This window comes from Microtus pennsylvanicus, chromosome 7, assembly GCF_037038515.1.
Source record: "Microtus pennsylvanicus isolate mMicPen1 chromosome 7, mMicPen1.hap1, whole genome shotgun sequence".
Classification (NCBI taxonomy): domain Eukaryota; kingdom Metazoa; phylum Chordata; class Mammalia; order Rodentia; family Cricetidae; genus Microtus; species Microtus pennsylvanicus.
The window spans coordinates 107,545,720-107,616,580 of record NC_134585.1 but is presented as its reverse complement, the minus strand read 5'-3'; the positions used below and the strand labels follow the sequence as shown (position 1 = coordinate 107,616,580).

The window sequence follows — 70,861 nt, the reverse complement described above, 5'->3', positions numbered from 1 at the left end:
ATGCTGGGAAAAAGGGAGAGAGATAGCTGCCTTGGAGCTGCCAGAGATAGACATGCTAAATCTTGCCAGTAAGCCAGGTGGCAATACACAGATTATTAGAAATGGGTTAAACCAAAATGTGAGAGTTGGCCAATAAGAGGCTAAAGATAATGGGCCAGGCAATGATTTAATTGATACAATTTCTCTGTAATTATTTCAGGTGTAAGCTAGCTGGGCAGGACGGTACCAAAAGCAGGCCCTCTCTCCCTCAACACAGGACCCCTGATTGGCAGACATCTGTCTAGGGGTGTCCTGGTGAATGTGTGCTAGCAGGTGATCCTATCTACAGCAGTTGGAATGTTAGTCATTTCCTTTGGATGGTCTGTTCTTGGTGGAGGTCAGGTAATCTCAGTTTGTGGTTCCTCCTGCAATCAAGTATTGCTTCAGGGTAAACTACTGAGACTCAGACCTCTTATTAAATTTATAGATGGCCAGAGTCCCAGGTGATAATGGTTGGAAGTAAAGAACTTCTTTAAGGGAACCTGCCCATACTTAGCTTATCATGGCTGGCCCCCACATGGTCAGGCCACAAGGACTCTGAGTAGATGTTGCCTTCTGAAGCTCTGTGGTTGGGTCAGAAGACCAACGTCCACTCTGATTAGCAATCTCTTTCGGCCTTGCAGCCCTGTTTCCCCATCACATAGGGCTTCTGCTGTCTTGGCGGCTGTAATACCCCCATGTAGCTTCTCCTTTCTCGGCATTCACTTGTGCACCTTCCTTGTAGGTGCTTAAACCCATCCCTGAGAATCTCACCTCCCTGATGAACCCAGTAGCCACACAGTGAATGTCTTAGGATTTCTAAGACATGAAACACCAGGACCAAAAGCAAGTTGGTGTGGAAGCCCAAAGAGGCCAAAGGTCAGAGAATTTGGGACTTGTTTTTAGTTCATTCAAGGTTATTATGCTTCTAACTCAAAGTTCCCACCTATATTAAATCAGAGTTCTGCTCTCTCAAGACTATCATCAACAGGTGTGGCTAGTTGCCAGCCCTCATGCCACTGAAACAGAGAAGTAGTTGGTTCCTACCTAAAACAAAAGTCTAAGGATCCAACTAAGTTCCAGTTCCCTTTATGGAAATAACTTGGGATTCCATCCAGAGAGTGGTTTGCCTACCAGTGTTTGGTCAAGGGCCTGATTCAAGGCATGAGTGCTGAAAGTAGCCCACAACTTTCAATTTGTATGTTAATGCAGTCCTTTTGTTCTACTCCTACCTTTTGAAATCAGGGGTATATTAAGCTGTTGCAAAATAAAACATGTGCGAATTTTCAGTACTCACTGAAATTCCCTCCTGTTACTATCCTACACGTTTCTACGTTTTATTATTTTTGTTCATGTCTTTTATTCTTTACTATATTTCTAAATTCCCATGCCTCCACTCCTGAAGAAAGGTATTTTTGCCGAGGCTGGCCCCCGACAAGTTGGGGAGGAACGGGTTTATTCAGTTCACTTGTCAACAGCACTGTTCATCATTGAAGAAGTCAGGACAGGAACTCAAACAGGGCAGAAACTGGAGGCAGGAACTGATGCAGAAGCCATGGAGGGTGCTGCCTTCTGGTGTGACTCCATGGCCTTGCTCAGCCTGCTTTCTTGTAGCACCCAGGACCACCAGCCCAGGGGTAGCACCACTCACCATGGGCTGGGCCCTACCATATCCTCCACTAATTAAGAAAATGCCTTATGGCTGAATCTTATGGAGGCATTTTCTCCATGGAGGTTCCCTTCTTTCAGATGACTCTAGCTTGTGTCAAGTTGTCATAAAACTAGCCAGGACAATGAAAGGGAAGCCTCAGGACTTTCAGTGAATGTGTAGACATAGAGACACCAGAATCTTGAATACAATGTATTGATGCATTCTCATTCAGCTATGATGTAACCCTTTCAAGCAGAGGTAACTGTACTCCAAGCCAGTTCCTTCTCGTCATTCCACACTCTTTATATGTCAAAGTAGCTTATTTGCATACCAGGGAGGGATCTAATGAGATAGGTGACAGGTAGCACTCTCAGGGAACTAGACCAGGGAGAAGGCGCTAGGATAAGGGGGAAGGACAAAGGTAGGTAGGATCTGCCCATGACTTAGGGATGCTGTTTGGGCCATAGTGACTTTCAGAATATGATGGGTAGTATATCAGGAGGTCTGTTCTCTAGAAACTGCCAAGGCACCTGGAAAGTTTCATTCATTCATTCAAGTGATATTGATTTATTAAGACACCCTGATGTGTTCTATGTAGATGATGTAGAAATAAATGAGTCACAATTCCTGCATTCTAGGATTGTCCATCGAGGAGGGGCCCAGAAATTGCCCTTTAAAGTTCCATGGAGCACATCTTTCAGGAGGGAAGATGGGATCAGAAAGCCGGCAATGACTAACACGGATGAAGATGCAGAGCAAAAGTCCACCCATAGTGGAGGCAGAAATGCAAAATTAGTAGTCCTCTGCACACGACATGCCTGCTGCATTCATGGACTCACAGCCTCTGTGGTCCCCTGCAAAAGTTCAAGCCTGCTAAACATTCCAGCAGGAAGGGCGGAACGGCTCTGAAGGCCCCACCCCTAACTCAGGAGTTATTGACACCTGATGGCTGCTGGGAGAGGAAGAGGGACTTTTCACTGTGGCCCATGCCACTGTGGTTGATCCCATGGCCATGCACAAATGGCATCACTAATTGGATTCAATGAGTTATGTCCCGACTGAAAAACAAATTTTATGTGTTTTAGATCCTGTACTACAGGAAGTCTTTTTGGGGGAAACTGTGTCCTCAGCACACCCATGGCTTTTTCTATGGCTGAGGGATACAGGAACTAGAATAAGGCAGATTAAACATGATGGCTGGCTTTGGAGGGCTAAACCTGTTTGTTTGTTTCTTTTTTTTAATGAGGTAGTAGCTGAGAGTGTGGTCTAATCCAGGGAAGAAGGCAACAGACAAATTCTAAATGTCTTTACGAGTGTTTGTGAAGAAGCAGGGTGTGAGGAGAATGTACAGATTCAGGAAAGCCATGGGAGCAGCAGGATAAAGATTGCCTCCTACCAGCCAAACGTCTGTGTGTGTTCACATGTACGTAGAGTACAGAGTCAGAAACGTATCTACATGCCTCAGAGCCTCAGTTTGTTTGGAAGAAATCCCTGGCCAGTGAGAATGGTATAAATAGCAAGCAAACACCATGCTCTTCCACATCCAAGTGGAAAGAGCTGCCTGAGAGCCTGAAATGGAATTCGGCATGGCCCTCCTGGGCTCTAGCCCCTGCTCTCATCCCTAGCTACCAAAAGTCATTATTCTGTCTAGCAAAGCTGACCTTGACAACCACTACCAAATAAGCCTCGAAGAGCAGCCCTTTCTCCATGGGCTCTGCCCTCAGAGGTGCAGGTTCCTCACTAACTGGAAGCCATCAGATCTTTTGGAATGCTGCAGTTCATATCACTGCAGGTCCCCGGCAGGTGCTGTTTGCTCAGCTTATCCAGAAAAGAGAGAAATGGGTGCCCCTCGGGAACTACCCAGAAGATGATAAAGGAACGTCAAGTATAACAAACATTCCCCAAAATAATGAGAAGTAAAAGTCTGCATCCTCGGGAGTCCAGGAAACTCACAACTTTAGGTATCTTCTGTGTTCAGATCTCTTGGTGTACAAATACCAAAGACTCAAATTGGAAGAAGTGAGGCCGGTCACCAGAAATGAATGTTAGTGAAGGCAACCACAGTTGTGGTAGCCGTATACCCAGGAGTAGACACTGGAGCCAGACGATATAGGTTCAAATCCCAACCCTGCCTTTTAAGGATCCCATATACTTAGGCAAGTTGTTTAGCCTTTCCTTAATTACAAACATGACTTTTTGGGTAAAATTTTGTTTGGGAAAATATTGCCCCTTCTTCTTCAGACTGCTGGAGAAACTAAGCTATCAAATTGTAATGCGCTTGGGCAAGCCTAGCTGATGGTAAGAGACTTATTCAGTATGGGTTACCAACTACGAAGGATTGTATTTCTAGAGACTCCAAGGGGTTCCAAGGACCTGCTATCAATTATTGTGTCTTTTCTTAAGGATAGTGATTCCCTGGCATTAGCCTTGTGGGTAGGACAGGGTACATTCTTTACTGTAGCCAGTCCTCCTCATTCAGCTCCCTTTTTATTTATTTATTTATTTATTAAAGATTTCTGTCTCTTCCCCCCTGTTATGGTTTTGGTCCCTTTAAGAGACAAGCCACACCCATTCCCCTCTCCATCCGCTGAGGCAAGCTGATCTTCAGCTTCCGGCCTGAGCTCGCTCTCTTTTCCATCTTCCTCTCGGAGAGGCAGCTTCGCTTCTGCCTCTCTGCCCACTTCTCTGCTTACCCCCTTCTCTGTCTCTTTCTCCTCTTCTCTTCTCTCTCTCTCTCTCTCTCTCTCTGTCCCCCCTTCACCCTTCCTCTTCCATAACCTCCTGAATAAACATTCAACCTCACCCTGCATGTCCTGTCTATCCATGTTTCTGTCTTCTGCCCGCCTGCCATTTGTCTCCCTGCCTGGGACCAGCCATTGCTCGGGGACCAGCAGCCGTCTCTGCCTGGGGCCCACTGCCTGCTGCCACATGGCCGGCCACCACTGCTCTGGGACCAGCAGCCGTCTCTGCCTGGGACTGGCTGCTCCCAGGGCCCGCTGCCTGCCACCACATGGCCCGCGCCATCATTTGGGACCTACAGCATTTCTGCTGCCTACTGCCACCGGGGATCTTGCAGCATTTTTTAAAAAGGATTAACACCCGCCACCGTCTCCCATTTCCCTCCCCGTCCCCCAATCAAGTCTCCCTCCCTCGTCAGCCCAAAGGGCAATCAGGGTTCCCTGCCCTGTGGGAAGTCCAAGGACCATCCATCTCCATCCAGGTCTAGTAAGGTGAGCATCCAAACTGCCTAGGCTCCCACAAAGCCAGTCCGTGCAATAGGATCAAAAGCCCATTGCCATTAATCTTGAGTTCTCAGTAGTCCTCATTGTCCGCTATGTTTAGCGAGTCCGGTTTTATCCTAGGCTTCTTCAGACCCAGGCCAGCTGGCCTTGGTGAGTTCCCGATTGAACATCCCCATTGTCTCAGTGTGTGGGTGCACCCCTCACGGTCCTAAGTTCCTTGCTCGTGCTCTCTCTCCTTCTGCTCCTGAGAGATGCCCTATCATACAACAAAAGTATATGCTCAACTATGTTCATAGCAGCATTGTTTGTAATAGCCAGAACCTGGAAACAACCTAGATACCCTTCAATGGAAGAATGGATGAAGAAAGTATGGAATATATACATATTAGAGTACTACTCAGCAGTAAAAAACAAGGGCTTCTTGAATTTTGCATGCAAATGGATGGAAATAGAAAACACTATCCTGAGTGAGGTAAGCCAGACCTAAAAAGAGGAACATGGGATGTACTCACTCATATTTGGTTTCTAGCCATAAATAAAGGACATTGAGCCTATAATTAGTGATCCTAGAGAAGCTAAATAAGGAGAACCCAAAGAAAAACATATAGGCATCCTCCTGAATATTAACCTTCATCAGGCGATGAAAGGAGACAGAGACCCACATTGGAGCACCGAACAGAAATCTCAGCTCCCTTTTTTGAGGCAGAGTCTCTCTAAGTAGTTCAAGCTGACTTTGAATTTACAATCTTCCTCTCTCAGCCTTCCTCAGATTTTGGGATCACCACACCTGTCTCTAGTAAATTGCTTGTTTGTTTGTTTTTGTTTTTCAAGACAAGGTCTCACGCCTCAGCCTGGCTTTGAACTCTCCCAGTAGCTGAAGATAACATTGAGCTTCGAGCCTCTGCCAGTACCTCCCAAGGGTTAGTGTTACAGCCTGCATCACCACACCCAGTGTGAGCAGTGCTAGGGGATCAACCCAGGGATCTGTGAATGGTAGGCAGGCACTCTACCAGCTGGGCTCCAAGCCCAGCCCGCTGCAAGTTAAGCTTTGTAATGCAACTGGCTTTGTGGCTTATCTTCCACCTCCTCCCTTCAAGAAATACCAATTTGTGATGCTGCTTTGGTATGCTGATTACTTCTGAGAGCATTTGGGGAACAGCAAATCCAGGCAGAGGCGTTCTCTGAGCTCCCCTTATCTAGCTAAAGACAGACACCCTCCCCCCAAAAGGGACAGAGCTGTCAATCCCTTCCTAGAGAATCTCCTCAGCCAGAGAAGATTAATTGCATCACAGGAGAGAAGTTTGGCAGTGGACACAGTCCCACAGACGCTGTCACAGGCTGTCACCTGCTCTTCTGTGGCCAATTTGTCTTTCTCCAAACTCACTCTCTCCTAAGCTGTCTACACCCCTCCTGCGTCTACACCCCTGCTCCATCTTCCCAAGGAAGAAGAGCATAGGCTTCTAGATGACCTCAGGTTTGGGGTAATCATTTTCCTTTTCTGTGGAATCTCTGTGTATGTGACAAACCTGTCCATCTCTCCTTGTGGTCATCTCTCTCTTCTCCGTTTCCTCTCAGGCACAGAACGGAGTTCTCGAGGGGCAGAGGGGACATTTCCATATGCTGTGCACGTAAAAGTTCCTTTCTTGCTTGCCTCAGTGGTCTTAAGGGACACTCTAAAGAAACCTGTTTTCCTACCCATTAGACTAGGAGACTGGGACAGCTTTGCACCCAGTGGAAAAGCCAACCTGGCAAAGAGATGCCCCTGAGGGCTTTCTAATGCCCACTTCCTCCAAAACCAGAAAGAAAAAAAAAAAAGGATTTTTAAAGGGAGATTTTTGCCTGCCAAGCCTGAAGCTGAATGTGCTTCAAAGTGGTCTTCTTCCCACAGCAAGATTCTCTCTCTCCTTTATGTATGTATGTATGTATGTATGTATGTATGTATGTATGTATGTATGTATGTGTGTGTGGTGTATATGGGCACATGCACCACAGAACTCATGTGAAAGTCAGAAGGAGACTTTGCGGAGTTGGTTCATTCATTCTACTTTTATGTCTTCATGTGGTTGGGTTCCCAGGAGGAAACTCAGAACTCCATCTTCCCAAGGAAGAAGAGCATAGGCTTCTAGATGACCTCAAGTTTGGGGTAATCACTTTCCTTTTCTGTGGAATCTCTGTGTATATGACAAACCTGTCCATCTCTCCTTGTGGAGGTCAAGCACCTTTACCCACTGAGCCATCTTAAGGACCTAGGCTATTTCTTATTCTATGACGGAAACTGGAGCTTTGGAGTCGTCAGCTCTCCCCCGAACCATCTCCCTCTACAAGCTGTTCTCTATTACATAAGGAGCACTTTGAACCCCCAAAATAACTGTGGGTCAGATGATGGCACCACTTGCAGTCGTGTGCATATCTCTGGGCGTCTCTCTGTCTGTGTTGCCCAGACGCGATCCTTCTTACCCTTGGTAATCCTTACTGGTCCAAGGGTGCCAAGGCAAACCATCGGTTATTCTATCTCCAGCAGCAGTCTCAGAGGGCCAAGAAGATGTCAGCATCAGAAAATAAACAGCCCTAATATTAGCCTAGACGTGTAGACAGGTTTCTCCGCCAGGTGGAGGGGAAGAAAAGCACTTACATTCTCATATATTTTTAAGTTGTACCCCATGCACCCAAACCTCCCAGAATGTCAGTCTGTGTCTCTTTTGACCTAGAACAGCTGTTATTAATGAAACGCTTACCTTAGGGATGAGGCATCATCTGGCCTTCAGTTCCTGGGCTTATGGTAGCTGGAAGTCCCCAGAACAAACTGACCGTTCATTCCTAGGCCTCCTGACCCTACATGTCCCATCGGGCAGGTAGCAATTCCAGGGCTTCAGCACATGGCCACCCCCTCTACCATAGAAAAATGTGCAGGTGACAGTTGCGAACAGGTCACTGAGCAAGTCACCAGACATCACAGGGTCACCAGCGAGCGTTTTCGAATGAGATTCATCGCATCTGGGCAGCTCGGGTTGCTGCTCATGGGGCTCTGTTCTAGGTGGTGGGAACCCCAAGGAGACTCCGTGCTTGGTCAGGTAGAAGTAACAGGACATCCTTATCAAAACAAGGCCTTGTGCAAAAGCATTAAATCTTGGCTGAACATTTGATGCTGCAGGATTAGAGCATCTTCCCCATTTTTCTAAGTTGGTCAATATTTTGATTTTATAATTGTCATTGTCGAGGGCACTGATTTGCATAAATATGTGATACAAAATGGCAGAGCCATGTTGAGGGCCATTTCTGAAACTGCTGGAAATTCTGTCCTGATCCCAAGCCCAATCATTTAGTGATTTTTGGTAAAATTCAATTCAACTGCTCAAATGACATTTTCCTCCTCCTTTTCCTGTGTGTGCATGCTACGTGCATGCATGTACATGCCTGTTTGTTTGCATGGGTGTACATGTGTGTGCATGCTGTGTGTGTTACTGTTGCCAGAATTTTCAAGATCCCCCACATTCAGTTATGAAACCCCATCTAGGGCCAGCACCCACAGTTTAATTATCCCTAATCCTATGTAAATGCTATGCAAATCCCTGTTCAACTGTTCAGTTTATCTTTTCCCTTTATTCATTATTTGTTTTGTGTGTATGTCTTTGGTCAGGCATGTGCCACAACACATATGTGGAGGTCAGAGTACAACCTTCTGAAGTAGGTTCTCTCCTTCCGCTATGTAAGTCTCAGGTTGTCTTTTATTGAAAACAGACTTTTTCCCCCCATTTGTAATATTCTGACTACAATTTCCCCTCCACCTACGACTCCCAGTTTCTCCTCCCTGTTGGACTGGCCCAGATCTTTGGCCCAAGATGAAGTCACCTAGGACACCAAGGTGGATGGCCTATCTGGGACCCAGCCCCCGTCAGGGAACCGGAAATGAGTGCTCTGTACTTCTCAGAAGGCTTCTGATCCCTTGTCTCTGCTTGACCACAGCCTCCTGCTAGGGCTAGCAGCTAGACCCACCCCCACCCCCTACAAAACAAAACACAAAATGACCTTGCTTACTGTAGTCTCTTTTGCTTCCCACAGTTTCTTTTTCCTTAACACTCTCCTACCACACTCCAGCCCAGATAAAAGCACCCTTACAAACTCAGACTTTCGTTTTGACATTGCTGCATTCCCTTCCCTTGTGAACAGTCTGGAAGTCATACCCTGAATAAAGCTTTGACTTTTGGCCTCAGAGCAACCCTCAGGATCCGGTTATCTCAGTAGGCCTTACACTCCCATCCTCCCCTTCCACCCGTAGCCACACCCTTTCTGTCTCTACTTAGAAAACAAACGGGCATTTCAACATAAAACCAGGTACACTGACCCTGGATGAAGAGAAGGTGGGGGAACAGTACTGAACACATTGGCACAGGAGACAACTTCCTGTTCAGAACTCCATTAGTGCAGGCATTAAAATTAATAATTAATAATTGGGGACTTCATGAAACTGAAAAGCTTCTGTAAGGCAAAGGACACCTTTAAAAGGACAAAAGAGCAACCTACAGAATGGAAAGAGATTTTTACCAAATACGCACCCAACACAGGGCTAATATCCAAAATATATAAGAAACTCAAGAAATTAGATAGCAAGAAACACAAATAGCCCAATTAAAGCATGGAGTATAGATCTAAGCAGAGAATTCTTAATAGAAGACACTCGAATGTCTGAGAACCAGGGTTTTTGATCCTACTGCACGTACTGGCTTTGGGGGAGCCTAGGCAGTTTGGATGCTCACCTTAGGAGACCTGGATAGAGGTGGGCGGTCCTTGGGCTTCCCACAGGTCAGGGAACCCTGATTGCTCTTCGAGCTGACAAGGGACGGGGACTTGATGGGGGAGGGGGAGGGAAATGGGAGGCGGTGGCGGGGAGGAGGCAGAAATCCTTAATAAATAAATAAATTTAAAAAAAAAAAGAAAGAAAACAAAAATCAAAAAAGCAGGAAGAGGACTTTTTTCAGTTTGAGGCCAGTCTGAGCTAAAGAGAAAGACCCTGCCAAAAAAAAAAAAAAAAAGAAAAGCCTCTCCGCACAGGGACAATGGAAAGCTTGGCCAAGATGATGGCCTCTGGGACGGCAGTGGCTACCTCCTTAGAACACTTAACACTGAGACCAACATGACCGTTATAGTCCCCAATAGCAACAAAAGCCTTGAACCTGGTTTTCTGGCCAGCCCAAGTCTGCTTCTGCACGGGCATGATCTTCAGAACCTCATCCTTTAGGGATGCTCCCAGGAAAAAAAAATCAATAATCTAGGATTCCTTAATGGGCAGGGAGAACAGGTAGATCTCCTCCAGGGACTTGATCTTCATGTCCTTAACTAGGTGGCTCCTTGTCTTCAGCTTTACCTCTGCACGGGCAAGCCCTGGGGCCTCTCCCAGGACCATAGCCCCTTAGACTGCAGAAGCTGCCACAGCCTCCTAACCCTGAGCCCCTGGGCCCTCCCGGTACACCGGTGTCGTCTGCCATTTGCTGTTTCCCCAATGAAGAAGCAGCTTGATTTTTATCCTATTATGTTTTATTTTGTTCCAGTTAAAAGAATGAATGGATGTAAACTGAGCCACTAGGGTAAAGGTTAACAACTGAACTGTCATTTATACCTTCTGGGAGAAGGAAAATCAGCTTTCTCCAATGGAATAACACTGGCTATATCAATCACTCCAGGGCAGAGCTCATGTTCAAGAGTAGTTGAGCAACAAGAAATGGACTCCAAAGTGTGTGTGTGTGTGTGTGTGTGCGCGCGCGCGCTTTTATTTGGTTAGAGTTTGGCATTTTTCGGATGTTTTGTTTGTTTGGTTTCATCTCTTTTGGGGTAATAATGTATTTTGTTTTTTAGGTTTGGGATTCTTGTCATATTGGGTTTTTGGCTTGTTTTTTGAGGAAGAACTTAAAAGTTTGGTGGATAGAAAAGGAGAGAGGATACAGACAAATTTGGGGGAGGAGAAGAATATGACTAAAACACTTAAATTTCAAAATTGTTTTAAATAATAAAAATATATTAAAATATTTTTAAAGGGCCAGGTGGTGGTGGTGCATGCCTTTAATTCCAGCACTTGGGAGGCAGAGGGGATGTACATGAGTTTGAGACCAGCCTGGTCTACAAAGTGAGTTTCAGGACAAATAGGATTGTTATACAGAGAAACCCTGTCTCGAAAACTCAAAAAAAAAAAAAATTTAAAAAGGAAAACAAACAGGCATCTAAGGAATAATACTAAAATAAGATAAAACAAAAACTAACAAGCCAGAACAGTACAAAACAATCAAATAAGAAAAAGCATGAGAAAGAATAAAGATGCAGAGACACATTTGCCTGCAGAGGAACCTCATAAAACACAAAGCTGGAAGTCATATTACATACACAAAGGACCTATAAGGTAAAAGTCAAAAGAGGAAAAGCCCTGACAACATCATGAGATAAGGAATGATGCCATCTCTAAAGATGCCATTGGGTTCCTTTTATGTTGGCCATCAACGGCTGGGCACAGGGCTTACACTTAAAAGTGGTTTTTCTCCAGTGAGACCTCCTTGAAGAAAACTAAGTTTCATTTGCAAGCGCTAACAATTACAGCTCCTAGGCTAGGGATGGGGGCGTGTGTCCCCTTCTCCTTTCAGCTCTTGGACCCCATCTGGTGTACCCCATGCTGGCCCTGTTCATGCTGCCACCGTCCCTGTGACTGCATATGTGTTCTAACCCCGCTGCGTTGTGAAGGCTTGATTCCTTGGTGCCCTCCGTCTTCTCTGGCTCTTACACTATTTCTGCCTCCTCTTCTGTGGGGTTCTCTGAGCTCTGAGAGGAGGGATTTGATAGAGCCCTCTCATTTAAGGGTGAGTGTATCAAGGTCTTTCACTCTCTGCATATTATCTGTCTGTGGGCTCTGTTTTTGTTCCCATCTTCTGTGGGAGGAAGCTTCTCTGAAGATGGTTGAGCAAGGCATGGATCTGGGAGTATAGCAGAATGTTTTTAGGAATCGTCTCATTGCTAAGGCCCTTCAGCAGAACAGTAGCATTTGGTTTGCCCCTGGTTCCTTGTGCTATCTAGATTCAGGTTCTTGGCTACCCAAGTATAGTGCTGGGCATGGGTTTCATTCCATGGAGTGGACCTTAACTCAAACCACAAGCTTTGTGCCATTATTGCACCATATTAGGGGAACAATAATGACACGGATAGGTAGATAAACCATTATAGATCAAAGGGTTTGTAGTTGGGTTGGTGTTTACCTTTCTCTTTCAGCAGTGCAGAGTGCCTTCCAGGATCATTTACACTATTTCATAGGGGCAAAGGCTCTAGGTAAGCACCAGCCTGAGTTCTTCATGCTCAATGACTTGTGTGGGTTTTGTCTTCAGCAATAGGGCCTTACTTCAGTTTGTAGAGAGCAATCACTGGCTGCAGCAATAGCCCGGGTTGTCTGGGGGTTCCTGTGGGATCTCTTTGGCTTTGGCTGTAAGCCGTATCTAGTATTGAAAGTTTCATTTGGTGACAAGAAATGTCCAGTTGGGACTATGTCACCCCCATTATTCGACAGTATCATTTAGATTGCCTACATGTACATAGTTTAGGGAGCTTTACTGTGCTAGGTTTCTGCATGACCCCTCAAATGACCCTTAGTTTTATCTGTCCCTTCCTGTATTCCTTCCCTTACCCCAACTTGTTCCCTCAGTTTGACCCTCCCTTTCCAGTACTACCCTATCCACCTATAACTTTCTGTTCTAGTTCCCTTCCTAGGGAGATCCATTCCCCCTCTAGCTCCTTACTCTTCACCTAGCCTGGCTATATGGATTGCAGCTTGCTTACAGTGACTTAACATCTAACTGAGAGGACATGACTCATTTGTCTTTCTGGGTCTAAGTTATCTCACTCAGGATGATGTTTTTCTCATTCCATCTGTTTGTCTTCAAATTTCATTTTTTAACAGCTGAGTAATACTCTACCATGTAAATGTACCATATTTTCTTTATTCATCAATCCACTGATGGACATCTATGCTGTTTCCAATTTCTTTGTGAATAGGGCATCAGTGAACACAGTTGAGCAAATACCTCTGTAGTAGGATGAAGCATCCCTTGATGCTATACAGGCTCCAGGGTGGTAGAGCTGGTTCTTGAGGTAGACTGATTTCCATCTTCCTGAGGAACCGTCACACACAGCTCCATAGTGGCTGTCCAAGCTTGCATTCTCACCAGCAATATATGATACTCCACATCCTCCCCAATATGAGCTGACATTTGTTTTATTGATTTGGGCCATTCTGATTGGAGTAAGATAAAATCTCAAAGTAGTTTTGATTTGCATTTCTCCGATGACTAAGGATGTCGAACATGCCTTTTAAGTGCTTCTTGGACATTTGAGTTTCCTCTTTTGAGAATTCTCTGTTTAGAACTGTACCCTATATTTTAAATTGGGTTTTATTCTCAATGTCCAGTATTTTTTAATTCTCTCCATTCCCCCTTTCTGTCTCTGTCTCTCTCACTACACACACACAAAATTAGGTGTCTGTCAGATGTGTCGTTGGTAAAAGTCTATCTTTCTTTTTCTTATTCTGGCCAGGTAGTGGTGGTACACGCCTTTAATCCCAGGACTCAGGAGGCAGACAGGTGAATTTCTGTGAATTCGAGGCCAGCCTGGTCTACCCAAGTGAGTTCCAGGACAGGTTCCAAAGCTACAGAAAAAATCCGTTGTGGAAAAAAAAAAAACCTTTCCCATTCTGTGGGCTTCTGCTTTGTACAAATGATCCTGTCCTTTACTGTACAGAAGTTTTTTCAATTTCATGAGGTTCAATTTATTAATTGTTCTGAGTGCCTGTGCCAATGGTGTTCTGTTCAGAAAGTATTTCCCTGTGCCATTCAGTTTAAAGCTATTCCCCACTTTCTCTTCTTTTTTTTAAATATTTATTTATTATGTATACAATATTCTGTTTGTGTGTATCCCTGCAGGCCAGAACAGATGGTTGTGAGCCACCATGTGGTTGCTGGGAATTGAACTCAGGACCTTTGGAAGAGCAGGCAGTGCTCTTGACCTCTGAGCCATCTCTCCAGCCCCCCACTTTCTCTTCTATCAGACTCGGTGTATCTGGCCGTATGCTGAGGCTTTCGATTCATTTGGGGCTGAGTTTTGTGCGTGATGATAAATATGGATCTATTCGCCTTCTACATGTAGCTGCCCAGTTTGACCAGCACCATTTGTTGAAGATGCTGCCTTTTTTTCCCCAGTGTGTATTTCTGGTTTCTTTATTTAAAAAATGTTAGGTACCAAAGGTGTCTGGACTTGGGTCTGGGTCTTCAATCCTACTCCATGGCCAATGGGTCTGTTTTTGCGTCGCCACCTGTCTGTTGTCAGGTGACAAGCGCTTTTACCCCCTGAGCCATTTCACCAGCCCTAACCTAAACTGAACAGCGATGAAGAAAGTGTCCTTCGTCTGTGTCTGCTCAGTACAGACGCAATCATGTTAGCCCTAACTACATTTTCCATCCGAAGATACAGACCTGGTAGATGGGAAGGAAGCAATGCTGAGGGAATATTTATGTAATGAAGGAAACACAAAAAATTAGTTTTCAAATTTTCTTTGGTATAATTTTACTTTGGAAAAGGATTGAACAGCGCATCATCTTTATTTCAAAGGCACAAGTTAAAACTGCTTATTAAAAATTTACCTGACAGCCATTTGTCAACACGGATATGGATACGAAGAAACAACTGTCTTTTGGTATTGGCAGAACATGTAATTTATCTTCGATGTTGGTGAATCTTGAGGTACTGGCCAGGAGGAGCATCAGTGAGCCTCTATGTAAGTCGTAGATCTTCCTGGTCACTCTGTGTCCCATTACAACGTGTGTGGAGCGTTCGATCACAGCGTTAAGGACCTTGTTTGTGTAAAGCGAAGAGCATCAATGAATGGCGTGGGCCAACTTTGTGCAAGTCTGGTTTTAATGTCTTTGCAGCCCAGTGACTGAATGTCAAGTGTGGATCTGTGTTTGCAACCGCAGCAGACTTCTTTTTTTTACTCCAGTCAATAATTTTCCCATAAAACACTTTTATTAAGGAAGTCATGTATCCTCCTCCCATACAGCCTCCCTTTAATGAATCAAAAGCAGCTCTCTTGCGTACATTTCAATAAAATCTAGCAAATCCATTAACTGTTGGAAATACCCATACTTTTAATCAAATGCTTTCTATAAGGCATACTATCTTGATACTCGTTTCTGAAAATTTTCAATAATGTTTTCTATGCATCTCTCAATAATACCTGCTGACAAAAGATTGCATTTTTTATCACCATATTGCCTTTGTATATTATTTCAACCATTTTTTTTCATGATAGAAAAAGCAAACGTTTCCCTGAGGGCATGTGGCTTTTCATGTTCTGCGATGACTAAGAAGCACCAGAGAGGTGTGTATGTTTATCACTACATCCAACAAAGAGCAAGGCTTTAGATTAAGCTGTACAGTGACTTTAAGCATCACTGAGAAAATGGGGAAAGTATCCTCATGGTCTAGATGTTTCTTTTTTAATATCTTACTAATTAGATAGCTTTCTTTTTCTAACTTTAGCTACTAACTCAAAAGCAAAAACTTTTAGGACAAAAACTTTCATTACCAGTGACAACTTACCAACCATATTTCAGGTAATATTTTCTTTTTGGAAAACATCAAATGTCTTGTTATTGTTTTCAGATCTCTATTGTTATTTCTTTTTCCTTATAACAGGAGTAATAAACAAGATGGCTTAGCAGTTAAGAACACTTGCTGTTCTTGCAGAGGACCCAGGTTTGATTCGCAGCACTCACATGGCAACTCACAATCTTATTTTGCTCAAGTTCCATGGGATCCATTTCTGTCTCCTGGCCTCCACAGACACCAGGTATGCATATGATGTACAGACATGCAGGCAAGACACTCATACACATAAAATAAGAATTAAAAAAATGTGCAAAAATAAAGCAAGTTATGAAGACCATGTAAAGAATGAAGAGGTCATTCTAGACATTTTCTTTCCTTTCTCCTTGTTTTAGTCAGGATGCCATGTATCCCAAGACAGGATACTTGTTATAGAGCTGAGGATGACCCCAAGTTTCTAATTCTTCTGCTCTGCTTTCCCAGTGCTGGGGTTTCAGGTGTGCCACCCCGTCCAGTGTCATGATGAAGACTGAAGCCAGGGCCTTGTGCATGCTAGAAAAGCTGTCTACCAGCTGAGCCACATCTGTGGTCCCAAATACTTCCTCAACTTGTCTTATGCTTGCATTATTGCCTCCTATCTAGATTTCTTTGCAGATTTTATATATAGACATTAGTTCATTTTTGTTGAGTTATATAGGCACATGTAGTAATAGGAGCGGCGGCGGGGCTGCATCCCCAACACCCCAGCCGTCCACATGGCTAGCTTATGCCCGAAATAACAACACACAAACTGTATTCTTTTAAACTCTGCTTGGCCCACTTCTATCTAGCCTCTTCTAGGCTAATTCTCACATATTAATTTAGCCCATTTCTAATCATCTGTGTTGCACCCCAAGGTGCGCTTACCGGGAAGATTCTAGCCTACGACCATCCTGGGTCGGAGCTGAATCGCATCTGCCTCAGAGAACAGAGCTATCGCCGCGTCCGCCCAGGAGCCGGGAGCATGGCGTCTCTCTGAGGCGTCTGCTCCCGAGAGGAGAGCTGTCGAGTCTGAGCTCACTTCCTCTTCCTCCCAGCATTCTGTTCTGCTTACTCCACCCACCTATGTTCTAACCTATGAGGGCCAGCCAAGCAGTTTCTTTATTTTTTTAACCAATGACCTTCCTCCATCAGGCACACATCAGTCACTCAAAGAAATTGGAATGACTGAGGGTCTGACTCAGTGGTAGAGCACCTGCTTTACACACACAGAATCCTGGGTTCAATCCCCAGCCCTGCAAACAAACAAAAGCCACAGCAAAATCAGATAAATTGCCAAGAACCTAATGGATTCAGTCACCATTTTCTCTCTACAAAGCTAAGTTCTTAGAGGTTCCAAAGAGTCAAGATCTATATCCTGTGGGGCTGTGAACATGGAGGGCCCTCAAGCTATGCTTGGGGGAGGAGACTGAACTTGGGTTTGAGAGGATCAAGTTCTTCATTCTGAATTTGCAGCCATGAGACGTTTTCCTGAGAGCCATATTTTCTCCTGGAAGGAAGGAGTGAAAACCATCTATGGAACTTCCTTCTTCCCTTCCCAGAGTGATGCGGACGAGCAAGTGAGGGGCTCAGCCCTGCTGAAAGCGAAGGGAGAATTTAGCCCATGCTTGTATCCTGATAAACAGCTGGGCCAACCAAAGCCTGGTCAGGCTCCCAGTGTAGTTCAAATGAGCCTGGGGACAAGCCAGGCCAGCCACTGTATGTTGTCGCCTGGCTCTGGGTCTGCAGTCTGGCAATTTTCTGACAGAAGTTAGGATTGCATGTGGCTCTCTATAACAGAGACCCCATTTGCTTAGTCAAATGGAATTGGGAGAAGTCATAAGGTGTGTGTGTGGGGACGGGTGTTAAGAAAGTCATGAAGGACCTTAGCTCTTGAATCCTTTCAGTTTTCCATCCCACTGTGCCTCCTCCCCAAGCCAGGTGACTCCCCAGGGCTTTCTTCCCATGCCACTCTCTCCCAAGCCGTCAGGAGTGAGTGGGAGCCATGTGTGGTCTCTTCTTGGTCTTTGCCTATTCAGGAAGTATACACTTACCAGAGAGTCTACCAGTAAATATTTTGTGGTCCAGGACTGTGATTATCTGCAAACATAACTGAGGAGTCAAGGTTTTTACCTGAGCCCATGATCCTCTCAGCTCAAATCCATTGTCTGTTTTTGGGAAAAGGATTCCAAGATTGGTAGGGATGTCTGGGCTCATCTCAGGGACACATTTATGTTTCAATTGCATGTGCATAGGGTGACCCTAGCTTGGTAGCATCCCCTCTGAACCTTTTGTCATGCCCTGAGCAACAAAGCCTTGGATGATAGTGTTGGAAAGCACCATTCTGGGACGCTTTGGTTTTCCCATGTTCTTTTTTTAAAATTATTTTTTAAAAGAAAACAAACTATCTTTTTTCATTATACATACCAATCCAAGTTCCCACTCCCTCCTCTCCTTCCATTCCCTCCACATACCCTCTCACCCCACCTCCATCCAATCCTCAGAGAGTGTAAGGCACATTGCTTTGGGGAAGGTCCAAGGCACTTCCTACTGTACACAGGCTGAGCAAGGTATCATCCAAAGAGAATAGGATCCCAAGAAGTCAGTACATGCACTAGGGATAAATCCTGGTGCCATTACCAGTGGCCCCTCAGTCTGCCCCAGCCATGTAACTGTCAGCCTCTGGACTTCAGTTGCTATTGTTGTTTTCCTTTCTATTTCTGAGACAAGTTCCTATTAAGTTACTTAGGCTGGTCTTGAACTCACTCTATACCCAGGCTTGTCTTGTCCTTCTGCTTCTCATAAGCATGGAATCTGTTATGAGAGAGAATAAACTAGTGTTTAAGACATGGAATCAATTCTCCATTAACAACAGCTGAGTATAATCCTCAGCTGCTCCTTTGCTAAATCCAAAAACTGTCTAGGATAGCACATTTCTCTGGAAAGACATTTTGGGGATGAGAAGAAACACTGGCAAATGATCCTGCCCTTGCCTCACTACCAAGTCCTTGGGTCAATCATGTGCTCTCTCTGGGTCTCAGTTTATTCTCTATGCTGTGTGAGGAAAAGACTAAATATTCTTCTAAGAGAGCCTTTGGTAAGGAAGTATGGGTGTCCTCTGGCTTTGTGGCTTGCTAGCTTTGCCAGTGCGGGTGGACGATCCAGTTTCTCAGAGCCTCTGACTTTCACCTCAGTTGCTCAGCATGTCAAGTCCACAGGAACACCAAGGATAAAATGGGGTGGTCCTCTGCAGCACCGCCTGGAAGAGAGAGATTCTGCAACTCTAATGGCTCCAGGGCTGGGGTGCCCTGGCCTTTTCCAGCCTCACATAGCACTTCTGTTCCAGGTTTGTGCCAGGACTTGCCTGTCCCACCTCCCTTCCCCTCCTTCACGTCTTCCAAACCGCCACTCAGTAAAACCCAAGTGCTTTGGGGAAAGAAGAAAGGGGGATGTACATGGGAAAAACAGACAATCCCTTTTTAAGAACGCAGCTCCAAAGATAACACCCTCTATCTTCTGGCTGACCCCTGACCCCTTTCAAGGGTGCCAGGGAGTTCTGCCACCATTTATCTTCAAGGCAGGAAGATGTAGCCATCCAGGGAGCTCCTTGCTTTCCATTGGTCCAGAGATCTACCTGAGTTGTGCCTTTATGACAGGAAGTTCAGTTGTCCTGGTACTCAATCTCCATGGCAACCCTTGCTCCAGAGACACTGAATGGAAACCGCTGGCGTGGGGAGGCCAGCAGCAGAATACTGATTTGCCCGAGTGTCTGTAACGTTGACTGCATTTCAATACCTTTTCAGATACCCAAAGAGCTAAAAATATAACCAGCTCTGTCTAGGGCTCCCCAGCCAGCCAAAGCGTCTTAAAGTATCTTTGTGCTGAGTCTGACCTGCTAATATTAGTATCTTTGCCAGTTCGGACTTAGGGGACTCAGGATGGGGCTTGAATGCAAGGCTGTAGAGCTCCGGACTATAGAAGGGCACTGTGAGAAGAGGAAAGTCCCGCCCCGCCCTCCAGGAAGCAGAAGAGTTTGAAAGGGGGGTGATCAGCAAAGAGCATGCTGAATCCTAACTCCTTGTAGAGTTTCAGGGTACTGCTGCCTCGACTCAGATCGTCTAAGCATTTGCTAATTTCCTCACTCAATAAATGTATATTCAGCATCTACTCTGTTCCAGGCTTCGTGCCAGGCACCGAGGTTGCAGAGAGAGCAATGTATGTTCCCTGGTCTCAGCAGACCTAACCGGGGGTGGCAGTCAAGATTAGCTGTGAAAGTCTAGCTACACCGTGTATCTATCTGGCTGACATACCTGCAGGCAATGAGCAGCTTCAGCTAGATGATCCTTTTGCGTGCAACCCTGGCACCATTCCCACCACCCAGTAGGCAGTAATCTGATATGGGATTAGATGTAATGGGATAGAATAGAAAGCACCGTGGTTCCAGCTGTGGCCTGCTTCACCCTAGTGTTGTAGCTTCTCTATGGGCCTCCATGGAGTGTGGCTGGCCCTGCCAAGTGCATGCTTCGGCTATGAGGTACCACATTCAGGATAAATGAGGTGACCGTTCTGCTGACACCTGCTAAGGGAGCTCACTATAAAGTGACAGGTTGAATTAATTCCTAGTCTCTCTGGCAAGATCCGCAGACAATCCTTCCCCCTCCCATCTCCTTCTTCCCATAATCACTGCACATGTCATTCAGTTAATTCTGCATTTCCCAGAGCAGGAGGCTGTACAGAGTTTAAAGCAGGCAGCCCCTGCCAGGACTGCTCAAAAAGAAAAAAAAAAGACAAAAAAACCAAAACAGTTGTCACACACTTGGCTCCAGTTGCAACTCCAGCATCTTCCACAGGCAGATAAACCACAAATGGGAAAATGGAACGTGACCACAGCTCTTGGGGACTGTTCTTAGATACTCAGTATGGTCAGGTAACTTAGGCACAAATGATGCTCCCAGATCATCCAACAATGTTGTGAGGAGTCTTGGGGCCCAGACTCTGCAGGAACAGAGAAGGAGCTGGGTTCCTGGAAGCACTCCCAAGTCTAGCTGAAAATGAGAACAAATATGAACTACCTAATCCTCAGTCCTGGCAAGGCGGCTCCAGGGATGTCTGTGGGGGAGGGACGGGCACAGCAGAGCCACTTCAGGTTCCCCCTGCAACCCTGCAGCTAAGACAGCAGCTCCTTCCTCCTTCTTCGCCATTTCCTCTGTCAGGTGAAAGAGAAGCCGGTCTTGGGTGCTTTCTTTTCCCTTCCCGCTGGAGGAAGGGGCTTGGGGCTCCTTGGAACTTGGAGGCTTACTATGGTCAGGATGTGGGGCACAGACCCTGGAGACCTCTAAACTAATATTAGTTGGACCCTTTGAAGGCACTGGGAGGGTCTTCTCTGGACAGACTTCAGCATGGCTAGGGGCTGAACTCCTTCTGGTTTCTCCTGATGGGCTTTTTACCCCTGCTCCCCTACCCTGAATATGAATTGCCTTCAGCCAGTTTGACAACCCCCTTTACAAGACCCTGGCGGGATCTGTGTCACATGAGGAACATCAGAGAAAATCAGTGGAGAGAGGCAGCTTCTGCAGAGAAGGGGTGTTGGGCTTCTTGTCTTGCTGTTCCTACACACAGCTAGTCACCTTAACTACATACAGCTCTAGTCCCTTAGAACCTGTCTCATGTCAAAGGTTTTCAGAAGCATCCACTGGGACAATGTACATTCAAATGCTTTGAACATTAGCAAGTGTGTTCCAAACCTCTGTGTGGCCGGCACTGTGCCGTAGGTTGCAACAGGTAGGGAAGGGGTGGCCTCTGGCCTGAAGAAGTTGTGTGTTCTGGAGTGGACCTCTCAGGGCTGTGAGCAATGTGACGTTTGACATATTGGTTGCTGTTCATTAGGAGGACACAGGAGGAAGGCTCACACATGTAAAACAAGAGGACACAGACAGATGGTGACAAAGGGACTTGGGGGCCAGCAAATGCAATGAGAGATAAAAGGAGGGGAAGAGAGGAAGGCTAGAGTGTCAGGAGAGCCTTCATGAAAAAAGTTGGGATTGGAGTGTGACGATATACAGCCATGTTCCCCTTGTAATGTTTTGTTGTTGTTGTTTGTTTGTTTTGTTTGTTTGTTTTGTTTTTCGAGACAGAGTTTCTCTAAGTAACAACCCTGGCTGTCCTGGAACTTGTTTTGTAGACCAAAACTAGCCTCGTACTCACAGAGATCTGCCTGCCTCTGTCTCTTGAGGGCTGGGATTAAAGGCTTGTACCACCACGCCTGGCATGCTTTGTAACATTCTATGTCTGAAGAGCCAGATATCTGTTGGTGCTCCCACGAGATTATATCACTTATCACCTAGTAGCATCACAGACATCTCAATTTAAACACATTTAGGTACACACATCTATGCAATCACCCAAGGAGACATTCCTCAGAACACATCCCATATTAAGCAACCCATGACTGCCTTCCTGGGCTTCAGCTAAGTGCCCTAACTGGTGGGGAGTACCGAGGACTCAGTGTGCAGGAGGGCGGTGCCTTTAGCCTGGCATACATTTGGTTTCCTTCTGAGCTAGCAGGAGGTACAGTCCTAAACACGGGTTGGTCTTTGGCCCCCAGTGCCTTTCATCTATGTCTCATTTTGCAGTCCTTCACCTTGGATAAATGTGAGTAGTCTTCCAAAGTCTTGATTTCTTTCCTTTTTCCTTTTATGTTTTATTTTGTTTTGAGACAAGGTCTCATTATATAGTCCTAAGTAGCATTACCCTCATTATATGGGCTGATTTGGCCTTAAAATCATGGTCCTCTTCCTGACAGCCTCCAAATGTATGGCCATGACCAGTTCTAAGACTCAGTTTTCCTCATCAGTGAAAACCTTTTGACAACATCTATATAAATTGAGTCTTGGAGCTGGACATGGCCGTACGTTTGGAGGAGGATGCTGCATTCAGGTCATGGTTCTGTGGCTCACTAGCTGACCAACCCAGTACGTTCTCTTCCCTGAACACCGTGTCCCTCATCTTTACAGTGGTAATATCACCTTTCCTACATATGGAATGATGCCGCATGGGGTGATGCTATTCCTCCCAAGATACATTAACACCCCCTCCCCAGTGCTAGGCATGGAAAGCTTCCCCTTCGGTTGTTGGGAGTAGGAACGCAAGAGTCTTGCAGGATAATATGAGCATTGCCATTGCTCTTGGCTGCCTTTCAGAACTTGAGGGTAAGACCCTATTGCTGAAGATACCACACACTCTGGGCACAGGACTTGGAGAAACTGAGCTATCTGACCTGGCATCTTCTTCTCTGAGGAGTGGCTCTCTAAGTATGAGAAGGTGCTATGCAAGCTGCCAGAGGAGAAGAGCAATCAGGAGTCCTACACGACTGTGAAGCCTACAGACCACAACAATGACTGGACTGGCATAGCATCCGCAGTGGTGTAACAGTAGCGCTTTTATCTTGACCAACAGCTGTTTAATTAGATGCAAGGCTCATTGGATGGGAGGGAATTCATACATGGTAGAGTAAACCGAGCCAGTTCCTCATAGCTAGAGAAGCCACAGACCCAAGAGGAGAACCTACTGCTGCCATTGTTCTAAACCAATATAATTTCTAACTGCAATCTAAATACTTATTCTTATTACCACAGATATTATTCCCTCTTATTAAAGAAGCTTCTTTTCGCAATAGTCAGAGAATACAGCGGCCCACAACTGGTCAAAATAGGTGGCTGAGAGGTGCCTAAGCCTAACTGATACATCTGCAACATAGCTCCTATACCTAAGGCTCAGGAAATTTGCACAATAGGTGGGTAGAAAGATGGTAAGAGCAAGAGGCCCAGGATGCTTGCAGTTAAATAGCACTCCCTAGCTATGGCAGGGGAAATGTACCCATCTGAACAATATGGCTGTCTGAACAAGACCAGTGTAACGACAACACCAGCTGAATGTAGACAGGGCAGATTCTGCATGGTCTCACCCCTAGATGAAGAGCTACAGATGGGCGTTGGCTGTTGAGAGAATCAATTTCCTCCAGGGAGGAACTCCCACATAGGTTCCCCAATCCCAAGAGGTATAACCCTGGACACATGTACATGTAAACAAGGCCCAATGGATTCGGTAGGTTGCATATGCATATATGCACATAGATATATCTACACACATGTATATGCATGTAATGTTGATAACAATAAGAGAACCATGAATTTTGGAGGGAGAGGAGAGGACATGGGAGGGGGCAAGAGTGATTTGGCACTTGTGTATATAACATTCTTAAAAATTTAAATTAAAAAAGAAAGACAGCCTGCCACATGTAACTCCTCATTTGGATGTGTCTGGAGTTTTGGAAGCTTGACTCTCCTACACTCTCCTACAAATGGACCTCAAGAGCTTGTCTTAGAGGTTCTAGAAGGGGCTAGTAGCTACTCCTAGACCCTTAGGGATGGAAGAACTAGCCTCCTCCCTCAGGGAAGGTCATCTTCATACATTGAGTACACTGAGCTTTGAGAGGGATGTACATGGGACAGTGAGGTAGAAAGGGGACACCTGACTAGCCCACCAGATCCTCTGAGTTAACCCTGACAATCAATGAAGTGACAGATTCCACACGATGTTGCTCTCACATCCCCGTCTGGCCCATCCACACTCTCCTGTGACCAAAGGGAACATTCCAGAGTACTCAGACAGGTACGGCATAACTGTACCCGGCAGGGAGTACCCAGCGAATGGCAAAGCTCTCTGCTCCCAGCCCTCCCAGACTGGAGCTAACAAGTGAAGCAGGCCTCATCCCCACCTTGCCAGGCAGCCTTTCATCTCCAAAAACCCCAGTGACCAGTTCCATAGCTGTACTCAGGGTCGTTTAGGCATTTGGAAACGCCTCTCCTTTGGTGGCCAGGGATGCATTGTGAAACCCAGTTCTTTGATGAAAGGGAAAAGAAATCATTTTAGTGGACTTATTTTCCTGTAGGCATACTGAGTCACAGAACCTGGACATCCTCCCCCAGCCATGCAGACTCTGAGCTCTCCAAGTCACCCCTGCCAAGGCCTCATCAGATAAATGCATTCAAGAGCATGGCCAATGGGCTCCAGGTACCCTGATTAGAGTGGAGGTGGCTTGTAGTGGGCTGCCAAGGTGACTCAGAGTCTGTCCCCACCTCTGCTTGGTCGGTCCTCAAAAGAGCTAACTGGACAGCTCACCAGTGTGGGCTTGTTCTCAGAGCCCAGCAAATGTGGGGCTCACTGGACTCATGCCTACAGGGCAGGCAGCCTGCAGGAGCAAGGACCTGGGCTAAGGACAGAAACACTGGAGTTGAGTTCCATTTGCTTTAAGGATGGATGAGAAGCTCAAAGGGCCTTCACCTTTGGGTGTCTTGTTTTCTTTGCCTGTGCAGCAGCATCGCTGTCTGTGCCTTCCCTGCTCATCTCAGAGGGTTGTTGTAAAGACCATCTGAGTCAATGCTGCCAGTTCAACACCTCACAGCTAATCACAGCTGAAGAGCCTCCTTCTCTCTTGGGCAAATAACCCCCAACCCCCGGCTTCTGAGCACATTCCACTTGTGTCTTTCTGCTCCACACTTCACGTCCTTGGCCCGTGGAGTTGAAGTGCTGCTGCTGGATTTTCTTTTACTCTAGCCCCACACTAGAGTAAATGTTGGTCGTTTTACTCTTTGCTCTGTTGGGGGCCACCACCGGGCTCTCAAATAAATCATATGGAGGCTTATTACTACTTACAAAAGCCTGGCCTTCGCTTGCCTTGTTTCCAGCCAGCTTTTCTTGACTTAAATGCTCCCATCTATCTTTTACATCTGGGCTTTTACCTTTCTCGTTTTCTTTCTTACTCTGTAGCTCGCTGTCAGGCCCCTTCTTTTCTCGCTTCTTGATCTCTCTTGCTCCTGCTCCTCCTCTCCTCCCCAATTTTTCCTCCTATTTATTCTCTCTGCCTACCAGTCCGGCCTATCCTTTCTCCTGCCTTGCTATTGGCCATTCAGCTCTTTATTAGACCAATCATGTGTTTTAGACATGCAAGGAATCACAGCTTCTCAGAGTTAAGCAAATGCAACATAAAAGAATGCAACACATCTATGTATCATTCAAAGAAGTGCTCCACAGCATAAACAAATGGAACACTCCTTAAAATATTCTACAACAAACTACTCTAAACTGACTTCCCAGAGTCAAGTTTCTCTAGTAGCTCAGGGGTAGATGATGAGCATGAGGTCTCTCCTGTGTAGGCCCTAGCCAGCAAGCCCACACTCCACAGGCATTGCCCTGCTAAGGGCTGGGTATAAGCAGCTGCCATGCAGGATACCTGGATGTTTCTTTCTGCGCTGACTAACCCCCTTCTCTCTGCCTGCCATGGCCCTCTTCCCATCCCCCAATGCTGACATCAAAGCATAAGTTGAGCCTGCAGAAGGTGAGGTTAGGGCTTCCGGGCTTGCAGCCACAGCCTCCCTGTTTCTGTTAAGGAGCCCCATAACAGTGTGAGGCCTCTGAAGTAAGGGCTTCTCTTAGGCTGCTAGTCCTTTCTTGGCAGGATGCTGTGTCCCATCTTACAGTCATCCTGCAGAAGGTCTCACTTTCCTCTTTTCATTGCACTGTTTCCTTCAATATAGACCCACTGAGAGTCTGTGGAATGACTGAAGACCCACAGTGGGTCCATAGGGTCTTCAATGAGGACCCACAGTGTGTCCGTGGGATGAATGAAAGGATGAAAGCAGGAAGGAATGACCGTGGAGGTTTCAAAAACAAACCATCCATTGAGGAATTGGTTTCCCTCCAGACAGGAATTCCAGCCCCCAACAGAAGCCCCCCCCATCATACCCCTAGACAAACTGTGTGGACATATTTGTCGGAGAGGATAATTTCATCCCTTTTCTTGAGAATTTCTCATCACAAATGGCTCAGGCTTCTGAGAGCAAATATGGTACGGAAACTGTACCAAGAGCCCAACAACCAGATCTCTCACAATGCCTGGGTGGAGGAGGTAAATCTGGCTCTCTCCTCTCTTTCCTTCTTCCCTGGTGCTGCTGATTGAATGGTTCCCAGGCTTTCAGAGTGTCATATCATCCACTCAAAGCAAAGCTCTCTCCTCAGGGGGAATCAAATTTACTCGATTCAAATATGAGTGACCATAGCCTGGAAACATGGATGCGGGTTTCCCCAACACCATGAGTCATGGAAACCATTTTACAGAGTTTTTATATTACAAACCAAAAGAAAGCCATACATCAAGGCATCTTCAGCCCCATTGGTAGAGACATTGTATGCATATGTTTCAGCAAGGCAAGCATGTGTCAGTTGTAGGCACCAGATGCTGACAGCCTTCTTAGCTTTGGAGTTAGTAGAAGCTAGTGGTCTGTTAAGTTTACATACTCTAGAATTCCTGATAATCACAAGGATATTGAATCAGACACAGAGGTGGACAACAAATGGTTGTTAAGAGAGCAAAATAATAGCCCAAGATAATTTGGTTCTGGACAAGGAACATTCCAACACTCCACCATCATGAAGTTCTTCTCAATCCATCCACCTTGCAAATTCTTCCATAGGTATGACCTTATCTTCTCAGTTTACAAGATTCACTGGTAGATGTGAACTATACAGAGGGCTTGATGTGAACTATGCCCCAGGGAGCTAGTATATAAAGCAACAAGGACAAAAACACTTGTGTGGAAAGCCCAGAGCACAGGAAACCATGGAAGAGCCCATGTGAGGTTGTGGGTACAGCTGATTTTCTAGAGAATATAAGGTTTGTGCTAAGAGGTCAGGTAAGGGAGATAGTCTGGCACTGACGGGAAGAAGGGTTGGGATGCAATGGTTGGGCTGGGTCCGGAAACCATTTAGAAGACTGTTTCATTTGATACAAGAAAAAGGGGAGCTATGGCCTGTTCTTGTCAACAAGTGCTTCCCGAAGCTGTTATTGTTAGAAAAGGGGAGGTGATGTGGGATTCCCCTGTGTGCTGTGAATACCACTGGTTAATAAAAAACTGTCTTGGGAATAGAGGTAGTTGGGAAAATGCTGGGAGGAAGAAAGAGCCAGAAATAAGCCATGTAGCTCTGCCAGAGACAGACGCCAGAACTTTAGTTGGTAAGTCACAGCCAGGTGGTGATACACAGATTAATAGAAATTATAATTAATAGAAATTAATAGTTAAGATATAAGAGTTAGCCAATAAGAAGCTAGAGCTAATGGGCTAAGCAGTGATTTAAATAATATAGTTTCTGTGTGATTATTTCGCTTCTGAGCAGCTGGGAACAAACTAGTGGCCTTCTTCCAACAGAAGGGTTATTTTATAATGGCTTCAAGGTGGAAACCCTTCTTGGAGGCTTTTTTTCTGCACCTCCTTTTTTTCTTTCCTTTTTTTTCTCACAGTGTAGCCTCACAGGCTGCAAACACTGGGTTCCCGTGACTTAGTGTTCCAATGCAGGGATGACAGTGGCTTGGGAATTAAGCATTATTGGGTTCAAAACTTGCTGTCAGTCACTGAAGGGAGTCAGTTCTTTTAAAACCTCACTTTCTATAAAGTGGAATCATCTCCATCCTGCTGTGCTGGTGAAAGAAGATTCTGTGACTATACCTGAGAGCCAGCATAAAACGGCTCAGACATGCTGCTTTTGCTTTGAAAAACTAAACATAACATTGCCACAGGTCCCAGAACTCTCCTTTGTAAATATATTCTCTCAAAGGATGAAAACAGGGACTTGAGTAGATATTGGTCCATCCATGTTCCTGGAAATGTTATCCACAATAAGCCGAGGGGATGGGGGAACTAAGTGCCTGCCAATGGGTGGAGATAAGTAAAATATTATCTACACATACAACATCATTTTTCAGCCTTGAAAAGTGAGACCAACCAGGTCTGTAATGCTGGTGACTCAGGAAGCTCAGGCAGGAGGATCAAAAGTTCAAGGCCTGTTTGGGTTTCAGAGAAAGTTCAAGGCTAGCGTGGGCAACTGGGTGAGATCTTATCTCAGAATAAGGGTGTTTTATAAAGGTCTGGGTGTGCAGCTCAGTGGTGGAGAATCTGCCTACCTAGCATATTTCAGACCCTGGGTTTAATACTAGTAACACGCACACACACACAAACACACACACACACACGTGCTCATTCAGACATATCCTACCTGAAGAGCCTTTAAGATATTATGCTAATTTAAATGTTGCTCTTAAAGGGCACATATTGTACAATTCTGTTTAGATGAGGTACTTAAGTAGTTAACCTCAGAGAAAGGGAGTAGATCAATGGCACCTAGGTGTGGGGTTGGGGGACTGAGGGATTAGTGTTCAATTCATTTAGAGATGACAAAGAGTTCTGGAGACAGACTATGGTGCTGGCTGTGTAACAGTGGAGATGTACTTAATGTCACGGGTGCAATAAAAATGGTTAAAGCAGAAATCTATGTTGTCGTTGTCTTAACAATTCAAAAAAAAAGTGTTGCTTTTATTCCAGTCCAGAAGCAAAACTTTTACCTATTTCTTCTTTCTCTTGAAGAATGTGGACAGGGAGACTCACTGTGACACTTCTGAAAGGTCAGCAGCCCTGAGCTTGATACCAATTATCAGCTGATCCTGCCCAGACTCCCAGAGGGGGCACTGATTAATGGTTCTCTGTTCAGGCCAAGAAGTCTATAGATGAGGCTCATTGGAAGCTGCCTCCATGCTGGAGTGGGGAGAGGGAGGAGAAGGAAGATGCATGTACACAGTATACCAGGCCATGTGCTATAACCAGGTGCCAGGCATGCAAATGAGAAACTCTGTCCTCAGGGACTTTGTAATCACCTTGGCCCTCAGTTGCCAGCCAACCAGGCTTCATTCTGAGAATGCCTGGGAGGGAAAGGGAAAGAGACATACTTTTCCAATTATTGGCCAAGACTTGGGACCTAGAGACATTTCTCTGGGACTCTCATATGACCTGGCTCTTGAGGTGGGCATTGCTACTTGACCTTATTACCGACCACTAACAATAAAAATGCCTGGGTCTAGACAGAAGAGCGTTAGGCTTGGCTGATAGAATCTTTGAAGCGCTAGAATTGGCAAGCAGTCAGGTTCCAGGGCAGGATACCTAAGAAGTCAAACCTAGCTCTCACTTCATGAACAGCTTGCTTTGGCCAGCCTCCCTTTGGGGTCACAGACCCCAGGAACTGGAGAACCTAGAGTCTGGGGTCTGGAAAGAGGCTCTCATGCTTGTTTCTGCCTCTCTACCCCCTGGAGCTGGAACTCACAGGAATCTTACTGGTAATATAGTTGGTGGTGCAAACTTCAGGCCCCAGTCCCACACAAATGCTTTTTATTTACTCAACACTCACAGAGTCTTGAGGGTAATGTTAGGTAATTTGCTTTAAAGATGGGCAAAGACAAAATCCATCAAAGCATAATTTTCTTTTGTTGCTTGTTTGTTCAAAGTATAATTTCCAAAAATTTTCTAAAAAGCAAAACAAAAATGGTTGATTGGTAAGGGGAATTTCAGCGGGGGAGTTGGGGAAGGAGAATTATAGGGGGTTAGAAATGACCAGCATTCATCGTATACCTGTATAAAATTGTTCAAGAATTAAAAAAAAGGAAACAAGTGCTCCCAGATATTACTTTTAAAATAACAACAACAACAAAAACAAAATGTTTCATTGAATTCATTAACAATAAAATGATAATACTGATTTAAAGACCATTTGAGGAATAGCATTTAAATGAAAGGAAAAAAAATGAAGATTCTGTTTCTTGTTGTTGTTGTGTTTTGTTTTTAACACTTAAGACAAATTGGTTAACAGCAGGACAATGAGACTGAGTTTACTCATACAGGAAAGGAGTCATTGGAGCTCTACCCAAGAAAATATGGTTCAAGTTAACATGCAACTTCACGGTCTGAATCCGCAGTTTAATATTAATAATACATGACAGCCTACATCCTAGATCTACTTTCCAATGGATGTGCAGCCTGAGTATGATTTAGCGGTTTCTAGTAACCACATTAAGAAATAAAACCATGGGCTACACAGATGGCTCACTTGCTGCTCTTTCAGGGGACCCAGGTTCAATTCCCAGCACCCACATAGTGGCTCACAACCATGTCTAATTTCCAGTCGCAGGGGAGCCAGTGCTGGCTTCGGAAAGCATCAGACACATTGGTGATGCAAACATATACAAACAGGGAAAACACTTGCATAAATAAAATAATAACGTTGATTTTTTTAAAAAGAAAGAAAGAAAGCTGGGTGGTGGTAATGCATGCCTTTAATCTCACACTTGGGAGGCAGAGGGAGGGGGTTAGAGGACAGACTGGTCTACAGAGCGAGTTCCAGTTCAGTCAGGGCTACGCAGAGAAATTCTGCTTCAAAAAGTCAAAAAAAAAAAAAAAAAAAAAAAGGACGGAAGAAAGAGAAAGAAAGGGAAAAGAAAAGGAAAAAGAAAGAAATGAATAAATAGACAAAACCATAAATTGTGTGTGGTGGTGCACGACTTTAATCCCAGTACTCGGGATGTAGAAGCAGGTGGATCTCTGTGAGTCCATCCTGGTCTACACGGTGAGTCTAGAACAGCTAGAGTTAAACAGTGAGATCTGTCAAGGAGAAAACAAAGAAAGAGAACCAAAAGCTAGGTGTGGCCCACACACCTTCAGTCCCAACATTTAGGAGGCTGAGACAAGAGGATTTTGAGTTTTAGATCATTGTGTACTATGTGATGAGACCTTGTCTCTAAAGAAATAAAATCCCCAAACAAAAACCCACACACCAAAGAAGCAATAACAGACACAAAATTAATGTGAATAATATGTTTTAACCCGACAAGTCCAAAATATTGTCATTTTGGCATATGGCACTAGCCGCATTTCAAGAACTCAACAGCCATCTGTGAATTATAGTTCTAGAGAATTCAGTAATCTTTGTGTGGATGTGTTAAACAAAGCTTCCATATGACATTGAAGAAATGTAGTCCTCCACTTGGTCTCACCTGTACTTTAGATCATTCTTTTTAACAAGGGTTCCTAGGTTCCTATGACCCAACAGACAAAGGCTCCAGGAAAGGTGACTCTGAACTATGGATTCTAACAGGGCTTATGCAAAGCCGTGGGTGTGCAGGGCTACAAGACACAACATCTTGTGGACAGGACGTAGTGGAACAGGACAGATTTCAGTTTGCGAGACAGAGGCTATAGAGGAGGGACACTGTAAGCAGAAGACCAAGTGAGCCCAATGCAGGGGAAACAGTGATGTGGGCTGTGGTTGGGGAACAGGGTACGTGGAGGAGAGGCAGGGACTGACTAAGGTCTGGTAGGCAGGTTGAGCCCTTGAGGTCAAGGGTCTGGAGAAGTCATGGTAGCACATCTCCTCTACATCCGGAAAGAAAAGGACACGTCTTATAGTGAGCTCCTTCAAGGAACTCTGAGCCTGGTTGCTGGTCAAATCTTCTCATATCCTTCCCCTCTAGTTTCCACCACTGTGAATGGGTAGAAACATTTGCATCATGCTTGGTAGCTAAAAGCATTTTCTGGCCATCAAATGACAGAGATGATGCCCAAACCCAGAATGATGAAACCATTGGTAGAGGGGGCATAGAGTCTCTAAATCTTCTAAGGTCTCCAGTGAGCAAGGACTCCTGGGACTGAGGGAGGCTAAAAGATGATTTATGGATCCGTGGCTTCATGGCTGATACTCAGTCAGCCTTTGGGTCAGGTTCACAGGAGATATGAACATCCAAGCCTGACATTAGCTCCCCTCCTGGCCAAGTGAGCAAGAAGGGGCATAACTGGACAGGTTTCATCTTCATCATTGGCAGGGGGGATAAAGAGGTGACTTTCATTTCTCTTGCCCTTTTCAAGTGAGAAGCTCAGAGTCCTTTACAAGTGGTCTCTAAGTCACTGGTCTTAGCTTCTAGAAAAGACAGGCCAAAAGAGACTAGGCTGGGATAGATCACAGAGCAAGAACCAAGAACCAAGCCTCAGTTCTCAGAACTATCCTCCAGGGTCCCCCAACCTATCAGGATCAGGAGGAAACTGGCTCATTTCACTGCTAGTTCTATAGGAGAAACGGTACATGGGCACAGAAAAAGCATCTATAGCACAGAGTCTGTAGCTGCCAGGAAGGGAAGAGGCAGTGTGGGGGAGATTTCACGATGCTCTGTGGTCAGCTGACTCTCCTGCACACTCGTGCGTTCATGGGGGCAGGGCTGGGTCTCACACCAGCTTCTTGGAGAGCCGGTGTGTTTGGGAGGCTGCAGACTCTAGCTGGGGTCCTCATTCCACTCGGGGCTACACAATTACCATGGGCAAGACTAAGCATCCAGTCGGCTCAGGGAAATGCTGATCTCATTGCCTTGGTTCAGTTTCCACACTTTGTGCTATGAACTGATTGCTGCTGCGTTTTACAGGAGTGCTTTCTGATGATAGTGAGAGGAGAGAAAACGAAAGCCCCAAGCAGCAGAGGCTACTGAATTGGAACTCGGGAATGGAGCCAGGCCTGCCAGCTTCCAGCTCCATGTTTAGAAGTGAGCTCCATAAAATGTCAAATAGTTGGTTAAAGCCAAGACGCAGTGTGCTCTCCAGCTGTGCTCCAAATAGCACACGCACGTTTGGTTGTCTCTCCACCAGCCACCTCAGCTGCCAGCGCCTCTGCAGAGACCTCTGGTCTCACTATCTCCCACCTCCAGCCAGATCTAAGCATCCAGCCCCAGCCCTTCAGGAGAGGCTGTGGCTGACTGTGCTCAGTCACTATGCCCCAGTTTAAGAAGGGAAAGATGTGAGAAGGCCAGGAAGCTTCTGAGCTCGGTTTCTGAGCTCAGTTTCTGAGCTCGGTCGGTAGCAGGTATGGGATTTCATTCAAGCCCCAGGAACCAATGAAGGTTGCCAGTGCTGTCCCTGAATGATGACAGGTGGGAGCTGCAGCTCAGACAAGCTAAGTCAATTGCCAAAGGTCACATAGCCCAGGTGGAAGCCAGGCTATCGTTCAAGATCCCCAGGTCCTGTCTGCAGTTGGTTCCAAGAGCCATGATCTAAACTGTAAGGAAAAAAACAATGAAGAAACAAAAACTTCTTGGAATAGATAGAGAAACATCAGTCAGGGATGGCTGTTTTTAAAGTCTATGTAATGGATAATACTTTTGAAGACTTTTAATAATGTGTGTGTATACATGTGTGTATACATGTGTGTACACATGCATTCAATATGACAAGCATGGGAAAGTCAGAGAACAACTTGATGGAGTCCATTCTCTTCATTCCACCATGTGGGTCCCGGAAGTCAGTCTCAGGTCATTAGGCTTGGTGGCAAGTGCCTTCACCTGCTGAGCATCTCCTTGGCCATAGAGTGTATAACTTCAAGTTTGAGTGCAGTGGAAAAGAAGCAAACCCCACTGAGACTCTAATGGAAGTCTAGATCTTCTTTCCTGAAAAGTGTACTTTAACCCATAGATACCTGCAACCTTTGCTACAATGGACAGAGGTTCATGGGCTCTGGGAGTCAGTCAATTTCCTTTGAAGGCCAGGAGTCTACGGGATGGATGCGTTGGGAGAAAATAAATGCTGCGGGTAGCATGGGGTGGGGCAGTGTTTTGGCCAGGGAAGAGAAGGAGCAGAGGGATGCCAGTGGGACCAGAGAAAGAGAGAGTCAGCTGTGTAATGGTTGAGGGTCCAGGCACTTTCCAAGGTGAAACTTGCTGGTGTCTTGGTGTTATGTAGCAGTTTCTTCCAAAATTAAAACCTTCCACTCTGGAGAGAAACTGAATACACAGGATGCTTATAGGGAGATGAAGTAACAGGGAAGTTCTTTTTTTTTTTTTAAAGATTTTTATTTATTATGTATACAGTGTTCTGTCTGCATATATGCCTACTCTCCAGAGAGGGCACCAGATCTCATTACAGATGGTTGTGAGCCACCATGTGGTTGCTGGGAATTGAACTCAGGACCTCAGGAAGAGCAGTCAGTGCTCTTAACCTCTGAGCCATCTCTCCAGCCCCCATAATAGGGAAGTTCTAAGGGGAAGAGAACACCCATCCTGTAGGGAAGCTCTTTAAGACCCAAAACAATCAAACTAGCTCAGGAAGTCCCTGAAACTGATCAGACAAACTAGGTCCCTCCCTCTCTAAGTGTGTATATAAACAGCAAGGACTTCTGAGAGATATCAGACCAGTTGAGCAGCCTGTAAGAAGCAGAGGCCAGCTGTCTGGAAGCAGAGAGATGAGCTGAACTGCCCAAGAAAGCCCAAGACCAACTGATTTACCTGAAAAGGACATTAACCTGTCGAGCTGCCTGCAGGTTGGGCACTTGCTACTCTGTGGAGGATCTAGATTTGATTCTTAGAACCCACATGGCAGCTTATGGTGGCTGTAACTCTAGTTCTAGGGGATCCAATGCTGTCTTCTGATACCCTCCCCCACCCCGCCTCTGTAGCCCCTGGGCATGAACATGGAACACACACACACACACACACACACATACACACACAAGCAAAAACTGATACACATAAAACAAAAATATTTTTAAAAAATCTTTTCCCCTGCAGCCAGCAACATCCATACATAGAATAAAAACCCAGAATAGTCTTGGTCTCTTTACAAAGTAAAGTAACTTTACACTTGCCAAAGATAGGTGGTGTCAGGCTAACTCACTTCTAAGCCAGCCTGTTAAAAGTAATGATTACATGAGGAAAACATACCCAGAAAAAGAACCTTAACTAATTTGTGCCAGACCGGAATGTCTGTCTCCTGAACTGACCTACCTCTGAGATGAAATGATCTGCACCTTCTGTGAACTCTTGTGCCTGCTCCATCCATGTGGGCATTTGCTCAGCAGATGAACGTGTGGGGTTTGCCCAGTGATTCTATTTCTAGCCTGTTTGGTTCATTTTAGGTTTCGTAACCTCAGCCTTCAATGGTCAGGCTCTCCTCTTCCTCTCTCTCTCTCTCTCTCTCTCTCTCTCTCTCTCTCTCTCTCTCTCTCTCTCATTTGTCTGTCTCTATCTTCCTCCCTCTCCTCTATCTTCTGTTCTCCCATTCCTCTCTTCTCCTCCCTCTCCTCCACTTTTAGACTCTTGATTTTTTTGTCTGCTTCCTGTGTCTGTAATAGATACCTGAGATAATTGACTTTGTTGGAGGAACACTTATTTGTCTCATGGTTTCAGGGGCATTGGTTTGTGGTCACGCGGCTCTGTTGTTCGGGGCCCATGGGTAAACAGTATATCAGGGTACGAACACAAGGCAGAGCAATGCAAGGCAGTGTGAATTGATAGCAGGGATGGGGCTGGGTGAGGGGCTGGTGTCCAACTACGGATAAGTCTGCTCACTTCATAGAGTCCCAGAAGCAAAGAGGAAGGAAAGGACTAGAACTCTAATATCCTTCTTAAAGCCACTCCCCTAGTAGCCTAACTTCTTCCCACTAGGCCTTGTATCCTACAGGTTCTGTTGCCTTGCAATAACACCTTGAACAGAGGACCATCTTAGGGCATACTGAAGATGCAAACTGTAGCATTTGTTTCTAATGTGTTGTGTACTTCCTCCCATACCACCGTCTCCTTGACTCCACTGCCAGTGGTGTGTGTGTGTGTGTGTGTGTGTGTGTGTGTGTGTGTGTGTGTGTACACAAGTCCTGGACCTTGGGAGAGAGATAAAGAGCAGCTTGTTAAAATAAGGGCTGAGTTACCCTAACCCCCAGCATGGCCCAGGAAGCAGATGGCATCGTGGTTAGCAATCAAACACATGTTGTCCTGCTTCTGGGGTCACCAAGAAGGAAATGAAGTGCCAGTGAAGAGTCTCATGAATATTAATATCCTAGGGCCTGGCCTCAAGCTAGAGACACACCATCCCCGTCATCCCACAGTGAATGGTCTTAGCAAGAGATTTGAGGGATATGATTTCTGCTACTTTCTATGGTGAAAACCAGGGCTGGAACTATCTCCTGGCTCATTTCCCCAAGGACATGCAATGATCGCTGTTCAGCTGACTGGGTCTGTCCAGTGTTTCACAAGCCACGTCTCTCTGCTCTCAGTGGAGTCTGAGATGCAAGGTTCCTTAGAGGAGAAACCAGTTTCAGAGAGTCATTTGCCTGAGGCCATAAAGTTCCAAAGCAGCCCAAAGAGCTGCAGATGGAATTAGCTGGATATAGACAGTGTGAATTGATAGTTGTGGTGGTGTTGAGTGAGACCCCTGGCTAGGTCTGGGCATAATCTCAGTGGGGGGTGCGCAAGGCCAGAACCAGCCCAAATGGGTTTGTGTCCCTGAAACTGGCCTGCAGTCTCTGTTGAAATATTCCCTGTGCTTTGCTTTTCTTGTCTGTAATGGGGTTGTTCAGATGAGGGACTGCCCAGAATAAGAACAAACTCTGCCCTGTTGCAAGTACCGAGTCAGAGGGAGCTGTTTTCTCTAACTTCCTGTGGAACTAACTGCCTCTGATACAGAACACCCACCCACACCCTCCAAAGGGCAGGGGATTGATAGCCCTTCACCCCAACTCCTGCTTTACAAGAGTCCCAGAGGACCCTTTCAGAGTCTAATTTTCCAGAACACCTTCAGGAAATGTGATGTTTGTGTGGGTTCATCTCCGGTTCACAAACGTGGAGGCAGAAGCTCGGCGGCACTGTGGGCCTGGCTTGGACCTCAGGGAGCACTGTTCCCCTCTTCAAGCCTCTCTTTCCGTGGCTCCTTCTACAGCAGGGATTTTTGTCCAGGAGCAAAAAACACATACTGAGTGAGAGCTGGGGAGGGAAAGAAGCACAGAGCACTCTTCATAAAGACTGAGAAGGAAGAAGGCTGAAGGGCCCAGGACACAAACCTGGCTGTCTGGAGAAAACTCTGCAGGTCCACAGTCACTAACCTTCATTGTTTAGAGCCCGGGAGCTGGCAGGGCGACTCGGTGGTGGGATTGTAGGGCATAGCATCCCAGGGAATTGTTCTGGACAAATTCTGAGACTCAGCTCTAGGCTGGAATGACAGACGTGGAAGCCAGAAGCTGACAGGAGTCAATGGTGGGTGGCCAACTCATTCACTATCTGTCTATCCATTCCCCTCTAGGCTCCTGAGCACGGAGCAGGGGCTTAGCTGAGTAAAACCAGCAAGGAAGTCATCACTGATAAATATGCAAAGTGCTTAGTGTGCACTTGTCATAATGAAGGACAGAGCGCTCTCCCTGGGAGAGCAGGGAAGGTTCTCGGAGGGGATGCCTGAGTGGGCCCTGAGAGATGTTCACATTTACCAGGAAAAAGACTCAGTATGAGGCTAGGGAGGGGCCAAAAGGAGAAGGACCTTTTAGAAGAAGGCAAATGCCAATGCATAGCTTTTCTGATATTTTCTTCAGTGTTGGGGATTGGACTCCAGGCCTTTTAAATGCCACGTAAGCTCCCTATCACTGAACTACAGCCCAAGCACCTTCATATACTTTGTGGTTAATCAGAGCCAAGTGAGAATTCCATGTAGAACCCTGTCGTCTATTTTTTTTGCCTCTCTATTTTATTTTTTTAATTTAATTTAAATTAATTAATTAATTTTTTAAAAATATCTTTTCTTATTTTATATATCAATCCCATTTTTTACCCACACAAGGAAGATCTGCTTTCTTCTCTAAGTTTAAAAAACAAAACAAACAAACAAACAAAAACTACCCTGCTTAGGGCTCTTTGATGATGTAATTTCTGTAATAGAGAACAGGGCTTCTGCTCTGAAAGGTGAGAGGTCTTACAGTTCTACCTCCTGGGAAATAAAGCACACGTGGAGCCTAGTTTATACCAGGCTGTGGATGATTAACATTTTCTTGTTCCTAGAGTAGATGAAGTGAGGGTGACCAGATGAGCCCCGTAACGGGGGCAGAGACGGCCGTAGCAAGGGGAAAGTAGTGAGAGCCTCCTGCCTGGGAGGAATAAATGGAGAATTCTAGAAACCAACATTTCAGCCCTGTGTAAGGAAATCCAGTTTGTCACAATCCAGCACTGAGGTCCAGAGAGAGAGAATGGTTACCCCAGGGCCTTCGTGCACTGCCCCTCCCGCTCCTGCCCAGGCTTCCTGGGAGCTGGTTTCTACCTCTAGTGAGATCCTGAGAGAAATGACATCCTCAGTGGGTTTACAGGAGTATAAACAGTGCTGTCCCCTAAGGGGATGAGAGGGCCCGCTATCACACCAGTGCCACAGGAAGGCAGGGTGAGGCTGGCCTAGCTTCTGCTCCCCAGCCCTGGAAGACTAGTCCCTGGCTGACAGGCTAATAGCTCAGGAAGGTGCTACTTCTCCACAGAGGCATCCATGATGGTGGTGGTGCAGCGGTACCCTTCTGTTCTCCATGGCAACTGGGGAGCTGCCACCCCAGGGAAGCCACTATGGCAACAGCTCTGGCAGAGCACCAAGGAGCCTCTGGGCTTCCAGGCCTTCTGGGCTTGTCTCCTTGGTCTTCCTGGGGGGTGGCTGGCTCATCTGGGCATCAAAGAAGAGGCGGAGGCAGCCACTTCTCTAAGCCTGGCCTCTGGGTCTGTAAGCTTGCAAAGACTTCTGTTGGTGCATGATTTGTTCTAAACATTCCGCCTTTGTATCTGGCCAGAGGACCAGATACAAAGGACAAAGGATGAAATACTAAGAGGGTCTTGGAAATCAGGAGCGGAGCTGAGCCTCGGTTAAGGCATCTTGGTCTCTCGCCCCTACAAATGTTTTCCTCATGGGCAGAGTCACACCCGGTGACCCCAGGGTGTGTGACCTACGGCATAGGAAGCCCCTCTTGTCAGTGGGCCAGAGAGCTCTACCATCCCCCCCCTGAGGCTGGGCCAGGCAGCTGGGTTCTCCTTGCCACTCCCCAGCCTCATTTCCAGCTCTCCTCTTTCTGCTTTTCATCAGTTCTTCACATCTTCCTCTTTCCTCCTCTATCTTGATCTTTTTTTTTTCCTGCTCGCGTCTTTCTTCCTTGCTATTTACTCAGGCAAACACTTCACTGAGCATCTACTATGAGGGAGAAGCCAGGAGTCAGCACTCTTGAGAAGCCTGCAGCAGGGCAGGGGTACTCTACCAGTGCCCAAAAACTCAGAAAATGGAGAACTCCGAAGAACAGAGGTGAAGAGCTGCTATGCTTGCCCCCCTCTCCTCTTCTCTCTCTCTCTCTCTCTCTCTCTCTCTCTCTCTCTCTCTCTCTCTCTCTCTCTCATTATTCTGACAGCTTCTCAGGCAGGAAATGCATGCTAGAAAGAGAAGAGCTTTTACATGTTCCCCAAGGGCTCCCAGGAATGCCCTAGAAGTGAGGCACACAGGCCAGCTGGAAGCAAGGCTGAGTTTAGCAGCTGTGAGCCAGGTTGGCTTCCCGCTCATTCATTCATTCATTCACTCATTCATTCATAAAATAGGGACTGAGCCCCAAGCATGTGCTAAGGACCTAGAAATTCAGAGGCCAACATGAGGCAAACTTGCAGCGATGCAGAGAGTAGCATGAAGAAAACCAGCTGGCTGACATAGAAAAGGGCAGAGGATGGGGCTGCGGCTCCATTAGGCAGAAGGTTCAGTTGTTAAAGGGTCCTGCTGCACAGGTGTGAGCACTTGAATTCAGATCCCCGGCACATATTAAAAAAAAAATCCAGGTAGGGAGGTATCCACCTTTAACCCTAGTACTGGGGAGAGAGGGACAACAGGGACAAGGTGGATCCCCTGGAGCTCACTGGCCACTCAGTCTAGACGAACTGATGAGACCCAGATTGAGTGTTTCAAAAAGTAGAGGATCTAGAAGATGGCTTAGCAGCGAAAGGTGTTTGCCACACTAATACAAGCCCAACAACCTGAGCTTAATTCCCAGAGCCCACCCAAAAAGCCGGATGCAATGCAATCCCAGCATTCCTACAAGAGGGAAAGAGGAGACAGGAGAATCTGCCCGAAGGTCATGTGCCGACTAGCCTGGAACAGGCAATGCAGTGGCAGAAACTGGTGGAAGATGAGCCCTGCCTTTAGAGTTGTTCTCTGACCTGCACATGCATGGCATGGCATGATGCACATGTACAGTAGGAACATCTACATACACCACATTCACACAAATAAATAAAGGTAACTGCTACAGCACCCATGATCGCGGAAAAGGAAATGCAAGTAAAACTACATAAATATATATGGAGACCAGAGGTGAGGGCTGGGGCCAGGTGAGGAGGTCACACTCAAGTTGGGAGTGTGGGTTGTTTCGCCAGATGCAAAGGGTAAGATGGAGTCCGTCAAGGGAAGGGCTGGAGTGGGTGGGGAAGGGAAATGGGTGCTGTGAGGGGACCAGCATGCGTGACTGCGAGAGAGAGAGAGAGAGAGAGAGAGAGAGAGAGAGAGAGAGAGAGAGAGAGAGAGAGAAAGTGGAGGTGGGCTGGGAGGATAGGGACAGGGGCTGAGAAACAACCATGCCCCAAGCCCCCGTTGAAGGCTTTGAATTGTATTGAAATGCAGAGGGAAGGAAGCCACCAAGGGTTTTAAGGGTAACAGGATCTTGATTCCACTTTAAACTGCTCTCTGGTTGCTGGGCGAGACCAGAGATGATGATGGAAGAGCTGAGGGTCACAGGGAGGCCTGGGAGGTGCCTCCTGCAAAAGGCCCAGGGGAGGGAAATGGGAGGCTGGGAGGAGGCAGAAACTTTTTTTTTCCTTTTCTCAATAAAAAAAAGAAAAGGCCCAGGCTGGGGACCTCAGACAGAACAGACAATCTGGGAAGGGAGCAGGATGAGACTATCTGAAATACATTTCCAAGGCAGAAAAGTAGCATGCCTGGCCTGTTTCCCCACTTAGCACACAAGCTCCAAGCTTGTGGGCAGGGGTCCTGTTTACTGCTCTTTCCCCAGGATGTAGCACAGCATTTAATAATCTTGTGTTTGAAAACAGGGAGTGAAGTAATACCGGAGTGAGAAGGTGAGATTATGGCTGCGCTCTTCCACCCGGCTTCCGGTCAGCTGTAGCGTGTGTGGACAGAGGGAAGGAAGGCAGAGGGAGAAATCGGAGGCCTGTGGAGCATCAGGAAAGACGCTGCCCCAGGGCCACACAGGCACTGTTGAGAGCAGCGTGAGATGAAGGAGCTCCACTGTGTGCTTGCAGAATGACTGACTGAACGGATGTGAGTGGGGATTTCTGAAATGGGGCTAGAAATAGGGATGCTATCAGCATCTATAAATGCTTAAAGCATGGGAGTGGGTAAGGTCACCTAGGAGACAGTATGGAAGAGAAAGGGGGCCCTCCCAACAACCAGGAACTGTTGCATTAGGTAGCAGGGACCCAAATTCAACCAAGACCAAGACTCTGAATTTCCAGTAATCTAGTCACAATGACCCTAGTACATACTTTAACCACGCCCCTCCCAGGAGTCCCTGGAAAGGCAAGCAGATACCTGGCAGAAGGTAAAACTGGGGTACTTAAGAGACAGCCAGGTCTCGAGTCCTCGAGACAGTCCTCGGGAGCAATGCATGTTGTTTGGGCTTGAGTGTGATGACTGCAGTCCTCAGGGACTGGGCTAGCTCACAGGCCAACTAGCGTGTGAGCGCTGTCATGCACAAAGGACTGGGAGCCCTGAGCTAACACGGGTGCTCACGGTGACAACGCCACAGGGATCCCTGGGGGCTGGTGGTGGGTCACATGGCAACCCAAGTCCATGTCTACTGAGTCATTGCTGTCTGGTAATGCCTCAGATGTTCTCTGTCGGGGCAGGGAATCTGGGAAAGTCCCATCAGGAAAGGAGTTCATCTGAGTCTTCCCTGAATCTCTAAGTTCTCGGCCTGCCCCGGCTGAGTCAGCCTTCCAGTCAGAGGTCTGACCACCTTGCACACCATGCAGAAATTCTTCCCACAGCCAGCACTTGGCTCCTGGGGTTCCCTCATACTTCTAGGAATGGAGTTCCCCTCAGCCTATAGGGGAGTCTGTTCCTAACCGTTTCTTAGTTGTTTTGTTAGGAAGCTTGATTTCGGAAGGCCTGGAAGACCTTGACCAGGTGTTCACAGTGCCACCTCTTGGGGCACAGTGAAGTGCAGGGAAGGAGATCCAGCCTTCTCTGCTGAGTCGGTGTGGAAGAGTTTCTAACATTTCCTACTAAGTCTGTGAAGGAAACAAAAATAAGGTGTGTGTGTGTGTACCTCGGGTGTCGATCCTCACGAGCCATGCACCTTTGTTTTTCAGACAGGATCTCTTGCTGGCCTGGGACTTGATAAGTGGACTAGCCTAGCCAGCCAGCGAGCTTCAAGGATCTGCCTGTCCTGCCTCCCAGTGCCAGAATTCCAAACACAAGCCGCCATGTTCAGCTTTTTTAAAGATGTAGATTCTGGGGATCAAATGCAAGTCCTCCTGCTTGAAAAGCAAGTACTTTATTGACTAAGCCAGCACCCCAACCCCAAAATAGTTCTTTTCATTTGACCTCCTTAACATCTCTACCAATAACTGGTACTCCTACTGCAGTGTTCACCAAATACCTGAACCCAGGAGCTGGTTTTCCACCAGATCTTCTCCAGGACGAGCTGCTCCTCCTGTCCCCTGGTTTTCAGGCCAGTCCCACCCAGGCTTCCCTTCTGTGTGTCACTGGGAAGGGACTTGTCACTCCCTGAGCTAGGTGTTGCCACCTGGTCATTAATTAATGAAGTCAAGATGTCCCTTCTTCCCCAGGGTGTGTGTGTGTGTGTGTTTACACAGACATGAGAATGAATTAAACCCACTTTCATAAGCTCTGGTTTTCTTATCTTCTAAGAGGGAACCAATACTTTTGCTAAAGGCGTCAATTGAGATTAAGGAAATGGAAAACATTCTAAGTTCCACACCAGGGGTTTTTCCTCCCAAGCCTTCCCCAGGCACTGGGGCAGTAGAGCCATTCTGTTGGGCCTCGGTGCCAGTTTTGGTGGCTCTTACAGGGTTGTAATTCTGGAGAAATGACCTTCTATGCCCTGCTGCATATTCTTCTCTGTGGAGCAAAGCGTCACATCAACCTCGGAATGCATTTCCATGCGCATAACACGCGTGTCTCGGGAGAAACACACGCATGCTGTTTAATCAGTCCCTTGTCTCCTTTGTCAAAAGAAAAGGAGGCTAATCCATAGCACTTCTTTTGAAATGGGAAGGCATCAAACCAAACTGCTGCTGTTGGCTGAAGGTTGCGCCACAGGAACCCACCCCCCATCTATATTTGTTTAAATGCAATGATTTTTAGCAATTTATTTATTTGTGTGCATGTGGAGGTCCAAGGATGACTCGCAGGAATCAGTTCTGTCCCTCCACCATGAGAGTCCTAGGGATCGAACTCAGGGCTGTCAGGCCCGGCAACAAGGGTCTCTACCCACTGAGCAATCCTGCCAGCTCAGTGAGCGGTGGTTATCTGTGCAGAAAACTTCCTGGCACCACCTAGCATCATTCCCCTACAGCTCAGCATACCTACTGCTATGACGGTTATGACAATGAGGAATGGAGGTTTGGGCAACCTAGGCAACACGGGACTAAGAAGTCCCAGATCTGAGATTCACATCCGAGTCCCTCTGACTCTAAAAGCCCACCCCGGCACTGTGATTCTGTTCTCTAAGGCAACCCCTAAGTTAGGACTCAGTGTGGGCCCCAGGGAGAGCAGAAGCCTACCGTGTGTCTCCCTTCATGGTGCAGCTTCGGGGACACATGGGTCACTCTGCATCTGCCCATTCCAGAGTTTTAAAGGTGTCACTGCATATCCCAGCCACATCCCCGTAGGTCCCCTTGGGATGCTCCTGGCATCCAATACTCATGTGCTGTTTGCTAGGTTCTTAGCCCATAAATATGGATTCATGTTTAAAAAAACAAAATAAAAAAAAAAACCCAGCTAAAGTAAAAAACAGCCATTCTGGATGTGGGCCCTGATGCGTAATGTCATTAGGGAGTCAGCAGTACATCCCATCCCATTATCGCCTGGCCAAGCTTCTCCGAGCAGCCTGGCTGCAAATGGCTTTCTCGTGGGGGGAGAGCACAGCCCTATCTGCCCTCCAGTTGGAGGAGAGATTTCATCTTTAATTGACAACTGGCCGCCTGCCACCACCCTGCCTCTACTGTTGGCCCAGGCTCGTGGCTGGTTTTCCATGCCACTTCAGGAATAGGCTTCCCCTTGTTTCTTCCTTCCCCAGGGCCCTGCGGTCTTCACCCTGCCATTCTGTATTGCCCTAGACAGCTCCTGGTGTGCTCTTGTCTTTTCTGAATGTGTTTGGACATGAAGAAAATCTGCAGAAAAAAAGCCTGAACTGAAGGCAAGGGTGAGGGGGGAGCTAGAATTTATGGGCGATCTCCTGTCTCCAGTATGCTCTGTGCAGACACCTGACCTTGGGCCAGGCTGTTAAGCTGTCTTTGGAATAAGCACCATTATTTTACAGGCATGAAAACAGAGCTGAGGAGTTACCCCCAAGATTCCCAGCTAATAAGGGGAAGATCAAGACTAAATGGAGGCACCTGTGGAGGTTTATTTAGACAGTGGGGAGTAGGGAGATGAGAACATGCACCTGGACCTGGCTGTGTGATTTGTAGAGCCCAGGACAAACGAAACCACAGGTCTTTCTGAGGATCAGTGATGACAGTATGGGGATCCCTTCTGGGTGACGGCAGGGCTGCGTATTCATAAAGCCAGCCTCGTGTATGCCCCTACGCGGGGGTGAAAGGAACAGTGAGGGTCACCAGTGTTCAAGAACTTGCCACTTCCCTAGACCATGCACTCCAGGTCTGCCCATTCTCCATCCCCAAGGGCCCCTTGGTTGTATCACGCCAGTCCAGTGTTGGCTTTGGTACTTCAGCCCTCATGCAGTCCTTGCAATGGCTGGCCTCCCCAGAGCCTTGGCCCACTTAAAACTGATGCTGTTGCAGGGAAGTCCCTGTACGAACAAGCAGGCATACAGTAGACTTCCCTACACACAGAAGACTTATTCCATGCTATGGTGTGTGTGTGGGGGGGGGGGGGGTGGAGGGGTTGCTCAGGTGGCAGCAGCAGAATCAGGACACTGCCCAGGAGTGAGGGGTTCAATGTTATGCCCTTGGCTGCCTTGAGCAGCCTCACTTTTGAGTACTTCATGCTATCTGTAAAATGCAGGAGCTGGGTCACAGGGAGGATCCCTGGTGGGTGCGTGCAATCCTTAGACGCAGACGGGAGGTTGTTTGGAACTCAGGGAGGCCTCCCCCCGACCACAGACCCACAGCCAGAAAAGAGAGGCGAGGCAGATGCTCACAGAGGAGCAGCAGGACACTTGGATGTCTTTATTGGTGCTCGAGCACAGCATGACAGTTGAGGGCATGCAGACAGGGCACAAGGGGCCCGGCCTAGGCGTGCCTCAGACACACACGAGGGAACAGCTTTAGAAAAGGACTGACCGATACCAAGGGTGGGCAGGAAGGGCCGAGGGAGGGGCAGAGGCCAAGGCTGAAGGGGTCACCTGGCCTCTGCTATTGCACGCATCCTCTGGCCGCCGGCCAGGAAGTACAGTATTGCGACTGGTCTCCTCTCGCCCAAGGTGTCCCCTTCTCAGACCCCTGAGCCAGATGGGCAAACAGATCCCCTTCCATCTGCCCAGCAGCATCTTTGAAAACAAATGGACAAAGGAGACTCACACAAAAGAAATAAAACTCCCCTCTGTCAAGGGCACAGAAGGGGGTGCTGGAAGGAGCTACAGAGGCTACAGAAGAGCCCCTGGAAGTGCCCCCAGTGTGGGGTGGTGGGAGGTAGAACCCCAATCTGGGGTGGGGTTGGGCTAGTGAAGCAGTGACCCTGGAGGGCAATCTTGCCTTAGCAGACTTCAACAGGCCACCTGCTGGCAGGGGAAACACCCCCAAGTGAGAGCAGCCTGGGACCACCCAGCTGGAGGGGCAGGTGCCAGGCCCACTACTTTCCCTGGGACATCCCATACAACATGGTCAGAAGGAACAATCCATGGAGGAAGAGGGGAGGGGACACAGGGTGGGAAGAAAACTTGGGAGACATAGCCTAACAACGGAGACAGACCACCAGTAGCACGTGCACTACACACAAGAGTATATAGTACGTATGAATATAGATACTATATGTGCATATATGTCTCTTCAATGTACAGTAGAACAGAGCATCAGACCCAGATGGCTCTGGGGCCCGAGAGTCGCATGGGAGGTTTTTCCACCAGTTCTGTGCAAACAAGGATATCTGAGTCTTTTTCCCAGCAAAAGATTCGTGCCTGGGTTCCAGAGTTTCCCTAAGCCTCTGGCTTCCTGTCTGTCTGCCTGTCTTTCTCACGTTGGTGCCGCCTTAAGAGAGGGTGAGGACTTCAGCGTGGGCATAGTTGGACGAGAGGGCGTCTTGGCAGGTCTCTGTGTTTAAAGAGCACAGGTGTGAGACACTGGGACGCACGCTTTCGGTTCAACATTGCCTTCTGGGGGGGGGGGGTCAAGAGTTCAGCAAAAGAAAGGGAGAAACAAAGAGTGAGACGTTAGAAGGAAGCCAGCCAGCTGCTGACCCACGGGCTGTGGGCTAAGGAACAGCCAATAGCAGAGCTGGAAGGCATAGGGGACCCAGGGCTAAGAGGCAAGAAAGAACCGGGGTGGTACAGCAAGTGGGGTGAAACCTTCATCTCTCCTCTGCCAACCCACCTCCAGGCCGAGGAGACTCAGGTGACGCTGAAACTCAGGTAGCCATTTGCAAGAACTACTAGCCTTTCAGGTCTTCGGAGTTCTACTGCGGCAGGGAGAGGAACCATAGCAGACTCCATAGAGCCCAGCAGGGAGGCAGCGGTGAAAATCCCTGCTGTAGACTATGGCTCATGGCCCTTCACTCCAACTGTCCTCTGCTCTCTTTGTGCTCTCCCCCAAATAGCCCCATCTGCCCTCTCCACCATGGACAACCCCACTGTCCCAAGGAGCCAGTGAAAATGGCTCTAGAGTGAGAAGACACGTCACACCCAGCCCCTGGGCCTCAAAGTGATAGGCAGAGTCCTGGGGCGTGGGTATGGAGGGCACATTGCCTCGGGAGAGCAGGCTGGCACATGGCATCAGCTTCAGATATCTGAAGCTTGGGTCTTCTTCCCTATCTCCCAGCAGCAGTACTGGCTAGACAGCTAGAGAGGCTGAGCTAACAGTGTGGTGAAGTTTCAACCCCAAGGCTGATGAGTACAGCTATTTAGTTTGTCATTTGGCATCCAAGCCTCACCGCTTCTACACTAGGGTTCCCTGACATGTTAAAGGCTTTTTACTTTATATATTCCCTGACATGTTAAAGGCTTTTTAATATATATATACATATATTTGTATATGTATGTATATAGTATATATAGAATACATATACATATATATATATATATTCTCATCTCAGCATGACCCGTTACCATCTCCATAAGACTGTGGCCCCAACCAGCTCTGTCTGGCACAGTCTGAAAGGTAAGGCTCTGAGTTTGCTCCTAGGCTGCCTGCTTGTTCTTTAAGCAGGGCCCCAGACCCCAGCTACAGGGTCATGTTCTAAAAGCAAAAGCAACAGGTCCAATTCCAAGTCCAATGCAAAGACAAGCTAATGCACGCTTTTGGTTCAACATGGCCTTCTGGGGGCGTCTCTGTGAGATAAACCTTTCTTCTTGTGAAGGACATTCAACACCTGGATGGATCTGAGGCTTGTATAGGCAACTGCCATAATAGATTTTTTTTTCTTTCCTGGAACCCTGGGCAAACACAAAAGTCCTAAGAGGTAGCTGAGGACAGATAACTCACCTAGTTCTTCCACCAACTGGGCCCTGCCTCTTCCCTTTGGAGCCAGGAGATTAGGGGTGGGTATAGGAGCCCATCTCTCCAACCAAATGCTAGGGGCTTCAACCTGGCAGATGCACTGTGTCTCCCAGGGACATCTGTGCCCCCTACAGGGGTGCTGTAAGCATGCCCATCCTTGTAGGAGGAAAGAAGAGAGGAGGCGGTGGGTGCCGTGGAAACCTGGGTTCCGCACAGCTTGAGGGTTGCCACAGAAATAGCTGCCTCGGTTCCCCAAACCAGAACGGCAAGCCAGAGAAAATAGCTGTGTTACCCGTGCTAAACTGGACACCTGGCTCATCCTGTCAGACCACAGTCTCCTGGTACCAGGAGCCCCGCTGGGTGGGGCCCAATCTACCACAAGGAGGCTTGATTCAGACTCAGCCTGCTTCCCAGTATCTCCTCATCTTACCTCTCAGAAAACACCCCTTTCTGAGAGCCAGTGGCTGCAGACCCTGTAGAGCACGGCTGAACCGAGTGTGCCAGGGCCTGATCTAGCAGAACTTCAGAAGGTCGGCCAGTGCTTGCTCACGCGACAGTGCCTGTCACAGGCTTTGCAAAGCTCCAACCTCGGAAAACGATTTACATTTATGCCTGGGCCACCTTCTGTGTTGACCACCCCCTGGTTTTCCAGTTTCCTGCCAGGTCCCTAAAGTTGTCTCACCAGGTCCCTTTATTACCCTGTGGGGAGCAGATATGGACCTTCCTTAGCCACGCCCTTTCAAAGTTGCGTAATCGGACTCTAAGATAGCCAGGCACGGGGCTCTGCTGTCAGGTCAATTCCCATCAGGTGAAGCAGGGAGGCTTGGTAGAGGCTTTTGTCCTTTAGCCTTGGGCTGAGGGAGGGGCTTATTGGGAGCAGGAGGGGCCCAGTGGCAGGTGTGGGTAGGAGCTCCTGTCTCCTCACTTCCCCTCAGCTGTCTCTGTGCAAGGTGTACCCCTGCTCACCCAATGACTCACAAACCTGTTGTGCTCCCGGGCTCGTTAGGTAAATGAATACACTTAATTATAGAAATTAGATGAGTCTCCGGTTCTGGCAGGAATACAGAGCAGAGGCTGGGTGGGAGTGGCAGGTGACTCAGAGGCAGGGCTGGGAATCGGAGGGAGCGGGAGAGAGGGAGCAAACTGTCGCTGAAGCAGAGGAAGCAGTGTGGAGATGCTGCAGCGCAGGGCACAGATGGGATGCTGGGTGTTACCCGCTGAATCTGGGCACGGGCTTCGGGGAGGAGGGCCTCCCTGCACTTAAACACCCTGCCACACCAAAGCTTGCACCAAGCCTGGGGCTTGGGTTCTAGGAACTCCCATCTGTGCCCCAAGGCCCAGCTGGGAAACACCAGGTCCCATTCCCAGGGCAGCTCTGTCGACAGGTGCTGCCGGTCCAAGGAGCCAAACGTCCTTTTCACCAGCAGAGATGCCCCATGAGACTGCCTTGTTACCTGCTGATCTTGGTGTGGGGTGGATAGACAGACAGACAGACAAGCTGGTTACTGGTTAAAGGCCATAAGGAATGCAAATTAAATTTCTGTGGTTAAAATCTAAATGTAGGTTTGACTTGCAGGCAAGATTGAGCCGTTCCAGACACTCTGTGTACCACGCACACCCTGGCCTGCAAGGATCCTGAGCTGAAGGCAAAACCCAGAGACACAGCCTGGTCTACAAGAGCTAGTTCCAGGACGGGCACCAAAGCTACAGAGAAACCCTGTCTCGAAAAACCAAAAAAAAAAAACAAAACAAAACCCAGAGACATGGGCCCTGAGTGTGCCAGCACCTACGGGTCAGGGAGAAGCTGGCAGTATCTCCCCCTTGCATTCAGGTTCTATGGCTGACCGTTTGGAGGAGCCAGGTGCCATGTAGGGCAGGCTCAGGGACTCGAATTCTCCATCCTGACTGAAGTTCCCTTCTGCTGTTTTCTCAGACCTCAGGAGGGATAAAAGGGCTGGGATGTCATGTAAACATGCCTGCTTGGATATGTGTCCCAGTGTCAGAGCTGAGGAAGGCCATGGTATAGCTAAGGACCGGAGTGACCAGGTGGGGGGCTGGTGAGAGGGTGGAAGGGGTGCGAGAGCAGGAGCTTTCTCGGAGGATAGGGCGAGCTGTACCGCGATGCCAGTGGAGACAGCCCCAGACTGGTTCCAGCCGCTCCTGCTATGTTGTTTAGACTCCGGGACTTTTCGCAGCCTTGGTGAAGAAAAGGCACACGGGTCAAAGTGAAGTTGTCTCCTCAACAAGGGAGCTCCATGGAATCCATGCTACTTCAAGAGACTCTATAGGCTGGGTGGCCCCGGACTGGGGCGAAGGGATCTCTCCTTGTTTTGAGTGGCTTCCTGCCATTCCCTGCCATCAGTCTCCTGGGCTCCTGAGGGCAGACCATAGGACCTCCGCATAGCTTAACCTGTGTCCTGTCCTGTTCTCGCTGGCCCAGCTGCACAGACTGCACAGCTTCCAGCACCTGCCTTCCCCCGTGAGCGCCTGTGTCACATACACTCCGGGCTCATCGGAAACTACTGCTTAGGGATGGGGTCAGCGTGACGGCTGCAACAGGCCTGCATTCAGCCTCCCCTTGTCCTAGGTCTAGATGACTGTGGAGAAGTGTGGCGTGGGGAAAGTTGTGAAGTGCGCGCTGGGAGTCTGGTGATATTAATTGCCACACTTGCTTAGCAGGGCCTGTTTCCCAGCAACCCACCTGTTCCCTCTCGAAGGTCACTCTAATTGACTGAGCTACATGCTTGTTGCCAAGAAGCAGTGTGGAGGCATCTTGAAAATAGAGCAGATGGGCCCCCAAAGGCACCCCAGGGAGGCAATGTGGATGGATAGAGGTTCTTCTGTATCGTGCCTGTACTTATGGGAGTACCTGCCCTCAGGGCTCTCCTGACTTGTATTCTCACGGTCTCTTCCACAACTCTACTGCACCAAGCATTTCACAGCCTGAAGAGGGACGCCAGGGTGTTCCTCCTTCAGCTCTGTGTTCTCAAGTCCTCCACAAGAGTGGGGGATACATTCTACACCGTGGCTTAGCAGGCTGCAGCCTGAGCAAGGCTCTCTAGGTGTGAGAGAGAATACAGTGGTACTACTGTATTCTTGAGGTGCAAGAGAGAAAGGCATGTCCGGGGCCTGAAGGCTGGAGCATGGAAGTCACAGGCGAGGGTCTATGAGCTCTGAGCACTCTCTACCTGTGGACCTTCTCCTTCCAGGTGCCAGAATGCTGCTCCTGTTGCTGTCACTCAGTGAGACAGGTGCCCAGAACAGCTGAATGGCCACTTTTCATGGCTCATCAGATCAGGATGCCTAAGAAGCACACGGGAAGGTGCCCCAGAGACTGCCTGGACCCCGTAGCTAGGGGCCATCTTTAGGGCCCAGAGACATCGCAGGCTATTCCTGCACAACCACTACCCTTGTCTGATTCAAACCAGTCAACAGTCTGGGATTTGGGACCCTGAGAAGTTGAGAGGGGGAACCTTGCTAGTTAAGAGGTGGTCATGAGAAAGCCTGCAGATGATGTTTGTTTAGGGAGAAACACAGCTTCTTCTGGAAATGGGCAGGATGTTAGGGAGGTCAGGACACAGGACAGTCAAGGTAAAGTGGGATCAGGAGACAGACAGGACAAGGCTCTGGCCTTGAGCCTCCTGGTTCTCAGTCATCACTGGCCCTTGTCACTCCAGTGCTTTCTGTTTCCCTCTCCTTTAAGGTTAAGGCTCCTGGCTGCACAGGCCGACTTCAGCTCTGTCCCTGCCACACGCTGGAAGTCTGGTGATAGAATTCCAGACTTCCCTGACAGACAGGTAAGAGGCTGCTCCACTAACTTTGAGAATCTTTCTGCTAACTCCTGAGAGAGAACCATGCTCCCTGCCCACCTACTCCTAGCCACTCCCAGACTGGTCCCATGACCATCACACCCCAGCAGCTGCCAGACATGGGATCCAGGCCTGCAGTGAAGAATTGGAGATACAGGACCTGTGTGGTCTGAAGACCTAGAACCTGGAATTCCTGGCTTTGGTAGTGTTTGGGACTAGGGACATGGCTGGGTATGACTCTGTAGGCTAGGCCTGCAGGACCAGAGCTGGGGAGGTGACAGAGCATCCCATAAAATGTCTAGCACTGCTCCTCCTGGTGGGTACCTGAGAGGGAGGGACTCCATAGACTCCTAGGGAATACTAAAGGCTTTCTAATCCAGATATGCATACTAAATGCGAGGGCGCATCCAAGGCAGAGGAGATGGTGGCCATGGGCTTAGGGGAGGGGGAGACCTCAAGCTCTGTGGGGAGGGCTGGGGAGACTCAGCCCTGGAGGGGCTCCCAACCTGCCCAGCCCAGGGAGCCACCATACCTTTTCGGACACTGCCATCGGCACAGGCATAGTCCCCAGCACTGAGCAGGAAGCAGGCAGCTGCTTTCTTGTTTCTGTCTCGTGTGCCTGAGCGTCGCAGGGCCCGACGCTCTTCAGGGGTGGGGGCCGAGGCCAGGGGCTGGGTGAGGCCAGCTCCCTCCTCATCAGACAGCACCGCGTTTGCGTCACCATTCTGCTTAGAGTCTGGAGGGGGCAGAGAGAAAAGAAGCTAAGACAGTTGCTGGGGCCTTCTTAAGGGAGCCTCTCAGACTCCAGGTCCAGGAAGCAAAAGCAAAATGGCGGTGCCTGGTCTGGAGACCCTTCTCTCAGCTTCGGCTTACAGCCTCCCTTGTGGGCTGGAACACAACACAGACATCCTACAGTCGCAGTAGTCCCCCAATGGGCTTCTAAGGAGGTCCCCGGAGATCAACCCCTGCAGACACAGATTCTTACTTCCCCTCTGGTCTGGCTCAGGTAGGCTCTTGATGAGTCTGCATTCCTCAGAGAAGACCTGGCTAGTAGGGGTAATGGGTGGTGGCTCGTGTGCCAGGCCTTCTCAGTAGTGTCGCTGGCTCTCTCCCTGCACCACTTAAGGCAGTTATTCTGTTCCTCGGGCACCCGGGCCAGCGCTGAAGGGCTTGGGCAGAGCTCTCTTCTGTCTGGGAAGGTATAGGGAAGAGACTCCAATTCAACTCTTCTCTGTGGGAACACCTTGTCTTCGTCAAAGAGGGGCACAGCTACTATGGGCTCTGACTGTATGTGGTGGGGTTAACCTAGCCTGAAGACGCTGGCATTGGCCATGCAACACCTCAGTGTGGCCAAGTCAAGCCCCAGTGCTGTGCGCATCTAGGAAGCTGCCTAAGGTCCTCTGTATTGGGACACGCGGATCCTCTCTGAGCTCTGCCTGGACCTCAGAGCACATCTCTGATTCCAACAGGATCAGGGGCACCACTGTGGTAAGGAGCAGAAGGAAGCTTTCCTATTAAGGTCTTTATCAAGGAAGATCCAGACCCCAGTTAATATCAGAGAGCACCTAGCCCCAACACATGTGATGGCTGCATGCCAAGGGTCACAAGTCTAAATGTCTCAACTCAGGCACCTCTCTGGAGAACTAGTCCCACTTCTAGAGTCTAACCAGGAGCTGCTGCCTCAGTCTCCCAGGTCTACCCAGCCCAGCCTCGGTGGCCTGACACCCAGTCACCCCCCAGACCTGGGCTTGTACCATTCCTGGGAGCTCTGCCCATTGAATCTGATAGTGCTTTTCCTGTCTTCTAATCTCTTTCCATGTTCTTGGGGACCAGGCTGATCTCCCTTCTGACCCAGGGCAGGTGAGCTTCCTGGAGTGGCCCTTCCATGGAAGGTCAGAATTTGATGCCCAGTCTTACTCCTGTCAGGACACAAACACTAGCACCTTCCATGTCCCTAACCCTCCCCCCATGCTTTTCCAAGACCCTGGGCTACTTCTTCCCTAGTTCCCTTCTACCCATGTCAAACCCTGAGCCCAAGACTCACTCCAGCTTTAGCTGAACAGAAGGCAGCCTCCCACGTGGTTACGTTATCACATCTATTAGGCCAAGAGACAGCAGACATGCATGTTGGGAAAGAAGTGAGTCATGTGTTGATGCACCTTGGAGGAGCAGCTGCCCTGGTCTCTGGCTAATCGGATCAGCACCGGCATTTGCTCTGACTTCTCAGAGTGAGGCACATTCACCCCTCATCTGGGGGCAGGACCCTGATATGTCATTGCTATTGACATGTTGTGCCTAGAGGGGAGGGGATTCTCAAACAAAACAAGGGGCCTGAGGAGGAACTAGAAACCCTGCCTTCTAACACACAGTCCTATACACTGCCATCACATCCAACACTGGAAGGACAATTCACTCCACAGACCCTGGTGTTCGCCACAATCATTAAACCATGGGACAAAACAACTGATCTTAATACGCTGCCCTCCTAGAGGCATGCCTGACACACAGCAAGTTTGCACAATATAGCACAGACACAAATATCAAGGGCCAAGGGAACTCCCTGACTACTTGGGGAAAAGGAGTCCTGTGCCTAAGCTCGACTTACCTGCCCGTTTCCTCTCAACCATACCCTCTTCCCGGGCAGGGGGGCTGGTGTCACTGTAGGTGCTGTCCCGGGGCGAAGTTTCCTCAGACTTGCAGTACATGGGTGACTCAAGCTGGGCTGGCCGCGGTACGTGCTTCTTTCGCTTCTTGGGCAGCTTTTGCTTGGCCATAGCCAGGGAGTAGTACATACCAAAATTGTTGACGATGACAGGCACGGGCATGGCAATGGTTAGCACACCAGCCAGTGCACACAGGGCCCCAACCAGCATTCCTGACCACGTCTTCGGGTACATGTCCCCATAGCCAAGTGTTGTCATGGTGACCACGGCCCACCAGAAGCCAATGGGGATGTTCTTGAAGTCGGTGTGGTCGTTGCCCCGTGGGTCAGATGGCCTGGCCCCGATTCGTTCAGCATAATAGATCATGGTGGCAAAGATGAGCACACCCAGGGCCAGGAAGATGATAAGCAACAGGAACTCATTGGTGCTGGCTCGGAGCGTGTGGCCCAGCACGCGCAGCCCCACAAAGTGGCGCGTGAGCTTGAAGATGCGCAGGATGCGTACAAAGCGCACCACACGCAGGAAACCCAGCACATCCCGAGCCGCCTTGGATGACAGGCCACTCAGTCCCACCTCCAGGTAGAAGGGCAAGATGGCCACAAAGTCGATGATGTTGAGCAGGTTCTTGACAAAGTCCAGTGTGTCTGGGCAGCACACAATGCGAACCAGGAACTCTAGAGTGAACCACATCACACACACACCCTCGATGTAGGTGAGGATGGGCTCTGTTTCTACCTCCCGCCGGAAGCGCACGCTGGTGATGTTCCCTACCCGGTGGATCTCTGTCACGTTGCGGTCGATGTTGAAGGCCTCGTGGGTCTCCAGGCAGAAGGTGGTAATGGAGACCAGGATGAAGAAGAGAGAGGCAAAGGCTACCACCTGTAGGTCAGGAGAACAGGGAGTGGTTGTCATGTCAGCAATAGTTGGCCTCATTGGAAACAGTGACTTCTACTCATGGAACAAGAGCGTACAGGTTACTAGCCCATTGCTGGTCAAGGGGAGGGAGTAAGGTAGAGACATGAGAGGATTTATCTGTACGCATGCACTGATGCTTCAGGGCAATGCTTCCCCTAATCTTTGCCAGGGTGCTCAGAAGACAGAGGAAACCACAAGTCAGGGTATCATAGCTTCTTGGTCCTGACTATTACAGCTCTGCCCAATTTATGCTTTAAGGCTTCTCAAATTGTGGTGTGTGGACAAATCAGTTGAAATCACCTGTTCCAGTGTGGCTAACTCAGGAGGTTTGGGGAAGGGTCTGTATTCCCCCCTTTCTAACAGGCTCCCAGGTGAAGGGTAGTCCACATACTACCCCCGGGATAATCAGGCTCCCAAAGTCGGGGCCTACACCAGAAGCATCAAGTGTGTGGAAACGGGTGAGACACGCAAATTTTAGCAACATAGACCTACTGAAAAGAAACTTGGAGGACACAGAACCTAAGAAGAACGTTAGGAAATCGTCTAGGTGACCCTGATATACATCAAGATAAAGGTCCGTTGCTTTAGGGGATGTCCAAAGACAAGGGCTGTAAGGAATACCCACTTTCTGCCAACTGACCCCTTTAACATGACCTGCCTCCATGACCCCGCCCCACCACCTAGAACCACCTTTTGCCTTGGTGGTAAATCCAGGAATGAAGACAAACATGGACTATGGTGATTGGAAGGAAAATGGCCCCCAGAGGGAGTGGTACTGTTAGGAGGTGTGACTTTGTTGGAGGAAGTGTGTCACTGTGGAAGCGGGCTTTGAGGTCTCGCATATGCTCGAGAGACCTCCCAGAATCCCAGACCACTTCTTGTTGCACACAAGTAAAGATGTAGGCCGCTCAGCTACTTCTCCAGCACCATGTCTGCCTGCAAATCGCCATATCGCACGATAATGATAATGGACTAAACCGCCGGAAATGTAAGCTACGCCAATGAATGCTTCCTTTATAAGAGCTGCCGTGGTCATGGAGTCTCTTCACAGCAACAGAAACTCTAAGCCATGGCCTACAACAGGAGGTTGAGGTGGGGAGGCCCTTAGAACAACCAGTGTCTCCTTTTCTGCAAACTGATGCTAGCGGGACCCTGAGCTTCCAAGTCAAATGAACTGTACTTATCAGGGCCAGAATGGCGGCAGCTGACCTGACAGCCGTGGGGATCTCAGCTAGAATGATGACAGCAGTATCAGGCAGAGGAACGGCTGGACTAAGTGTCCAGTCATGACGAATGGAGATGAGATTCATGTGTAACAACACCAATTACAGAGCCTTCATCTGTTATTCATGCCATGCCATTCGGTGACACTGTCAAGACACTCACTGTCAGGGTCCGCTCTCCTGCTACTGGTCCTGCTTGGTGGATGGGACGTGGCTTTCCCCGCTGGGTGGAGAACCTACACAGGTAACTGAGGGATTTTCGTGGCTGTACAACATTTGACGACTCCGTTCCTGCCCTGCCCTAATTTCTACCTGGCCATGTCCTTTTTGCCGCGCAGTGAGCACTCAGCTCTGCCTGTTGGGGTTTTCCTCATAGTGTGCTCACACTGAAAGGGAGTAGGCAATACAAGACACTAACAGAAAACACGGGGGATATGGAAAACCAGGCAAGACCCCACATCCCCAGAGCCCTCTGGGATAGAAGAAGTCAAGGAAGGAACTTTGGTCATGACATTCACCATCTGTTCTCTCCCCGGAACTATCAACCACCCTACCTGTGTCTCTGCCTTCCATCTCCTCAGTGACAAGGCAGACAGACCACAACTCCCCATTGCACAAAGGAAGAACTGATGGTCAGAGAGGCTGCATGTCTATTCTAGGACCACACTCCCCAGAGCACATAAGAACCGGGTATGACCCCAAAACCGTGCGGTCTGTACGTTCCTTTATACCATACCATCTTTACTATCCCCTGAGCAGAGCTGCTTCACAGGCCCAGGAATGCAGGCCCCGATGCAGCCATCACTTTCCTGGTGCCCACTAGTCCAGCAAGAGGATATGTGCCTTCCCAGGACAGGTCCCCCATCATAAGACAGGGTTCTTTCCCTTACTCTTTAGATGGGTTGAACATAGACAGCAGGGAGAGGAACAGGCTGGGGAAGTGGGTCCATCTCCCTACTTCTCCTCGGGAAAGTAAATTTCAAGTGCTTTTGCTGGCCTCGCTTTTTCTCCCCTGAGACATGGGCTGCCAAGACAACGCAGCCTACTGCAGGCTCTCCATGGCCATCCATTAGGAGCTGGTGACAGTGCCTGCCCGTGGCTGTGGAATACAGGGTCCTGGCTCCACCCTGTGCTCCAAGAAGCAGAAGGAATAAGAGTGAGGGGTTAGGACAGCACTTCCTGGTTTTGCCAGGAGGCATGGAAGCCCAAGCGCTCTCGCTCTCTCTCTCTCTCTCTCTCTCTCTCTCTCTCTCTCTCTCTCTCTCTTTCTCTCTCTGAGGGACCGTTAGCCAACAGAGTCTGCCCACCTGGGATCCTGAATGTGAGGTTAATTAGTGATGTGGAAAAACAAGGTCAGGCAGGTGCCCAGCCTTTGCCACAGCCTACATTCCTCAGCTGCCTCTGCCGCAGGTACTGATGGAAGGCCCAGACCACCTTCACGTGAGGCAGAAACATCCCCAACTCCTATGGTCTCTTTGGCTTTTTTTTTTTTCACAGAGCCATCCCAAGATTGCCATAAGGTGGTACAGGTCCTTTAGGGCCTCCAGTGACCTCCAGTATTCCTCTCCTCTACATTACTCTCAGGCAATTGTTTCCTAAGTGGTTGGCTGGTGTAATTAGAGCTTTTTGCCAGGCCTCATCTTTGAGGGAGGGATACTATTTCATTTCCCACAAGGCCCTTGACTCAGGCTGCCCAGGACAAAAGGGATCCCAAGAGACAGCAGCTACAGCAATAGCAACCTGCAAGGGGTCACGGCCTGTGTTTAAACTTTCGCCCCCATGAGCAGCAATTCTGTAGGTCTGTCAGTTGTGCCTGAGCCTCCCTCTCATCAGGCCTAGCACTGCCAGCCTGAGGGCAAAGCAGAGCTGAAGAGCCCAGGGCTGGTGGCATTAGCTGGGTGTCTGCCGTCTCTTACAATCAGTCGGGTAAGTGTGTGCCCTCGGTGCCATTCTCTCCTGGGACCGTACAAGTGCTCACCTCACACCCTCCCTGGGGGATGCATAAGCCGCACCACAGCAGGTGTCTAAAATCTGCTAAGTGCTGAGCTGAGGTGGAGGCAGTCTCTGGGGGAGCCTCCTCCTGCGTCTAAAACTGACAAGCCACCAAATCCTGAGAAGTTTATACAAGTCAACTCCCTTTCTGCTCTTGGAGACAAGGAAACCTGAAGGCTAGAAGCGGTTTGTCCTGGAGGCCATGGGTGAAACTGGCAGCTCTCTCCTTGGCAAGAGGACACAGGCTGTGGATTCTAACGGCAGTCAAAACTGCCCAGGCAGAAGACTGTTGGAGTGAACTGACTGTATCTGCTAGGGGAGGTAGCTGGGCCTCAGCACTGGGGATAGGAGACCCTGGATGTCAGGACAACACTCCTTCCAGCTCCCTGTTCCCCTGAGACACCCTCACACACGTGCCGGCTATTATGGCCTTCAAGGGACCTGCCCATCACTAAAGGCCCAAGTGTTGCAACTATCAACCCAGTTACCAGCTTTTCCTTCTGCTCCACTGTATTGGAACAAACGAAAGGTCACACTTTTGGGTTCAAACTGGGTTCTGTTATCAAATGCCTATGAGACCCCTGTGACTTTCTTAGCCCCAAGTAGCCTCTGAATCGTCATTTATAAAGAGGAAACTTGAATACCTACTATGTGCCACTATGCTGGGAACAGCAGGAAAAATCTAGAGAAACACTTCCGACTTTTGGATCTTACATCCTAGTGGATAGAAACTGCTGACAGACATCTTACATAGCATATCAATGGTATGAGCATTATGGAGGAAAAGAGAAGAAGAAGGAGGCTAAGAGAGAAAGAGAGCTAATTCAAACCGGATGGTCAGGCCAGATCACAAGGACAAGATGAAATCTGACTGTAGTGGTAAAGGAAAGAGAGCCCGAGGCAGCAGGAACAACCGTGCAAAGACCCCAAGTCTTAGAGGGGATGAGAGCAGAATCTACCTAGTGCGGTTGTTTGAGAACTAAAAGAAATGATACCTGTGAAATTTAGCACAGAGCCGGAGGGCCAGGAATCTGGCAGAGGCTGGGTGAGTGGAGAGGTGACAGACACTAGTCAATGGGAACTGAATACAACCAGTGGGGGCTGGGCAGGGGAGTCCAAGGAAGGAGGACCAGGGAGACAGATGGACAGATAAACATAAGGAGACTCATGCCCAAAACCTATATTAAGGAAGACGTGTAGGAGAAGGAAAAATTGAGAACACAGCCAAAGACGCTTGCAGAGGAAGAAGATCTGTGGAGACAGGGTGAGGGGCTGAGCCTCCTGGTGAAGTCAGATCTTAGTACCCAGGCAGTGCTGGGTACTAAGTGGTGAGCCCTGGGGTTAAAAGGAAGGAAGGAACAGGGCCTGTCAAGAAAGGCAGCTCCAAGCAGCTCCTGGCTCCTAAGTGAGACATACATGAGGCCCTATCCTAGCTGAGGGCCACTCCCCCTTTCTCTTTTTTATCAAACCTGGTTGTGAGCCAGCAATCCCTAGTTCCAGCAACTAGTGCTGCCCTTCCCCTGTGTTCACCCTTCCTGTGAGTCCTCAACCAAATGGGACCTGATCCAACCCAAGTCACTGTCCAAGAGCCTCTCGTTGGTCAAGTTCCATTCTGCCATGTCCCATGCAGACTTGCCTTCCCTGGCCAGACAATCCTGTCCCTGACTCTGCAGAGTTGGGCACCATGTGTTTCTATAGCAATGCCTCCTTTTAGCCATCATTCAAGGAGATAAGTCATTACCCCATTTAGAGGTGGGGCTTGTCACTCCTCTCTGCCTATTGGGCTTTATCTTTTACAATTACCATATCACCCATCACGACACATCTGCAATTACTGTTGCTGGTCCTTGTCACTAACGCCTCTCTACCTGCCCTAGCTCTCCCCAGACCACTGGCCTCTTCGTTACGTTTCTAGAACCCAGCCGCATGTAGCTACCATGGAGCAAGTGCATAGTCAGTATCTTCTAGATGCCTAGAACCGAGATAACTGTAGCTTCTTCTCACAGGACAGGCAAGCTGTCAGGAGAAGGGATCATTTAGCTACAGGACTGGGGCTAGAGGTGACAAAGGTATACCCAGGAGTACCTCCAGATTCCAGGGACCTAGCACCTTGACAACGCTCTAGAGTGGGCCAAACCTACTTCTGACGGGAGTCCTTGCTAAGCACTGGGTGACTACTTCATGGCCGGAAGGAAAATCAGCAGGGAGGTGGGCCATCGTGGTGGGTTGGTAGTACCCAGGCTGTTGGGAGTGGCTGGTACCCAGCATCTAGACTAACAATGTCCACTGTGGAGGTGAAGGGATCAAGGAGCTAGCTCTCCCCATGGCCCAGTTACCTAACTCTCTGCTCCTGTCTGCTTTCTCCTCGGATCTCCAAAAGAGGCTGTTTAATTTCACTCCCCTCCCCCACTCCACATTCTCACAAAAATGGTGACAAACAGAAACAACGCATCATCTATAGACAAGATGCTCTGAGGCAAATGTTGATCTCTTCAGAGTGAGGAAGAACCCGAGAGGAACCTGAGAGGCTGCCTGAGGCAGGATCCGCGGGGAGTCTTCAGCCCCTGACCACCCAGGGTGGGCTGGCACTACCCTGCTGGACTCATGTACAATGTTCACCCTGTACCCAGGCTCAGAGGGCACAGCATCAGTGGTGCCGGTCCTCACTCTGAAGCCCGTCATGACTACCATGGCTACCAACAATGTCAGACCTCTAAAGGGGCCCGAGTTTTGACCCCCTGCCCCACAACCTAATATTTATTTGTAACCAAGTCTGGCCTCTATTTTTTATCAAAGTTACCTGGTGAAAAAGTGAGAGCGAAGGGTCAGACCAAGGCAATTCTAGAAGTGATAAGAAATAAGGAGGGGCTAGGAGTCGAGTGGAGGAGGAGACTCTCCAGGGAGGGCCACCCCGAAGCCCTCCAGAAGCCAGAGACCCTTTCTGGGCTGGAGTTGCAAGGCAGGAGTAGCAGCAACAAAGTAGACTCTTGAGAGCTGAGATTGGATTCTAATGCTACGGGCTGTGCTGTCTAGGCAGGTGTCACTGTGACTCTGTGTTCTTATCTGTTCACTGAGGTGAACGATTCCTGCCTCTCCTGAGCCAGAGGAGGTAGCAGAGGAAAGCCCAAGCCAAGCTCCTGTCACACAACCTGAGAAAGAGAAACATTCGTGTCTAGCTGCCCTCCTGAGGCATTGGGGATCCTGTGATCAGCCCCTTCTATTCTGAAGAGAAACATGGAAAGAAAAAAGATCCAACCAAGAACCTTAGCCAAAAGAGAAGGGCCGTGGCCCTTTATACAGCTGATAGCTGAATTAAATCCATCGCAGCTTGGGACCTCTAAAGAACAGAACAAGGAAGCAAGGTAGCCCAGGGTCCCTGAGGTAGGCCTCTAGTCTGTTCTCAGAAGGAACAAGGCAAGATTCTATGGCTCTGAGTGCTGCACAAACCCCTCCTGGCCTCTCCTGGGTTATACAACAGCCTAAGGAAGCCTTTGCTCTGCTCCAGGGCAGTGTCCATGAGAGGCTGAAGACAGAACCAGCCTGCCCTCAGCTCAAGCCACAGAAACAGAACCGCAGGAGCGGCCTGACTGACGACAGTGGAGGCAGTAGGGGTGATCATCCTGCCTCAGAGCCTTCCTGAATGGACCAGCTGATAGCCCGGCCAGTAGCTAGGCAACAGGCTCTCCTAATTAGCTCAGTTCACTTTGTTGTTTGCGTCTGTTTTGCTCCTGACATAACGTACTATTCAAATGGCTGAACTGCTGTATGTGAAGAGACGCCTCAAGGCCGAGAGCACAGCTCCTCTGCCCTCACGTGCCCTCCTAGGTGACATTGTGAGCCTACAAAACCTCTAGTGTTGCAAACTCCTTCCGGGAAAACTGCAGCTGATTGGGATGGGATGCATGCATAGCCAACATCACAGAGCTCCTGTGGGGACAGTTCTGACAACTTGGGGGTCAGTGGAGAAAACAAATGCAGCTTCCCAACTCTCCCACTGGGCCCTCAAGTCTTAAGGAGTAACAGGGCAAGTGGCCCTTCTAATGTCCCCTCGGACTTCTGAGTGCCATTGGTTCCTGGGCTTCTGATGTTTATTCACAGTAGAGAAGAGGCTCAGGACTCCGAGCAAGGAGCTAGCCACTTCACCCAGCAAACAGCCTCACCCAGTAGAGAAGGCTTGTGGTAGTTACAGAGTAAGGAGCCTCAGCTTTGATTCAAAGCCCTGCAGGACTGCTGTAATCCCAGGTCAGTGGTTTACTTGCTCCCAGCCTCCATCTGTTAACTGGACATTGTTTAAAGTTCTTTAGGAAGAGTAGAGATTAATGTAATGTCTTCACAGCAAAGTATTGGTACAGGATGCTCAATAAAGAGTTGTTATTCATTTTTTAATAAATTGTGTATTCTCACTTATGTGACCAGAATGGTTCAGAACTGGTCTCTGCCTGTGTTCCTCAGCTGTGGGCAAGTCTTTTGACACGTGTCAGCCAGAGCTCCACAGCGTTATTCCCATCCATGCTAATGATCTGAAGGTTAGAAACTAAGGATGGCTTTGGCCAGACAGTTAATGTGTTCGAATCCTGGTTCTTTCCCTACCTAAATGGGAGAACTAACCCTCTACTTGATGGTAGAGTCTCTCGCAATTACGGAGGGAAAAAGGAAGCAGGGGCCCCAGAATGCTCAGAAATAGGGCCCAGTTCCCTCAGTCATCTCTTCCCATAAAAGCTTCCCTGGTTTGGGCCCCTTTCTGCCTCCTCCCTGCCCCATGACTTTGAAAAAGTCTCAATGGCTTGTGATTGTCTCTCTCTCCTAGTAAAGACAAACTAAGGGCCATCAGGGTTAATAAACTCCCAGCAGGGGTGCACTGGCCAGAGGCATTGCTGTGCTCCCCACTTCTTAGCTGGTTTTCAGGACCACAAAGCTTTAAACCAAAGCAGCTAGAATAGACAGGGCCTGAAAAGAGTCCAGATTTCCAGTGGCTACTTAAAGTCCCAGCACTGCGTGGAACCTCTGGTTAGGATCTCCACCTCCTTTCTCTTCCAGGGAGGAGCTGCATTGCCCTGGCTTGGTATTTATACCAGCCTAATGCATCCCTTTAGCTGAATTCTTCAACCCTCCACTCTCCCCTGGGTAGGAAGTGGAACTTTTTCTCCCATGACTAGGGTGAGGACCGGTCCGTGGGGTGTTGAGGGGACAAGGCTCTGAGACTCACTAACATGACAACCTGGGACGCCAAAGGAGCCAATCAGACCAGCTTCAGCTCACAGAAACAGATCTCAAACACAGCTTGTCACCCTGTCTCTCTTTTCTTTCTCCTGTCTCCTAGACAGCTCTCAGCCAGCTTTGAGGCTAAGGTCCATGAGAGCAGATACCAGCCTGCAGGCTTTTTTGATTTTAAATATCTAAAGCCTTCTTCAGGGTTTTAGCTGCCCAAGCATGCCGTAGTGAATGAATACATATCTTTCTAGCACCCCCACCACCACCACCACCTTCAGGGTAGGGACTAGGTCTTGTCTAAATCAACCTGTTTCCCCTTCTCCCCACACAGCCATTTCCAGTGTAACCTGAACCAGGGCTTTCTGGGAAGCCACTTTGTGCTAGAGCAGAGAGAAAAGAGCAGTGACGAGTCTGATACCATCACTAGCAAGCTTGTGGCTATCCAGTGTCCTGGGACCCTGAAGAGCCCAAAGCAGTGGCTTTATCCTGTCCACCACAGAGAGGCCAGACTATGACAGAGGTGTGGAAAGCCTTGGGACAGGGCCTGCTCCCTGGAAGAAAGGTCCTAGACCAGGAAAGGTTTGGGCTCTGAGGATCTCTGCTTCTTATGAGCTGGGCATTCTGGAAACTATGCCCCCTTCTCTGCGATGCTTAGCTGCCTGCACAGGGAGCTGCTAGCAAGATGGAAACAGGTAAGTGTCCAACCCAATCCACGAATTCCTTCTCTCGATCCTGCCTTACTCCCTGCAAAAAAGGCCAAATTCAAGCACTCCAGGACTGCGGTCCTGTACAGGGCAACTACGCTGACCAAAGAGGAGCAAGAGAAGCCAAGTTGAAGGCATGCCACTCACTGAGGGGCATGTGGCAAGGCCGACAGCTGGGATTAGGTCCAAGGAGAGAGTCAAGTGTGTGCAATCTCCTAATGGAGCATGCAGGAGGGAGGGGTGACTTCCAAGGGCCCATGAGGGAACTGGGAGGCAGGCAGGTACAGTCTCCCAGGTATGTCAATCTCCTTCCACCTCCCCGCCCCCATCGGACCCACCAATACTAGCACCAAGAGCCCACTGGACACTGAGATGGGGAGACCCTGGCTTCTGCCACTCACCCTGGCTGCCCGGGATGAGTAGGGATCCTCGAAGAGCGCCCACATTCGGGGCTGCCAGCCACGGCAGCCCCCGGATCCAGCACCAGAGCCCGCGCCTCCCTCATGGGGGCCCAGACGCTGCAAGGCCAACTCCCGCTCATCGTCGCCAGCCTCATCGCTGGGCCCTGCGCCACCCCCGCCCCCGTCCGGGCTCTCGAAGATGTCCAGTGCCTCTTCAGCATCGCGGTGCTGCCTATAGGTCATCCAGCAGCAAGGCTCCACATCAGTTTCATCAATACCCCAGAAGGTGAGCTCTTCCTCGAAGAGAGGCCCACAGACGTCGGCGGGGCAGTGCAGCTTACCGGTACGGTAGTAGTTGAGCACATAGGCAAAAACACCCGGGTGCCGATCAAAGAAGAACTCACAGCCCCCGCCACCGCTGCTGCCGCTGCTGCCTGCACCGCCGCCATCCGACTCCTGCCGACCCCCGCCGTCGGGATCCGCCAGCCAGGCAAGGCGGGTGCCGGGTAGAGTGCGCAGGGTGCTGCGGTAGGTCTCATGTCGCGTGCCGCCCACGTTGATGATGATCTTCTCCGACGCCTCGCCCTTGGCCATCTCCTCCTTCAGACATGTTTTGGACGGAGGCTTGTTCCCCGACTTGCGCCCGCGGTAGGAGGAGACACACACCGAGCTGATCATAAGAAGCGCTACGGGGCTCCGGCTTGGGGCGGCCGCTGCCCTCCAAACACCCTTCCCAAGGAGGCAGCGTCAGACCGGGGAGGGGGAGGAGACGAGGAGGAGGTGGAGGAGGAGGAGGTGGAGGAGGAGGCAGGAGGCAGTGGCGGCCCCTTCTGCGGCGTGGCTCTGCCCCTGCCTCCCTCCCTCCCCCCACCCCAGGGCGCGGAGCAGGAGGAGTTGGGTTTCTCTGGTGTACAGGTGGTTGGGATTTGGTCAGGCAGAGCCTAGGGAGGCAGGAAGTGGAGACCAGGGTCGAGGACTCAAGCCAGGGGTCCCGGGAGGTAGGGGCAAGCCCAAGGATGCTCGGGGCCGGGGACACGCCCCCAACCCCAGAAAGACGGAGAAGCGCACAGTCCCGGAGCACTGCGAGGGTCCGCGGCGCGCGCGCTCACACTCACGCGGGCCGCCTTTTGGCTCCCAGTCCGCGTCGAGCCTGAAGGCAGCTGGTTTTCTCCGGGTGGCAACGGCGGCGGCGGCAACGGCAGCAGCGTAACAGCAACAAGTCCTCGGAGCGGCAACCGGGGCCAGGCGGATGCTCTTAGGGTAGCCGGAGCTCTGCGGGGCCGGGCAGTGTGCGGTCAACTCGAGGCGGCGGTGGCTGCATGTGGCCTCTTCCCCCCATTCATAAATCCAGCGCGGAGCACCGATGGCGGGCGGGGCTGAACCGAGCGAGAGGGACCGGCGGGCGGGGGCTGTGTAGGACCAGGCGGCAGCAGGAAAACAAGCACGCCCGCAGCAGAGAGCCCGGGTCCTGCGTCCGCGGCCGGGATCTGCGCCGGGCTGGATGCCGCGCTGCGGGGGCCGCAGCGGGACGAGGGGGGGCTCAGACGGGGCGTCCTGCGCGGCGCAGAGCCTGGAGGGCGGGGCTGCTCTGAAGAATCTGGCACCCGGCGCTGGCGAAGGAGTATCCCGGGCGGCGGCCGAATGGCCAAGGACACCTGCAGGCTTCCAGGGCCGCGCCAAGAGGGAGCCTCAGCGCAGCGCCCCGGCGCCGGGTTCCTGCGATCTGGCGGCGGCGCCGGGAGCCGCGCCATCTACGCGTCTGCCCATCTCCGGGCGGGGTGCCGGCCTTGGCTCGCTGTTAGGGGCGGGCGCGAGGTGGTCTAAGGGAGGGAACGCCTGGGCGCCAGAAGAATGGGGCTCCGAGGGTTCTGCGTCTCCCTCCCGCGATGGCAGCGGTTTTGGCGCTCCAAGTGGCGCCTTTTCCTCGCGGCCCCGCCTGACCCCAGCGCACCCTCCGCGGGGCGGGATGGGCGCGGCGCGGCGCGGCGCCGGGCCGATTAGGTGCGTTGCGGAGCTCGGGCGGCGGAGCTCAGCCTTCCTCTTCGCATTCCAAACCAACCGAGGCGCGTACCCCGCTCACAGCTAGTGCCCAGCGCCGCGCGCCGCCCCTGCGCGCCTCCGCCGCCATCCCCTCTCGCCCCTCTCCCCGCCTCTCCCTAGCCCTCAGCTCCACCCACTGCAGCCCTTGGTGACACTCAAACGGTCTCGACTCCTGACCTCTAACCTCTCTCTTTCTCTGAGCCTCTTCACACAGAACCTAACCTGTGTCTCGCTTGCAGCTAACCCGGTGGTATTGTTGCGGTTTCAGTGCTTCATTGTGGCCGAGTGGAATCCAGGATGGAATAGAGTGGGAAGGCTGTACATCAAAGAAGCTGTCCTCTCCTCCTCCGGAAACACTGTTTAGGGCCTTCTGACCACCATGGCCCGTATCTTGGGTGCTTTAGATCTTGATAGTCATGATCTCTGCCATAGTCCTCACAGCCTCCACCTTGGAGCCAGGACAGCATGTGCTGAGCAGGGAAGTGCTTTGGGTCTAGGTGGAGGGAAGTCCTAAACCTGAGGCTCTCCTTGAAGAAATGGTGAGTGTGGCCGTGAAGATCATCAGGTTGAAGGCCCTGCTCCCTGTTGCTATGAAGGGACCACAGGAAGTGCCACACTCTGCCTTATGCCGTCTTAGGATGCTATTACTGTCCCATTCCTTGCAGTTTGTCTTTTCCTGTGGTTCGTCTTCTCTCCCTGTCTCTGGGCTCCTCTAGGCTGCACTGTTTTTTTCATATTGCCTCTGAGGACCCATTTGCTAAGTAATTGAGAAGCTGCCATATCCAAAACATGAAGCATTGGATCTTGCTGGCCGTGTCCCAAGAGCAATTTCCATTTTCATTGGTTTTTAGTTATTTTTTTTAAGCCCAGAACCACACCTATGTCTTTACTCTCCTCCCTCTCCATCTCCTTTGCCTCTCTCTGCTGCAGGCACTCTGCGTGATATGAAGAGGAGGTTTAAACAGAATGCAGGATGATTGACACACCATACCTCATACTACATGTGTACCATCCGATTTCTGGATGAGGCGAACAAAACAATAAACTATCCGCAAGCCTGGGGCTTGCCTGTTCTTCAGAGAGAGGTTAAAAGTCCAACATAAATGCAAGGGATTTTTATAAGCAAGGGTCTCATCATGAATGAAGTAAATAATAATAATAATCTTTGATGATTTGAACTAGCACGCAAGCGAGGGCCACACCCTCATCTTCACCTCAGTCAGAAGCGCTCATTTGTGGGATTCTCTTTGTGCACCCCCGACTCCTCAGACACGCTGTAGGGATTTCAGAGTTTGGCTGCAGCAAAAACAAATTTTGCAACATGATTGAGAAAATCCCCATCTCTAGCCCAAGGAAACCGCTGTCCAGTTTGTGCGTCCATCTGCAATCCTAGTGGGGTGGTGATGAGTGTCTGCAGAGAATGCAGGAGGAACCCAGCCAGGAAGAAAAAAAGGCCACAAAATCAGAGAGGGAGATGAGAAAGCTGGTCTGGAGCTAGGGGGTCCCAAGAAGAACTCAAGAAAAGAATTGGTAAAGGTGGTCTAGGAGGAGGGCCAGCCCCTACTGACAGTTTATCCTAAAGCTCTGGATTAACCCACTTCATGGGCCTTTTTCTCTGGGCTAGTAAGGTTGGCACGCAAAAGCCTATTGCTCTCATCTCTGTGTGTGAGGTAATGCTATTATTCTCTTCCAAAGCTACACTCCTGAAAAATGTGAGCCCCCTGCCCTGCTGTGAGTGGGTGGGTGCTGCCCCCTGGTGGTGCTTAACTAGCTTGTCCTCTGCTCCAAGCTGTTAGGTGTGTAGGAAACAGGCAGTTTGCTATTGGTTCCTAGTAGCTGCTGGTCCATGGATTCCTGCTGATTCCAAGACCTCAAGGCTTAGCCCCACCCTAGCATACCCAGGAAAATGCCCACCCTCTCTGTTTTTCATTTCCTAAGATCCTGACAGCGTACAAAAGTAAGCAAGCCTACTTCCAACCCCTGCTTCACCCCGATCCTCTCCCCAACTTCACCCTGCGGCTTCATCCTACAGCTCTCTCTCCATCTTAGTCTTTCCTCTACTTTTCTCACCTGGGATTTTTCTTTTTGGCTGTCAACAAGAGCATCTAGAGCCAGTTCACACTGTGGAATCAGATATCAGTGTTCCCTAGCTAGAATTAAGGGGTCAGCCAAAGAATAAGGGCAGAAGGCAAAGCCGAAATCCAGAGTGATGACGGTACATGCTCTCGAGCTCCTGTATCCTTTGTAGGGCTCTCGAAGAAGCCTCTCCCCTCCTTACAAAGGCCAAAAGGAAACGGAAAGGCTAAAATTAAAGTCTTTCCCCCATTTAGAACATGCATATGGTCTCCCTCTTGGGGGTAACAGGTGCTATCTGACCTGTCTTCCACCGTCCTTTGGGATCCCCTTTTCTGAGAGGTTCCAGGCCAAGGAACTGGCCTATGGCGATCAGGGCAAAGTCATAATCCTTTGGTGCTCACTCTCTTAGCATTCCAGATCCTGCCAGGGACCAACCAACCCCTCCTTTTTCAGATCCAGGCCAAGGAGCCAGCATCCTTTCCCAGCATGCCCCGCTCCCTCTCGGCCCAGCAAATTGAATTGCTTTATCGGAGCTCATCACCAGGCACATGTGGCAGGCCTTCATTCTGTGCAGGGTGAGGAGGGCGGGCAAGAGAAGACTGCAAAATTGTTTGCTCAACAGCTCATCTTATTCTTCCACTCCCACCCCCAGGCTCTCGGGCTCCAAATCATATGGGAGAGCTGTCTCAGGAAGGGTCTAGAAAGAATGTACCTAAGACAATGGCCCAGAGCCCTGTGGGCCATGTGGAGGCCAGCTACACTGATTCTGACAAGAGCTTCAGGCTCTTGTATTGCTTTAAAGATCTCAGGGAACTCCAGGCACCCTTTGATGCCCTTCCATCTCTTAAAAGGAAGAGACCAGAAAGGTGCAGATCATAACTCAGGCTGGGTCAGACCTCAGGGCTTCAGAAACTGGCTTAGTGTCATAGGGCTGGGCTGGAAGGGAGCAGGGCATGCTGGGAGGGACCCAGTGCTACCTCAGAGGCATGTTCCTGTTAAGGGATTTCAGGTCTATGCAGCAGCAGTGAACCTTGGAGATGGAGCTACACAGCTGGGTTTGGGCCCCAAACAGAGAAAGCACGGAAGCTTATGTGGTCTCCACGTGTAGGACAGTGTAAATGAGAATCACAGAGGCAGCTTAAGGGACCCCTCCAGGCATTTTCCCCTCAAGGCTGTTGGGCTCTGGGAGGCAGCTGGGACTGAGGAGTGTGTACACACACACACACACACACACACACACACACACACACGCACGCACACAGTGCGGGGCCCAGCTGGCATGACTCCCTGGCACTCAACATCTCTCCATCCAGAAAAGTACAGATTCCTCCTACCTGGGCTAAGTTCCAAAGGAGCAGGTTCCTTCCAGCAGAGTAGTTAATTAGTACTGATGGGCCGGATCCCCTCCAGCAGGATCCTGGAGAAAGGGGAGCAGCTGTCTGGAGAGACAACTCAAACCCAGGCTCTTGTTAGGTCAGTCATAAAGTGCACAGATACAGCCCTTCTGACATGAGGGAAGACCCTGGGAGCCTGGGAGTGGCCCCCTACCAGGTCCTTCTGCTGTGCATGGAGTGATCTTATTCATGATACATTTTCTGTTGACTTGCTCGTCTTCTCCCCAGCTCCCAGGTTCCTTCCCACCTAAGCTAGTGTGCCTGGCACCACAGGAA

The 70,861-nt window shown here is 49.2% G+C and overlaps 1 protein-coding gene across 4 annotated transcripts; it reads right to left on the bottom strand.

The window, feature by feature from the left end:
- Positions 1-14,711: 14,711 nt before the first annotated feature.
- Kcnc4 (potassium voltage-gated channel subfamily C member 4) lies at positions 14,712-66,595 on the bottom strand. Of its 4 annotated transcripts, none has more exons than XM_075981650.1 (4): positions 65,076-65,903; positions 54,572-55,508; positions 52,499-52,702; positions 14,712-14,783 (listed from the first exon to the last, which is right to left on the bottom strand). In XM_075981650.1, exons 1-4 carry the CDS (start codon positions 65,751-65,753, stop codon positions 14,776-14,778), a joined length of 1,827 nt encoding a protein of 608 aa, XP_075837765.1. In that variant the 5' UTR covers positions 65,754-65,903; the 3' UTR covers positions 14,712-14,775. The 4 variants fall into 4 exon arrangements, with proteins under 4 accessions (XP_075837765.1, XP_075837763.1, XP_075837764.1 ...); XM_075981648.1 differs by lacking the exon at positions 14,712-14,783 and adding an exon at positions 45,645-46,756 and having other exon boundaries at positions 65,076-66,595; XM_075981649.1 differs by lacking the exon at positions 14,712-14,783 and adding an exon at positions 45,645-46,818 and having other exon boundaries at positions 65,076-66,557.
- Positions 66,596-70,861: the final 4,266 nt, after the last annotated feature.

Bases quoted from the DNA above. Each gene is read 5' to 3' on its own strand.
- Kcnc4 (XM_075981651.1), bottom strand. From the start codon at position 65,753: ATGATCAGCTCGGTGTGTGTCTCCTCCTACCGCGGGCGCAAGTCGGGG. The intron at 52,703-54,571 runs GTAAGTCGAGCT...TGCCCCCTCCAG, and splicing joins GGTTGAGAGGAAACGGGCAG to ACTCTAAGCAGAATGGTGAC. The intron at 50,354-52,498 runs GTATGGTGGCTC...TTCTTCACCAAG, and splicing joins CGATGGCAGTGTCCGAAAAG to GCTGCGAAAAGTCCCGGAGT.